The sequence below is a fragment of the Alosa alosa genome, chromosome 19 (genome assembly GCF_017589495.1).
Source record: "Alosa alosa isolate M-15738 ecotype Scorff River chromosome 19, AALO_Geno_1.1, whole genome shotgun sequence".
Lineage (NCBI taxonomy): Eukaryota > Metazoa > Chordata > Actinopteri > Clupeiformes > Clupeidae > Alosa > Alosa alosa.
This window is the reverse complement of record NC_063207.1, coordinates 18,975,423-19,046,442: the sequence shown is the minus strand read 5'-3', so window position 1 is coordinate 19,046,442 and position 71,020 is coordinate 18,975,423. Positions and strand designations below refer to the sequence as shown.

Genomic DNA, 71,020 nt, shown 5'->3' with positions numbered 1-71,020 from the left:
AATACTTAAATACTAGATATTTCAATCTATAATTTTACAAAGCACTCCAAACACCTGTCTTTTTTGTGGAGTAGGCCTATGAGCATTGTGTAGATTGATGATGAAAAAAAATAATTGCATCCATTTTAAGATGAGTCTAAAATATAACAAATTGTGGACTTGAAAGGGTCTAAAAACTTTCCGTTTGCTCTGTCAAGTCAAGTCAAGTCAAGTCAAGTCAAGTTTATTTATATAGCACATTTCATACACAGAGGTCATTCAATGTGCTTTACATAAACAAAACCAAACGATAATAACAAATAAAAGCATAGAAGGGCAATATAGTCAAAGAATAGTTAAAAGGTAAAGATCATAATAAAAAGAAAACATAAAACACGAGGTAAAAATCATTTAAAAATAAAGAATAATTAGTAAGCAAAAACAAAGGCAAAAGTAGTAAAAAAAAAGTAATAAAAGACAAAGTAGAATAATTATCGAGGCAGATTCAGAATTTGTAACTCGCACAGTTAGCAGAAAGCGCCTGAGAACAGTTTGGTCTTAAGTCTAGATTTAAAACTGGCTACAGTTGGGGCCTTTTAATGTCATCCGAAAGTTGGTTCCACAGTTGAGCAAAGATAGCAGCTAAAAGCTGCTTCACCATGTTTAGTTCTAACTGTAGGTTTTACTAGCAGGTTTTTCACCTGGGACCTGAGAGGACGAGAAGGTGTGTACTGCTGAAGCATGTCTGACAAGTATTTAGGTCCTGCTCCATTTACTGATTTATAAACAAGCAATAGTGCTTTAAAGTCAATTCTGTGACTTACTGGAAGCCAGTGCAAGGACTTAAGAATTGGAGTAATGTGGTCAGTTCTTTTAGTTTTTGTTAGAGTCCTAGCTGCTGCATTTTGTATCACCTGAAGCTGTTTAATAGTCTTTTTAGGAAGGCCTGTGAACAGTCCATTGCAGTAATCAACCCTGCTGGAGATAAATGCATGAATGAGTTTTTCTAAGTCATGTTTTGACATCAGCCCTCTGAGTTTGACAATATTTTTGAGGTGGTAAAAAGCTGATTTAGTTATCGCTTTCATGTGGCTGTTGAAATTTAGATCACTGTCAATTAATACACCAAGGTTTTTAACAGTATCCTTTGCCTTCAACCCTTTTGTGTCAAGGAGAGTGGCAACCCTAAGTCTTTCCTCATTTTTACCAAATATAATTACTTCAGTTTTTTTCTTTGTTCAGCTGAAGAAAATTTTGAGACATCCAGGTGTTGATTTGTTCTATACACTGACACATAGATTCAAGAGGACCATAGTTGTTTGGTGATAGAGCTAAGTAAATTTGTGTGTCATCTGCATAGCTATGATATGAAATCAAATTATTTTGAATGATTTGTCCAAGTGGGAGCATATAGAGGTTGAATAATAGTGGCCCCAAGATCGTTGAGGTACAGTTTCCGATGGCAACAAAGAAGCTCCTTTCTTGTAGATATGATTTTAGCCAGCTGATAACTATGCCTGTAAATCCAACCCAGTGTTCTAGTCTGTGTAGTAAAATATTGTGATCAACAGTGTCAAATGCTGCACTAAGGTCCAGTAGCACTAGGACTGATGTTTTACCTGAATCTGTGTTGAGGCTGCATGTCATTGGAAACTTTAATGAGAGCTGTTTCAGTGCTGTGATTTGCCCGAAAACCAGACTGAAAGTAATCAAAATACCCATTTGATGTTAGGAAGGTGGTTAATTGATTAAAGACTTCTTTTTCAATAATTTTGCCAATAAAAGGTAGATTGATATGGGCCTGTAATTGTTTAGCATGGAGGCATCCAGGTTATTCTTCTTGAGAAGTGGCTTTACAACAGCTGTTTTCAGTGACTTAGGAAAAGTGCCAGACAGCAATGATACATTTACAATTTGAAGGACATCCGCCCGCTATGAGGTGAAAAACAGCTTTGAAGAAATTGGTAGGCAGAGTGTCTAAGACACATGTGGAAGGGCTGAGATTCTGTACCGTTTTTTCAAGTGTTTCAGAGTTCATCAAGCTGAACTCTGACATCAAGTTTAGTTTCCCTCTGTTTGTTGCTGGAAGTTCAGGTTGTTGAATTTGTAATTGAGCAGATATGTTGAGTCTGATTTTGTCAATTTTACCTTTAAAAAAAAGATGAAAACTCATTGCATTTATTAGTTGAGAGAAGTTCAGGCTTAATTGTGAGGGGGATTTGTTAACTTATCAACAGTTGAAAATAGAATACGAGTGTTATTTGAACTTCTATTGATAATGTTAGAAAAGAAAGACTGTCTTGCTTTGCATATTTCAGAGTTATATGTGTGGAGCATCTCTTTATGGATTTCATAGTGGATCTGAAGTTTGTATTTACGCCATTTTCTTTCAGTCTTCCTACACTCTCTTTTTAGAAGTTTAACTGCTGGATTTTGCCTCCATGGTGCTTTCTGTTTGTCCTTAACTTTCTTGAATTGTAATGGAGCAATGTCATCCATAATGTTTGCCATTTTTGCATTAAAGTGATCAAATAAGTCTTCAGAGTCTGACAGTTGACTTGACTTTAGTGAAAGTGCTTGCTCAAAGAGAGCACTTGTCTGATCATTTATGATTTATGATTCTCCTTTTTACCATCATAGCTGTGTTTTGAGTGTGTGGGGACATAGACACATCAAAGAACACGCAAAAATGATCAGATAAGGCCAGGTCTTTAACAGCTGTAGAGACATCGAGACCCTTTGTGATAACAAGGTCGAGGGTATGGCCGAGAGTGTGTTGGCCCCTGTACATGCTGTGTTAGGGAGAAAGTATCGATTAGTGCAATGAATTCCTTGGCATAATTGTTTTCAGGATTATCCACATGCAAGTTTAGATCCCCTGATATAATAAGACAGTCATACTCTATGCAAACAACTGATAGCAGTTCACCTAGCTCTTCAAGAAAAACTTTAGCTGAATGTTTTGGAGGCCTGTAAATTGTCAGTAATAAAATCTGAGGAGAAGACTTAATGCATGCACACAGATATTCAAATGAAGTAAAGTCACCGAATGACGACTGATTGCACTGAAAAGACGCCTTGAAAATTGTGGCTATCCCCCACCTCTTTTATTTGCTCTGGTAGCACTCAAAAAACTGAAGTTTGGGGAGCTGATTCGATGAGAGTAGCAGCACTGTTTGCTTTGATCTAACCATGTCTCAGTTAAAAGTAAAAAATCAAGGTTGTGTGTGCAAATTAGATCATGAATTAAGAATGATTTGTTTGAAAGAGATCTGATATTTAGGAGTGCTAGTTTTGTTAGTTTAAGTGTTGGGGAAATATGATCCATGGGGAAATCTGAGGTTGATGTGGTAATGGTAGGAGATTGGACTGGTTTACCCTATAAGCTCGATGCATTTGTGTTCTATTTCTTGTCAATACAGGAATAGAGAATGTCATGGGCTTACTGGGTCCCGCATGTTCTCAAAACTACTGTCAGTACCATTTATATTGCAGGGACCCTGAGAATATCATGCAATACAGTCATCATATAATTGTCCCCTGCTGCTGCCATCTGTATTTTCCACTGCACATTTCATGCTATATGCCGGCTGAGAAAATGAATTAAGAGGTTGCTGCTGCTTAAGAGATCCTTCTAAACGGGGAGGGGGAGGGCGAGGGGGTGGAGGTGCCCTTTGCTTCTTTGGTGCTAATGATCTTGGGCTAGTAAAACTCTGCATGGCTACTGGTAGCAGTCTCTCCATTCTTGCAGGGAACATCATGTGCTTGGGTGGGGATGGTGATGGGTATTCAGGGGATCCTGTGGAGTTTGGAGGGGGTGGTGGGATGAAGGGGTGGGGATGTTGATGGGAGATTAGGGGGTTGTGTGGCCCTGGGGAGTTTGATTGGGTGGGGGACGTGATTGGGTGTGGGTGGTGATGGGAAATCAAGGAGGTTGGGGTTGAAAATTGATCCAGAGTCTCCATCTGCCTGCTGAGGTTCTGGGAAGTTTGTTGCAGATGCTCCGCTTTCAGCATGTATTCCAGTAGTGTATTCCATGTTGTTGTGTCTTTGTGGTGACAAGGAGACGACGGAGGTGGGGAGGGGTATTGGTACTGGTGTTACAACATGACCCTTCCTTTCTGATATCCTCTCAGCAGCTTTGATAGGTGCTATCTCCTCATGCTCATCACATCCATTTGTTTGCTGAGATTCCAGGGAGTTTGACGCCAGTGATTGACTTTGAGTCATTTTAGCAGCACCCATCTTATCTTGTCCAGTGGACATGGCTTGGCATTGTTGAGCTGGTTGTTTATGTTTCTCCAAGGTCTGCATTTCAGTGGAGGCTAGCGGGTGGTTATCAGAGGGCCCCACAGCAGGGGAGGTTGGGCATATCTCTGTTTCAGCCTGTGCAGAGTGTTTTGGTTTAGCTGAGTTGTTGATGTCATCCGCTTGTTCCGTCTGTATGGCCACTGAGCGCTTATCAGAGGCTCGGCTCAAGGTTGGCAGAAAAAATGTTGGGTGCAGGAGAGAGAGGTGATAGTATTCGGTTAAGATCTTGGCCCCAGTCCAACTCAGCTCTGTGCTATTTGGTCTGAAGTATTCCCTGCGATTCCAAAAAAGGTTAAAATTGTCAATAAAATTCATCCCAACTGAAAAGCATGTTTTTGCGAGCCAGGTGTTTAAACTGAATAGTCTGGAAAATACAAAGCTTCCCTCTGCTGGGAGTGGGCCACTGATGAAAATTTGTATTCCAAGCACATTTAGGGCCGAGAAAAGTTCCTTGAAATCTTCTTTGACATACAGCTGTTCTCTGTAGATGTCATTTGCTCCAACATGCACAATGATGCGCTTGATAGTTGCATATTTTGACACCAGTTCTGCAAGCTTGTTTTTTGTGTCAGACACTGAAGCATTTGGGAAACAACATACAATCATCCTTTCCCCATTTATATGTCTCACAGCAAAGTCGCCTAGAACGAGGGTTGTGGGATGAATAGGGGTCGAGTGCTGCTTCTTGTCTGTGCCCATCTTTCTTTTGTTGTGGTTTGATCGCTGCGCTGCTCTGTAGCTACGAGCTGCCTGAACCTGTGCCTCACCTCCCATGCATAAATGCTTAGGATGGAGACGGAAAGTAGGCTATGTTTTCTCCTCTGATGCAGCCAGTGTTGTGACTGCTGCGTACAGAACAGACGCGATGTCAAGTGGCGTGAACTGCCCCCTACGTAAGCGGTGATGCTTTCCGGCTGTACCATTATTGAAGTAAATTAGTAATTCAATAGTTCGTCAATAGTTGTCAATGTGGGCCTATAGAATATCTTAGGCTGCATAATAACTACGAGTAAAAACCATACACCATCTATCTCTTCACGAAGCATTTTGCAGTCTGTCAGTTGATCTCCCTCTGAGGTGGTGGGGGCCGTGTATCTATTTGTGCACGCGTGCTGCGTGCATGTTTTCCTAGTCACTAATCGTTCGATGGCGAGATTCTTACAAGCAAACTTTAGAAATGTGTTGGCCACTCAGTTAAGGATGTCATCCGACCAGGTAGGCAGATGCTGTGCTTGAAATCGTTTATGTGTAATGTAAATTATACCCCCCCTTCCTGATCGGTGTCATTTGAGCAAAGTCCAAACCACATCTTCATTAACAGATAAGGAATTGGTCTAACTGCTAGCATAGCCTTGCATTATTAAGATTTATTCACAATAGCCTACCTCAACACGGTCATCAGAAAGTGTTTTCAGGTGTTACCCTGTTGTGTTGAAAAGTATTAACTCATTCTGACTACCATGAGGCTTCTTGCCTTTGTTAAAACAAGGCATCTGAACACACAAAACACATTTTGATAATTTTTATAACAATTTGAGTGTTTTATTTAACTTTAGAATTTCCGGTCACAAATGACCGGCCATTAGAAATGAATGGGTGGGAAAATGGTCAGTGTATAAAATTGAGTCCAGGCACATAGGCTAGCCCTACGAATTGATCAGATGGACTGTAATATGTGCTTCTGTAGATTAAAACACACCCTCACTCCCCCTCTTTGCTAGCCCCCACTGGAACCTTTCCCCAATAGTATCTTCCCCTTTCTGACTGACATGAGCTCAGGTCAGTGAGGCCTGCAGGGCATAAATAGCAAATCGAAGTTTAAAACTGGTTATATCCAATAGAACACAAGTTGATACAAAGGTCTATCACAACATTAGATGATAATATGTGTGTTATGGATTTATAACAAGTTAGAATGCAGCAACACAAAACTAGTAAACATAAAACGAACACAACAGAAGGGTTAAAAGCATGCTCCACATAATTCACCCACAAATTGCTTATTTTGATCAACAGAATTGTGGCATTCTTTCAGACACACTCTAATCATGGCCACAGGGAAGATTTAACACGTGTTCCTCTGTAATAATACAGTAGTCAACTTTGAGATGTCTGTTTTCTGTCATTAGTTGGGTGAACTTGGCAAAGGTGCAGGAAAAGGTGGTGGGGGCGGAGGGTCCATTCGAGAGGCAGGGGGTGCTTTTGGAAAGAAACAAGCAACGGAGGAGGAGATGTACTTCAAGTGAGTGTTTCTTATTATGCACAGTTTGACATGTTAAAACTGTTTTCACCATGTGAATGTGTTGGGAAGTGATATTTGGGTGGCAGGCCTTGATGAAGACGGTCTCAAAATTAGTTTGTAGCCGAGTAGCTACTTTTAAAGGGATGGTTACCATGCATTTGCCCTCTAATAATTTTCTATGTTTTCTAACTGACTTTTCTATGGAAACATCTAATAATACAACCAGACGTAAAGAGAAGGAGCAGTTGGGAGCTCTGAAGCAGCACCACCAGGGAGAGATAGACCACCACAAGAAGGAGATCGAGCGGCTGCAGCAGGAGATCAAACGCCACGAAGGGAAAATCAAAGAACTAAAAGACTAAATGTGGCTTCACAGAAGTGCTTAAAGCTTTGTACCTGTTTCAGACTCGGTGATCGTTTGTGTTGCATGATCGTTGCCCTTCAGGTCTACTTATCTGAGTTAAATATGAGGTTATTAAAATTAGTGTTGACCTAAATGTTGATTTGTCTGTAGGACTATGATTTCTGTACTTTAATAAAAATGAAAAAGAATGGGAAGGCCTGCATCATGTTGTATCCTTGCTCTTGCACTAACACAGTGATGGCCAATTTAAGTCAAGTCAAGTTGAAGAATGGGCTATTTTTTGTGCATATGCCATCAAGTCACACAACTCCAGTGTAAAATGTTGCATATTTTTCATAAATCCATCAAGTTTCAAAGAGCTGTCTTGTATTTTTCACCCATTATAGATCATGTAAATCCATGAAGATGACCACGATATTGACGGAAAAAATACTTTATTGATCCCCAAGGAGAAATTGCAGCAGTCTGAGTAATATACAGTATACAGGTATCCCCTGTGGTGCCCCCGTGCTGATGCACTCAGACATGCCATCCTCCTGCACAAACTGTCTGTCAGGCAATCCAGGATGTTAAGGTGTTGGCATATTTTTGAGCTTTGGTGGCAGTAGCCTATCTTGATTATTATAAGTCGTCTCTAAAGGAATGGGGTTCAGTTGTGGCAAGTAGTAGAGCCCGACTGATTAATCGGTGTGCTGATATTAGCTATTTGCCAATCAGTATCAGCGTTTATAAAAGTAAGTAATAGTAAGGTGTCTTGTGTAATCCCACTGGACTTTCTTTTATTTATTTATTTTTTTGCATATTTTGCTAGTATAGAGTCTAAGGAACAAGATTTTGTTTTGTCTTCAAATTTTCAAGATTCATTTTCACACTTAGATGACATCATTTATATAATGCATAATTAAGACTGGGACTACTATCACATGGGGGTCAAATGTGTGAAAATGCTGATTGGGTATTTTGCCTAGGGTATTTTAAGTTTTGGGTGCTGATTCTAAATATCATATTTACATAGCTGATTTTCTAGTTTTAAACCTGCTAGCATTTGTTGCCTAAAACTGGCCTCCATAGGCAACATAGAACGGGTGAATAGGATAAGAAATTTAACTTTAAAAAATTAAACATTTTTTTGCATTACAAGTTTTCTGAAAATACATGTACATGAATGTAATTTAACAATATCTCATTAATTATGCACTAATTTGCATACATTGCAAGTTTTAAATTTCAATTTAATTTCACTTAAAGAGCTCCAAAACATTACACATGTCTCATGCCGCTTTACAGAGTGTTAAACATACAGAGAGGGCCCATTAGTAACAGGGGCGAGGAAAAACTCCATATAATTGGAGATACATATAGGAAGAAACCTCGAGCAGATCCACCACTCAAGGGCCTGACCCATCTGCCAAGGGTCAGTTACAGAGCAGTAAGATACATGATAAATGAATTGGTTAGTTAGGTGAAGAGAATAGAACATGGTGTTTAAAGCCACCTGAGGTATATGTTACAAAGAGGTAGGATGGTTACATATCCAGTATGATAGTGCATGAATCTTGTTTAGTGTCAGAAAGTTCAAATAGTCCAGTGTAGGGAATGAATTGTCCATGGGGATTAGGAGTTGTCATTGGGGCAAGTAGTGGGTCGCTAGGCTCTGCGGGCCAGGAATCCGTGCAAGGGGACAGCAACTACAGGCGATGATAGGGCAGTCGGATGGGACTTCAGGTGAGATGAGGGCCAAACACAAGGATGGCTGATGACTGGTAATGGTTTACTTCACAAGTGAAGTAAGGGGGAAGAAAGAGAGATATAGAGTGGGTTATTAATATAAGTATATATATATATGGTACTATATAGTGTTATACTATAGAGAGAGGGAGAGTTGAGAGAGAGAGGGGGAGAAGAGGGAGTTGAACAGCAAGACAGAGAGGAGAGGTAGGAGGGAGAGTTGAGAGAGAGAGATGAGGGGTTGTACGGCGTGACAAATGAAAAGTCCATGGCACCGCTATGCAGCATAACTAAGGCATGGTGAAGGGTAGTCAGTACCATCGCAGGTATGGTCAGTGACCACCATCGCACACATGACTGGGGTGCCAGTCACACGAGGACACAGCAGGGTGGTCCATTCCAAAAAAAACCTGAGGTGGTTGAAGTTCCACACTGCACCATACCTAACTATGGGAAGCACTAAAGAGTTACAGACATCTGAACATTGTATGTTAACATTGGATGTAGTCAGGTTCAGGTTTGCTTTCAGAACTTTTTCTGGATTCAGAGCCTTAAAATAAAGGCTTGTTGAAGTGCCAGTCCTCAGTTATGCTGATTTCAGTCATCCCTTTATCTTAGAGACGGATGCAAGCCATACAGGATTGGGGGTAGTTCTGTCACAGGAGAAGGATGGGTTACGGCGACCAATAGCCTTTGCTAGCCAGGGCTTGCGGCCAAATGAGAGGAACAAATTATAGTGCCATGAAACTCAAACTCCTTGCAGTCAAGTGGGCAATCACAGAAAAAAAATCACGACTATCTCCTGGGCAACAAATTCACCATACACTGACAACAATCCCCTCCAAAACCTGCAGTCAGCGAAACTGGGCACTCTGGAACAGCGCTGGGTTTCTCAGCTTGCCCTCTTTGATTGCAACATCAAATATAATCCTGGGACAGCTGATCGCAATGCTGATGCCCTTTCTAGGCTTCCCACAAGCTGCACTAACACTTTGCAATCTGTGTCACACGGCCTGGACGTCCTCCTGCCGATAGCCATAGCCAACATGCAAGCCTCGAGTGCACCTATCCAAGACTCTTGGGTGGGAGAATCTTGTAAGGTGGACACCATCCCTGGTCGAACCAAAAGAGACCTGAAAGTCCTGCAAGGGACTGATCCCTGTATTTCCAGATTTCTGTGGTTTTGGCGACAGGGACGACCACCTACCCATAAAGACAGGAGGAGTGAATCAAGGGAAGTCCAGCAGCTGATAAAGCAGTGGCCCCGGATACAGGAAGTGGATGGGACCTTGGACCGAGTGATCCAGGCTCCTCCTTCCAGGGATCCGGTGCTGTAAGCTTTTACTGCCCAAGGTGTTGCGAGTCGAAGTGCTCACTAGCCTACACAACAACCATGGCCATCAGATCTGATACGCCAAAGGTGCTACTGGCCCCAGATATGGCATGAGGTGCAAAAGTGGTGTACTGAGTGTGAGCGCTGTGTGGTTGCTAAAGCAAGACAACAAGCCTGAACCTTCATGGGAAATCTTTTAGCCACTAAGCCTTTGCAGATAATCGCCATTGACTTTACTCTCTTGGCATAACAAAAAGTAGAACCACTGCTTATCATCCAGAGGGGAACAGTCAATGGGAACGTTTCAACAGGACACTTCATGACTTGCTCAGGACCTTACCCCCTGAAAAGAAGCGTAAATGGCCCCAGTTGCTCCCTCAGCTCCTGTTCGCCTATAATACCACAGTGCACCAGTCCACACAGCACTCCCCATACGAGCTGAGAAGCCACAGTTAGTCGACCACCTACTTGGAAATACTGAAGGTAACCATGGGGACAGTCCACCGACTGATTGGGTGGTGTAACATCAAGAGTAACTGACTTCTGTCTATGCTAGTGCTAGGAGACACTTAGAAGAGGCTGCAACATATCGTAGGCATGGTGGTCCTGACACCGTGCCCATATTACCACTTAGCACTATGGGGGTATCGGGAGGGAGCCAGGCCTCGGTAACCCTGCAGTTGGAGACCCGTTGAGGGTAGCCATAGTCCACACCAGGACTAGTGCTTAGCATCACAGTGACCAGGATGGTGTCAACTCTAGCCATGACCAGCTGTCCCAGGCTCATTTGAAGGGCATACCTCCAGGTAACCCTGAAGTTGGAGACCAGCTGGGGGTAGCCGCAGCCGTGGCCTACCGGTTAGTGCTTCGGACTTGTAACTGGAGGGTTGCCGGTTCGAACCCCAATTCGAACGGCTGAAGTGCCCTTGAGCAAGGCACCTAACCCCTCACTGCTCCCCGAGTGCCGCTGTTGTAGCAGGCAGCTCATGGACTAGTGCACAGTAAAATTGACAGTGTTATTAAGTGTTAATTTTTCAGACATATTTTTCAGTGTTCATTAGTGTTAATTAGTGTAACTTCGGGAGTTGTTTGAACAAACATGTACACCCACGGTGTAATTAAAACTCACAACCTAGTGTTTTAAGTGGGTGTGAATGTACGAACTCTGGGGTGGAGTCATTTACACTTCCGGTCCTTCAGTTGAGATTTTTGAAAAGAAGATGGACGCCATTGAAGTACATCGTGGGATAGTAAAAGGTAAATTAATTTGTTCCCTATACTTCTGTAAGCTAGCATGAAAACTACGACAAATACACAATTAAGTAATGTCACATCACAGGTATATGTTTTCATACCAACGTGTTTTACCTACTATGAAATATTGGTGACGTTAGCTTGGTCGCTAGCTAGTAGCAAGGTCGCTAGCACTAGCTAGCTCAGAAAATTATTGGTAAAACATCCAGCAAGCTAACATAACTTCGGTGGGTTATAACCTTATCAAATTGAAATGGTTAAGTTTATGTTACTTTGTAATACTTAAACTGTAAACTGACATTAATATAATATTGGAGTCGACAACGTCTTAAAGTCCTTTCTGAAATTCGAAAAGGCGGTTGGAATTTGAATACCCACTGAGGGAATAGCTCTAACATGCTAACGTAGCCTAGCTCTAGCTGATTAACATTAGTTACAGCCAGAACTCCACTGTTCATAGCGATCTAACGTTAGTGTGCTGCCAAATGCTCACCTGGCACAAATGGATCTGTTGACTGACTAATTATAACAGTCTGTCGACTCATTGACGTTTGGTTGAACTGTACACTATTGCTTGGTTATAAAAAATTGCTGCTAGCTAACATTACCTGAGACCACGAGGGCATTCGTTTAACTGTTAGGCATTTGTAGCAAACAGAGGTGTAAGGTAACCGTTAGCCTGGTTGGTTTGGTGCAGTCTCCATTCTCTGTATGGCACTGGTATTAGTTTCTGTTAGAGTCTGTTGGCTTTATTTGGGTTAGATCAATTTCTTTGTTTCCTAACTTATAAAGGGTGCAGGTAAGCCAAAGAGTATAGAAGTTAGCTAGCTGATACTAATTTTAGATATTTGTAGAAATTGTGGTTCAATAGCTTGCAAGCACGTGCATAAGAATATTCAGTCCATCAGGCATAACGTTACAGCTGAGCAGAGTAAGAAATGTTTATTCTCTGAAATTATGAGCAGTTTTTTTTATGGATATGGTAAAATGGAGACGAGTTTACTGCCTAATGAAATTATTTAAGTTATTACCAGTCATGTTGCTTAAAAAGTAGGGATTATATGAACATATTTTAAGACAAAACACTTGCGGTTGAAACATTTGGTAACCTGTGGTAAATAATGTCAGAATAAAGTTTAGAAGTCCTTTGCTGGTTAGTTGATATACTGCTGATAGTCAAATCATTGTTGTTCTTGTATTGATGTAATCATTTTCTTTGTTTTAACAGGGTCAGCAAAATGCTCATCAATGTCCAGTACCATGGAGAAAAAAAAGTACCTCAAACTGCAGCCTGGTTTTCCTTTCAAAGTTTAATTGAGAAGGTGAGGTTTTATGTGGTTTAGGCAAGTCCCTCCACTTTCGGCAGCCATATTGCAACGCTTTTTTTTTTTTTCTTTTTTTCTAGCTTGTTTAGACTATGAATCAGCCTGACCTTAGGCATGTTTCTTAATGATTTCACACGCATTAAACTTTGTATCCTGGCTGGAGTTAATGCAGATCCTTATGATCCTTTTTAAGAAATACATTTGAAATCAATCAAAGTTCAAAATCCCTCTGCACAGCCCTTTTTGCAGGTGCTGATGGTGTGCAGTATAACTATTAAAAAAGTCAAAACTAGTATAAATCGCACACTGGAGGGTATATTTTGTTGACTTTATTTGGCGGAAGGCTTTAGGTTCACGTTCAAACCTGATGAAGAAAAATTGTGAAATGTGTTGTTCACGCCAAAATAAAGTGGGTATGGTTAAAAAAAAGATTTTGTCACCCTTTAGTTGAATTAAGTGAAATAAAATCGGAGACCGAATTTCTTAAAGCAGCCCTTTAAGATTCCAATTTTTTTTTTTTCTTGTTCTTCAAACAAGGCACATCAATCCACTGGTGCAAAAGAAGAGAACACCTCTGCCATAGGAGATTCAGCAGAAAAAGGCCAAACAGATGAGCATTTAAAATTAAAATATCACTAGGAGAAATCCTTGTCTGTCTCGTCTCCAAAATGCAGAAGCCTGGCTTTATGTTCCGGTAGTGTCAAATCAGTGGGCACATTCAATCTTGAAGCTCTGCACAGATCTGGCTGAACGTAAAGTATGTTTATTAGATTCAGTCAGATCTGCTTGCAGATCCAGTGCTGCAAGATCAAAATCCCACTGATTTCATGTTACTAGAACACGAAGCCAAGCAATTTGCTTCCTTCAGATACAGGTCTTGTTATAATCTCTCTGTACACTTTCCAAATTTACAATACTTCTGTTTGTCTGTAGAGACCCTCATCACACAACCACAGAAGTGTAATTATATTTTGAGCACTATCAGTGAAATTAAATAGCATTTGTTTTTGACGTTCTAGCTGCCCCTTAGCTTTCTTTGTTTGTACTCTGGATTTACACTTCTTAGGGTGCATGTAAGTTTTCTCTTTACAAGTGTATCACTGTTATTGTTTCTTTTTTTATTTGATAGATGGTCCAGGAGGTTCTGGACAAGAGTTAAATGGGAGAGGAAATAATGGAGGAGTATAGTAGAGCACCTTGACACACTGTACAAGAAGGCATCTTCTGAATATCCTGGTCCATGGGTATGTTTTGTTTTGAATAAATTAATCTAATTGTATACAACAGTTAGGTCCAGTCAAACTATTAACTCTTTTCTGACTGAACGAGAGGGATTCCATGGGTGGGGTTATCTCAGGACATCCCTACTCAGACTTTTCAGTGGTAGTGCCATTTTTACATTGATCCAATGTTATCGTTCCATTCATTCAAAGTGAGAGAACATTGTAACATAACATCACAATTGACTGTTTGAGTGAGAAAAATAGAGTGCATGTAATAGGGTGAATAATGTAATGTGAAATAAAATGAAAAATCATTATTGTGCACATATAGCCTCACACAACCTGCCTGCAGAGTGACAAGAAAACCCTAAATTAATGTATTTTAATCCAGGTATTGGGTAGTAGAATTGCTGTGTAAAAACAATATTGAACTGGTGATTGGTGGGTTGATAAATGCTATAAGGTAGAACCTTAGCTGTAGGGATATCTATTACCAACTACACAGTGGCTCCATTTTCAAAAAACTCCTGAAGACCCAGCTCTTTAGAGAACATCTCCTCTCATAGCACTACTTACAACAAGTCTTGCTGATCCTAGTACTTACCACCTGTCTTGAACTGACACTCAACTGTTTAAAAACAGCAGTCACTGATGCACTTATTCTTACTGTACTCTACTGTTTTTAAATTGTCCTAAAATTGTTGAGAGAATTGCTTGAAAGGTCTCATCTCATCGTTTTTTCATTAATTTTGCAGTGGTCTGTAGTGTTGATGAATGCCCTGTGAGCCGGTTCTGGTGAAAAAAATGCTGTCCTGCGTCTGTTTCATGCTGTTCTAGTTTGGTGGGGAAGGTGGGCGGGGAGGAACGACTGGATTTCGCCTCTAGTCATGAATATTAATGACATGCTAATGAATTCACCTCTGATTGGCTAACAGTACTGTGACGCTTCTTCCAGTGCGTCCTCATCCGATTCTGCCTGTGCTATGCTCCATATTCAACTTTACAGTGCTAAAACCTGGCTAAAACTCGAGTCAAAACTGTTGCACAAAATGTCTTCGAAGATACAACTTCATGTGTTTGATCCGAGTAGGAAGAAGAACCGCTTCCTGATCGTTTGTCGGTGAACGTTGGTTTAATAGAATGGTAACAATTGCATGTCCGCTTAAAATTTCTCCTAAAAGAGGTAAACGTTTGTGGCAATAGTCATCTTGCATTCAAGTAATAAACCGTTGGAAACGTTATAAAATAAAGACCTATTTCTTTACACAGTCAAGTCTTTGCAATCTTACTAGTAGATATTTTACTTCACAACACAGGTTATAAGCACCCTAAATGCAGTTCAGCCACTGACCTAGCCTGCTAATTGTATGCTATCGGAATAGATAGTTATGGTTTGAATTCCATGATACTATCATTGAAAGACCACTTGGTTATAGCTCAATATATATATAGATCTAAATACAAACACACTTACCTACTCCTAGCTATATTTCGCTGGAATTGCACCGGCAGAGAACGTGTGCTGCAAGACTTCTCCAGTAATGAGTATAAACTATGGCTTTGATAGTCTACATTGGCAGAAGTTGGCCTACTCAAGTTGTTTTCTGTCACGTATGACCCTTAGGAAAAAGTACTATAGGAATCTTATAGTATAAGACTACTATAGAAAAACTATAGCAGTTATAGGATATTATAGAGTTATTAGTAGTACTTCTACAGTATGTCCCAAAATACGTATTCCTATAAGATTCCTATACTACTTTTTCATAAGGGGATTGCTCATGTGGTTAGAAAAATGGGCAACACCAGTACCCCTGTTGTCTGTATGACCCTGTACCCAGGATTAGAACCAGTCTGCCTTAACATAATGTACTCCCTTCAAAATGGACTAAACATTCGACTATGACAACTATGGCCCTCTGTGAGACAGAAGATATGAAATGTAAGAAACCTTTAGCTTAAAAGGGACAAAAACTGATAACTCCTAAAACAAATATACAAAACAGGTCAATTTTCAATAAATAACTTTATTATATTTACATACAGCAGTGGTACTCAATATCAAGTGTTCCACAAGTAGATGTGGTAAAATATAATAGATGAGTTGTTTGCAATATTGAACCAACTTGTATGTAAATCCAAACAGTTCTGCAACACTGATGTAACCTATGCCAGTTTAAATCATATGAATCCTCTGACACCATAAGCAAGGTGCAAAGACAACAAGCAAGGTGGTTCAGTGAGAAGGCCTATTGTGTAATATACTGTTGAAGTAGATCTACTGTTTTTTTTTTTTTGCTAGGTGGTCCGTGAAACACTGACAAATAGTAATATTGCAGTCTATTAAAATAATGCAAACACAAAACAAGAACATCCAAACTATGCACAGAATTAACAATGTCCTCTTTTTGCCAGACGATGCAGACATCTGGCCTACAGATCCTTTGTAAGATGGTGCTGGGATTATTTAGGCAACAATTAGCTTCCAATAGGCCTAATCAATGGAAGTAGCTACACCTGGCGTGTTAATGGCCTGTAGGCTACGTTCGGGAAAATAGACCATTCCTCTAATGGATTTTACCAGAGCCCTTTCTATTAGACATTCTCTGATTTTACACGTCGCGAACAGAACACTTCAGTTACGTGCCTGGTGTAGCTTCCTGTAATATAGGCTAGCCTAAGCCTAGCTTGTACCCTTTTCATGCATGCTAACGTGAAGAATATGAACATGCTATTTTGTAACAGACGTTAGGTGGAAAAGTTTGTTTGTACTTACAGCCTGTGAGCTGGTGGTCGATCATCATGACGGTACAGAACTAGGTTTTCAGAACATCGATGCAAAACCACTTTCTAACTGTAGGCAGTCAGTGTGGTCGAAATGATTGGAACACAGAACTAATGTTGCACTACTTCGGTGGTGGTGTTCCAACGATAAATCCAACCATTTCTTCCTCAACTCATGTTTCTAAGGCAAGACATGCAACATTGATTATTCATCATTGAACATTGTTATTGCCAAAAATAACACAGGCACGATTTTTTTCCGCCATGTTAGCAACTTGCTGTTAACTCCCCTAGCCGCAAAATCTTCCAGTCTTCCTGTAGGCGGTCACAAGCCAAGGTGGGCGAGGCCATGAATAATCAGTTTCCCTTCGGCCTCATTGGGAAGGGCTCTTTCTGATTCGCTTGTTTTTCCGTGTATTTTCTTTCATTGGCTAATGCGGGCAATGGGGGTAGAAGATCATTTTCACGTACAGCATGCATATGCAACTTGGAGTGAGCTATAGTATTTCGAAAGTAACAAGTATTAAACGGTTTCTCAGTGAATGAGACCTTTAAAACTTAAACTGCTATCATGTTAGTCGCTTTGTTTAAAAATGTGTTAGCCTAATGTAATGTAATATTACTTAAGCATATTTTAGTGGCAAGAAGCGTTAAGTCTATATTTTATCCATAATCCATGTTTAATCACTCTTCCATTTTATAGCTTGTAATGTTGTCTGAATAGATCTAATATAATTTTCCTATTGTTTTTAGGATACCAGTACGAAGTCAAGGAAAAAGATATGCACTCGGCATTGTGACTGTTTCCTAATCTCAGGGATCCTTACTCCACCAATGGCTATGTAAGATTTTACTCATTTCCATTTAAGGTTATATATACAAGGATACAAGGAAGTTTATTGTCACATGCATATAGTTACTGGAAGTAAGAAATGCAGTGAAATTATGTCTGGTGTCAGCCTATTTGTGCATTAATGGGGGGCAGGGGGGGGGGGTAGGTAGTAGATTAAGTGGCAAGGGCTGCATAAAAAAAAGGTGGGGAGGATTGGGATTGGGTGGGGGCACCAACAAGGAGCACTCAAGAGCAACGGGCAAGGGAAAAACTCCCTTACCAAGGAAGAAACCTTGGGCAGATCCACGGCTCAAGGGGCTAACCCAACTACCAGGGGTCTTGGTGTGTGTGTTGGGGGATGACAGGGGAGATGGGATAGTGTGCTGTATGTGGGGAGAGGGCAGTGTGCAATATGTGTGTTGGAGAAGCTTCCTCATGAGACAATGTGCTGTGTGTATTGGGGCAGTGTGCTGTAAGTATGTAGAGGATGTGTGTTGGAGAAGATCCTGAAGACAATGTGCTGTGTGTATGTGTGAAGGGCAGTGTGCAGCAAGTATGTAGAGAGCTTACTGTAGCAAGCAGTGTGCTGTATGTATGTGAAGTGATGACAGTGATGATGTAAGTGTGTGTGTGTTGAAGGGGGTCAAGGGACTTACTATTTGCAAGCAAGTACTGTATGTAATGTATGTAGTGATGACAGTGAATGTGTGTGTGGTGATGGAGCAGTGACTGTGTGTGTAGTGTGTGTGTGTGGTGGGTAGGTGGGGGCAGTGCTGTAGTAAGTAGAGGATGTGTTGGAGAAGATCCTGAAGACAATGGTGTATGTGGGGGTGGGAGCAGGCAGTGTGCAGCAAGTATATGTAGGATTGCTGTATGTGTATGTGAAGTGATGACAGTGATGATGTAAGTGATAGGGGGTGGGGGAGCAGGCAATTAATGCAACAAGTATATAGAGGAGTGCTGTATGTATGTAAGTGATGACGTGATGATGTAAGTGTGTGTGTTGGGGATGGGGGTGGGGAGCAGTGTGCAGCAAGTATGTAGAGGAGTGCTGTATGTATGTGAAATGATGACAGGGATGATGGGGTGTGTGTTGGGGATGGGGGTGGGGTGGGGGTGGGGGGAAAAGGCTGAAACAATCAAGGACATGGGTAGATGGAGGAAAATCAAAATAATAAATAAAAAGTGTGCAAAAGTTGGAAAAGTCAGATATGTGTGTGTGTGTGTGTGTGTGTGTGTGTTGTGTTTTGGCGTGTGATGAAATAAGAAAATAAATAAAAAGGTCTGTAGCATAGGGAGAGGGATGTAAAAGTGCTAAAAATCTTGTAGGTGTGTGTGGGTGTGTGTGTGTGTGGGGGGTCATGAGTGCTGAGGAGTGAATGAGTGCAAAGTCAGTATAGTGTGAGTTCAGAGTTGGGAAATGTTTGAGAGTGCTGAGGAGTGAATGTGTGCAAAGTCAGTATAGTGTGAGTTCAGAGTTCATATAATAATAATGTTCAACTGTTGATCTGGATAATCATAGTTCTTGCCCACATTATTTTGCAGGAACACTTCTACGATGCTGGAAGAGGGACGGGCTATCTGGCATGGCGCCTAAAGCAACGAGTGTCGTGGCGTTTGGTCAAGAACAGCTCGGGAGCCTTGGAATACATGAACACCATGAGCTTTTTAAGGAGGTAGACTTTCTAATGAGGAGACACAGCACTCAAAAAATCCTCCATAGAAATGCATGGGGTTAGTTTGTAACGTATGGTGTTGTCTACATATATCACACCCCCCTCCGTGGCAAAACGTGGACATGTAAATACATTGAGCCAATCATGTGGTGTGTTGTGAAGACATTGATTGTGCCAATCATGTGTTGTGATCTTGCCGCTGGAGCAAGATTGGTGTTGTGAAGCCTGCCGAAAGTGCCCAAAATGCGTTGCAATATGGCTGCTGAGTGGAGGGACTTACCTAAAAGGACTTTGGGTATACCCACATGTAACATCACTTCATGGTGCATTATCGGTCTTGCTTATGGAAAATTGGCCCATTATTGCACATCTCTAGTAATAGGTTTGAAGCAAAACACAAGTTTGTGAAATTGTAAAAAAACTCTTGATTATATTGTTTTATTTCTTGTTTATGAAATGTTTACTCAGTGTTGCAGAGCATTTTCATGCATATGTGGTTATGGATTGTGAGGAACATTGTTTTATTGTTAAAGTCAATGATTTGTATGAGTATAAGGCCTTTGCTCAACAAAATGCTTATGGACCAAACTTTGACATATATATATTGTACCTCTGCACATTGATTTGAGCCATATCATGGCAAATGTTAATAAAAAAAGAAAAGTAATTAATTTGCTGTGGTTTGTTTAATATGTTTATTTTGATAAATATATGGCTCTAGAAACTAATTAATTACTCCAATAGAGTTAATTATGAATCACTGATGGAGTTAATGATACACTCCAATAGAGTTCATTTTAACTCTGATAGAGTTAATTATGAAACACTAGGCTAGTGTTAATACGGCAACACTATGGCAAGTGTTATTTTAACACTGTTGAGTGAGGATTGTATAAACTCTGGAATAGTGTTAAAATTAACACTCATAGAGTAAAATTAACACTGGCCGATTTACTGTGTGTGCTTCACCTCACTGTGTGTTCACTGTGTGCTGAGTGTGTTTCACTAATTCATGGATTGGGATAAATGCAGAGACCAAATTTCCCTCACGCGATCAAAAGAGTATACTATACTTATACTAGCCATATAGCTCACATCAGGACTAGCACTGAGCCTCCCAGGGGCCAAGATGGTGTTAACTTTAGCCATGACCAACTGTCCCAGGCTCTTTTGGAGGAACTTTGGAAGAACCAGAGCTGGCCCCAAGCATCAAGGAAAGCATCAAGAAAAGCTAAGATTAAGAAGTCGTTTTTGACATAGGCAACTAGGGAGGTGTTTTTACACTTTTCAGACACTCAAAGTTTGAAAACTATGGATATTGTTTTAGAACCAACAACTTTTCTACATTAACCGGGGGTTTTGTGTGCAAAAAGTGGAATTGTCAAAATTAGAAGAAAATAATGAAAATCACTTTTCTGACTAGATGTAATCGCTTATTTTAAAATATACAGATAAAACACTATGGATCGTGAAAATTTGAAGACAAAAACTCTTGTTCCTTAGACTCTATACTAGCAAAATATGCACACACACACACACACAAAAAAAAACAATTTTCACATGAAAATCCAGCGGGAGCCTATTTTCCCAAACACAGCGTACTATAAAGGAAATCCAAATCTTCATTTTGCCCAATTTGTTCTCACTTTTAGACACAACTTGTCCTCCTTTTTAAAGTTTGTGGACCCTATTTCTGCTACTTTATAGCACCCGTGTAGCCTCCACTTCCCTTTTTTTTTAAACACAAATTATGACTAAAACTGGTCTTTTCATTGTATTTCAGCACAGAACTGCCTACCTGAGAGGTGGACATGGCAGCCTACTGTAGCTGCTCCTGTTAACATGGGTGCCAAAATGAAAATCAAAAAGCAACGGACCTCTTTCTGCAGACGCAATGCAGGCAATGTGTTCAAGCCTTAAGTAATATGAGGGTATGGATGTTATCTTAAATTTTGCAATGTTCCTATCCAATTAAAGAAAGTATCGAACTGTTTAACAGTGTGTAAAAAAAAAACACCAAAAATATCATCATTTGCATTTGTACTTTGAAAGTTATTGTGGCAATGTTTACCCCACAAAGACCTGATGATATTATTCATAATAATTATTCATTTGGATTTTGAGTAGTAGTTTGCTAGGTCTCTCAGTTGTGATCATGGTCACTGGATGGCAGTGGTGGCAGTAGAGATCAGCTCAGCACAGTTCTTCAACGAGGAAAAAGTCGTCACTTCCCGTACAGCTGAGACTCCTCCCTCGCCCCTGCCTTTTTCACTGGGCCAACCCGTCTGTCTTTCTTTTCGACATCATGGCGGACCGGTTCAATAAGGTGTGTTGAACTCGTGAAATGTAAACGCTTAAATGTATTATTACATGTATCTTGACTGTTTATCCGCAGAGCTAAATCTGTTACCCACCATATTTGATGGTTTATGAATGTGTTCCAAAAATGTAACTTAAGGAATGTAGGTCATTTTATTGAAATCATGACATGCTCCCCAGCCCACGTTTATGTTACTGAGAACATACAGTTCAGAAGCTAATGTTGGCGTTATTCCTGAACCAATCACCTGCATTATTAACTTTTAATGTCGACGAGGGTTGGTTGTGTATTCTGGATTTGGATGCATTTTGTCGTTTTAATGATTCTTCATAGGGCTGGATGTAGGAGTATAAGAGATTAGCGTTACACTTTGCTTGTCTATCTAGCCTACTAACGCTAACGTTACTTAGCTGCCAAGTTACGCTATCGCCTAGGGTAGTTAACCACGCATGGTACGTGAGTAAATCTGACCTTGTCCTCGTTAAATACCCAATATTAAGACCCATTCCCCTATTCGAGGTTAAGCGTAAATTACCGTTAGTCTTAATTCTGTAAATATTATTCTGTGTGTGTGTGTGTGTGTGTAGCCTTGAGTACAGCGGATAGGCTACTGCTAACTGCGCAGGGCTAAGTTGACGCCAACTCGAGTGACCCAACTTTAGCAGTTATCTCGGTTAAAGCGAGGAAGTACATTCTGAATTTACCAGTGTTGACCTCTGCTTGTTTTGTCAATGATGAATTTCTCACTTGAGTATTCGAGTTTAACGACCATGAGAGTACAACATGCACTCCCATCTGAGACATCAAGCACAATGATTAACGTTAGTTTAACAAATGTGTTGGCTGTTAACGTCCATTGAGTCTAACCTTATTTGTCTATTTCCTTAGGTTCTGCTTATCGATGGCAGGGGCCATCTCCTTGGGCGACTTGCTGCCATCGTGGCGAAGCAGGTCTTGATGGGTGAGTACAAATGTGTTAAAAGTAATGAAACGCGCATGCCACTTAATGTGTTCAATGGCTTGTTGCTCTTGGTTTAGTTGATGACCAACTATCCTAATGTATTACAGCATTGCCTGGACTTGAGAGTTGACATCTATTTAAGCAATCAATAGAAAATGTGCCATAGTGCAGAACTTCTATTCATGGATACTGCTGTCAGTGATGCCTTTACCCATCTTGTTTGAGTTAACTATGATAAGACTCACATGCACTACCATCTGAGACAGTAGTATTCCTTAGGCAAAATGTGGACCACATACTGAGCATGTTCATCAAGGTGTTTATTTTGCTTACAGGCCACAAAGTGGTGATTGTGAGATGCGAGGGAATCAACATCTCCGGAAACTTTTACCGCAACAAATGTAAGTAGAATGTTCTTAATCCTATTTATGGATAACTATTTGTTCTATATTAGCCCTCAGTGGGCAAATGCTACAGTGCAAAACTTCTATTCTTGGATACTGCTGTCAGTGATGCCTTTACCCATCTTGTTTGAGATTACCATGATAAGACTCACATGCACTACCATCTGAGACAGCAGTGTTCTATCAGTGGTTTCTTGTTAGTGGAATGAGTTGCCTAGTGTTCTGTGTAGTTTTTTTTCAGTAAGTGTTAAGACTATTCTATTCCCCATGCACTTCATTATGTTTTTTTTTGTTACCATTATGTGTAATGTGGGCTTTTTCAACTTTCAGTTGAAACTATTTTATTAATCTAGTGTTAATATAATGCAAGTAAATTTGGACAAAAGCGTCTGCCAAATATCATGACCAAAAAGGTGCAGCAAATGTTGATGGTGTTTTTGTTTTAACAGTGAAGTACTTGGCCTTCCTGCGCAAGAGGATGAACACCAACCCCTCTAGGGGACCATACCACTTCAGAGCTCCAAGCAGGATCTTCTGGAGGACTGTCAGAGGTGATGTTCTGTGCGTCTTACTGGGAGAGGGGATGAGGAAACCAACCTACAGCTCTACTTAATTAAAGCACGTGGCCTTCACCATGCTATGATGTACCTTTATCCCGAACCTGACTGTTCTGATGAGGCATCCTTACGGATCTGACTACTGAGCTTGGCTGGAGTGTTGGTCTTTTTCATAGATGTGATGGTTGGTCACTTGCCTAATGCACACTTAATTTGACCTGTCCACTTGATTGACAGGTATGCTTCCTCACAAGACCAAGAGGGGACAGGCTGCTCTTGACAGGCTAAAGGTGTTTGACGGGATTCCCCCTCCTTATGACAAGGCAAGTTACTATGTTGTTCATGTGTTGAATTGATCATGAGGTCTGTCAATGATGTTCTTCCTTACTAACCCTAACCTACCTTGTTTGAGAACATATGAGAACTTACAAGTATCTGAGACAAACACAAATTATTCCTTTGTATTGAAGGCATTCATGGGGTACTAACAGTTCATTTATGTCAACAGAGGCAGCGTATGGTGGTCCCAGCCGCTCTGAAAATTGTGCGCCTGAAGCCTACACGTAAGGTAAGTCGTGTAGCATGCTTGGTAATGTGCTGGCTCATAAAGGAAGATGGAATGGTCTTTTGTGCTGTAATTAACAGGATTAATGGTCTTGTTGGTATTGCATGTAACTTATTGTACATTAAATAGATAGCATTACAAATCTGTTTCGTTTTGGTTCATTGCAGTTTGCTCTTCTTGGACGCCTGGCGCATGAGGTTGGCTGGAAGTACCAGGCCATCACTAGCACGCTGGAGGAGAAGAGGAAAGCCAAGGCCAAGCTTCACTATGCTAAAAAGAAGACTCTGGTCAAGCTGACCAAGCAGGCAGAGAAGAACGTCGAGAGCAGGATTGCTCAGTACACAGATGTTCTGAAACAGTATGGTGTCCTTGTGTGAGGGAGTTCAACGGACAACAATAAATGTTTATTAAAATAACTGTGCTGACTAGTATTTTGTCAAGCCACACATTTTTTTTGTTTTTAGTCAGTACTGTAAATATAGACTGTTGTAAGTGAGGTGGTTGTGTATTGGGTCAAAAACTTAGTTTATGCACTTTCACTTGTAAAAGCTCTTTGCCATTAAATGTGCTTGCACTTACTGTGATAAATACCTATGCATCCTAAAATGGCAAGACTGGATTGTCGCATGAGGTCTTTGACGCATTCTCTGATATTAAGAGTATGAGGTGTATGAAAAGATGCAGAGTGTGCACAGCAATTACAATGTGGTCTAAGAAAATTGACTACTTGCTCACATTTTAATGCTTCAAATTTCAAAGTTTGGAGTCCTTGCTTGTATGTGACTTAAGTGGGATGTGCCTGCACAAATTGTCTAGAAAGGTTTTTTTTTTTTTTTTTTTTTTGTAATCCTAACTTTCTAAAATCAATCGAACAAATGCACACAAGCTCTACCATTGCTTGGGATACTTACCTTTACCAGCTATGGTGTACGCCGACAAGGACGGGGAAATAAATGAGGCAAGTTCTCAATGATACGCCGAGGCCCTGAGGATCACAGTAGGAAACCCCGTATCAACAACGTGCGCGTACCCTGACGCTGGGGTCGCGTTGACCGCGAGAATCGTGTACGAGCGGCGCCGTCTGGAGTCTTGCAGGAATCATTTGTCAAATATTTTGCAAAGTGATACTATTTGACGAAAGGAAGCGTGGTATTTACTGAACAGGCCGTTCTTCAGAAGTGTGGTAAGCAAGTAATCGTGTTTGCGAGTTTCCAGTTTTTGCCCAGCTAGTAGGTATCTAGACCTAGCTCAAGGTTTGAACATGTAGCTAACGTTCAGTTTAGGCCGCATTTAATTAATGGGACGACGAATAAAGCTTCTATCTTGGTTTTCTGGTCTTTGTCTCTTACATGGCATGTTCCACTCATACATTGTTGTACGGATGGTTTCAGGGAAGATGTGGCACAGAAAATGCTAGCTTATTAGCCGAGGAGGGGGCGGAACGGTCTGTTTGCTAGTTTGAAACATTTGAGACATTCGCGGACTGTCTGGGCAGGCGCATTTTGTTAGCTGTTGTCACTTTCAGGCATGCCTGTCAGCGTGTTTAAGTAGGGAAAGTAACAGTCGCGCTAATATTAAGCTCAAATAAATTATATACGCCATAAACGTAATGAAACCTCACGTCATTGGAAATGTTTGCATTATTTGTAACGTCAATAGTAAGACGTCTTAAGATGAAATGCTTCATTTAATTGACCAATTACCTAGTATTCTAGCCGATTCACCTCCCCAGCGTATTAACAAAGAACGCTTGTTAGAAAGGAGAGTTGTGGTTGTAGCATGTCAAAATACAAGTCAATCTATGAAGAGGAGGCGTCAGAGGATGCTCTGTTTGTGTGGATCATAGACTGTATAACAGTCTATGGTGTGGATAGGTAATTTCATGATCAACAAGCGCTTTACGGAGTAACTATTCCTAGTGGGTTCACCCAGAGCCAGACATTCTCTGGTTCACCTGACTTCCCACAATCTTATTATTCAAGACATTTTTTGTAATGCACAAGTGTCGTTAATACGGAGCCCCTTAGGGGACATGAGCAAAAAAAAAAAATCTAAAGTTTAGTTTCGTGTGCTCACGCGAAACTTTCATGTGCGCAAATGAAAAGGTTTTGTGTGAGCACCTGAACGTTTTCGTGTGAGCAAGGGAAACCAATGGGCTTTGTTAGTCTATAAAGACTTTGTAAGTCAACATTATATTATGCAGCATCATATAGTGTTAATGTAATGTTGACTTACAAAGTCTTTATAGACGAAACTTGCAGGTGCTCGCACTAAACCTTTTCATGTGCTCACATGAAACTAAACTTTAAACTTTTGCTCATGTCCCCTTAGGGGCACCGTAAATTTTGCATGGCTGACAGGACATACAAAGAAACTAAATCGGTGATCAATATCGACTGAGCTGGATCGAGAGGAAGTACTCGACCAGGAGCTATGCTACTAATGTTTTTTTCTAGTTCTGATAGTGATAGTTATTATTCCAGAATAGCTACAGTGAAGCATTTTACCGTATGTTATATTGAAAAACAACAGTGGATGGCACATAAGGTGCTGATTTGATTGAAAGGCCATGACCTCAAATGTGAATAGTGAGTTTTGCAATTATTGGGCTTCAGGAGCATGGCTGCCGAAGTGAACGGCAATTCGACTCCGGTCAAGGAGGATGAGGAACCAATGGACATCACAGTAGCACACACAGAGAATTACCAGACACTCATTGACGCAGGACTCCCCCAGAAAGTAGCAGCAAGTCTTGACAATATCTTTCAAACAGGTAAGCCTTTGCCAGGTTTGTATGCAATAGTATGGATTTGGAACTAGGCAGTGGTATCAGTTGGACTGCAGGAGTAGTAGGCTCACGGAAAGGAGTTGGCATGTACACTGCTCCACTGAGCACCACATTGCATGCCAGTAACTCTCAGAGGAGTGCCACTAGACACTCAGCCATGAAATGCTGCCCCTGTTTACATCTGCTGTTATTAATAGATGACCGGTGGTGGTTGTGGATGTGTTCTAGGGCTGGTGGCATACGCTGACCTGGACGAACGGGCCATTGATGCTCTGAGGGAGTTCAATGAGGAGGGAGCCCTGTCAGTCCTCCAGCAGTTTAAAGAGAGCGATCTTTCCCATGTGCAGGTCAGTGTGGCCAGTATCTAGTGCTGTACTAGAGTTTGTGTTCTAGGGGTCTTGAGGCAGTCTGTTGATTTGAGCATCATTATCCTCTGTTGCAGAATAAGAGTGCTTTTTTGTGTGGTGTGATGAAAACCTACAGACAGCGAGAAAAGCAGGGCAGCAAAGTCCAAGAATCTACTAAAGGCCCTGATGAAGCCAAAATAAAGGTGAGGCTGTCGGGGCTTTCGGAACAAATAAAGTTTAGGCTATGATGCTGAGAACTTTGTAAGTGCTCTCAGTTTAATATTCACTCAGTAGTTGAAGTACATGTGTATAAATAAACTTGCTGTTTTTTCCTTGAAGGCTCTCCTAGAGAGAACAGGATACACGTTGGATGTTACCACAGGCCAAAGGAAGTATGGAGGCCCACCACCAGAGGAGGTGTACACTGGGTCCCAGCCTGCAGTTGGCACAGAGGTAAGAGTTCTCTGTCTCGTTCAGGAATTGAAGGGAATATTCCATGTCTAGTCAGCGCAAAGTCGGTTGGATAAGTAGCAATCTGATTTTGGTGCATTTGTTGCACCTTACAGAAACTGTAGAATGTTGTGATCTGTGCAGGAGAAGAAATACCTGAATTTCCTCTTGGGGGTCAATAAAGTATCTATCTATCTATCTATCTATCTATCTATCTATCTGAAATAGTTCTTATGTAGGTGAAGTTAATTGCTAATCAGAGAGGATTGATAAGAAACATTTCGTGTGACTAATGTTTTAGGTTTTTTATTTCTAGACCCTGATCAGGTATTGAATAAATTGAGTCAGTATGAAATGTTAATTTTAATGAAATGAGAAAACTCAAATCATCTGTTGTGACTGGCAGTTTGTTAATGATACACCGAATAAACACATTCCAAAACAGTGTTAGTATTTCTTGTTAGTCATATGGTGAATTTGGAATTGTCCACATGGATTAATATTTCATTACTTCTTTAAAAGCATGGTTCTCTTGTCACAGGTATTTGTTGGGAAGATTCCCCGGGATTTGTATGAGGATGAGCTGGTTCCACTCTTTGAGAAAGCTGGCGCAATCTGGGATCTGCGCTTGATGATGGACCCGCTCTCTGGTCAGAACCGAGGATATGCCTTCATCACGTTCTGCAATAAAGATGCTGCACTGGAGGCGGTAAAGTTGGTAAGATCAGTTAAACTATGACAAATGGGGTGAAGTGAAGCCTCATTATTCACTCACTACTCATTATACAGATTGTGGTTGTATCTGTTTGCCATATCGCTTATCTCACAGCAACCGTTTGGCTTTCATGTGAAGAACTAAAAAAGCTTCTTTGTTTTTTGTCTAGTGCGATAATTATGAAATCCGGTCGGGTAAATATCTTGGTGTTTGCATCTCTGTCGCAAACAATCGGTTGTTTGTTGGGTCAATCCCCAAGAACAAGACCAGAGAAAGCATTTTGGAAGATTTCAGCAAAGTAACAGGTCAGCGAAAGATTTTTGTTATATCTTGAAGACATTTTTTCAATAATTCTTGAAATCCTGTCATACCCATGCCTCCCTTTATCATGTGAGTGTTTATAGTGCATGCAAAGGTAGACAAAACAGATACACACAGTCATCTTATTTATGTTTTAACCATAACTGTTATATCTATTTTGTAGCAGTTGAATTATTTATTTATTTATTTATTTTTCATCTTTCATCACTGTAGAGCATTGGTTCTCAAAGTGGGGTCCAGGGACCCCCAGGGGTCCGCAGCACATTGTCAGGGGGTCCCTGACAAAGTTTGCTACAAAATATGAAATTCTTAATTAATCGCCAACAAAATGAAAGTTATGTGAAGCAAACACTATGTGTTCAACACAATAGGCCTACATTTGACAAAGAAACAACAATCCTTCTACTTACTGTCAAAGTTTGCTAACATGACTATTGTGGTATTAGCACTCTATGTTTTTAAAATACATATAACATAAGCATATAACAGAAAAAGGCTATACAGCTACATGATTAACTTAAGTTTTATGTATTGCGATTATGGTAGGGTTCTACCATATGGCTAGGGGTCCTTGGAGAATTTTCCACTCCATGAGGGGTCCCCGGCCCACAAAAGTTTGAGAACCCCTGCTGTAGAGGCTTCTTCGTACTCCCTGAACTTTTGCCTTGTGTTTGATTCCCCCTGTGTCCACTAGAGGGCCTCACTGAGGTGATCCTTTACCATCAGCCAGATGACAAGAAAAAGAACCGAGGTTTCTGCTTCCTGGAGTATGAGGACCATAAATCTGCGGCTCAGGCCAGGCGCAGGCTTATGAGTGGGAAAGTGAAGGTCTGGGGCAACCCAGTCACTGTAGAGTGGGCCGATCCAGTGGAGGAGCCTGACCCAGATATCATGGCAAAGGTTAGATTCACCTATTTACAAACTAAATACACCCCAAGCATCACTGATGAGCTGTATGTTCCCCCGTGCACACTTTGGAATTGCTTTCAGGGGTTTTTGAGAAACTGTCTCTTAGTTTCTTGGTGAAATGATTAGTATTTTGCTTAGGGACTGTACAATATTTACGGGGAGGTCCGATTAGGTCGTCGCCGGGGTTTAAGCCTTAGGGGAAGCCCAGGAGAATTTTTCTGGCCTGGGGGGAGGGCCGAGGAAAATTATTTTTTCCTGATCCATGATATTTTTTTCCCTGATCAATGATCCGTTTTCGATATTTTAAAAGGTTTGTAGGCCAAAACATGATTCACGTCTCTTTGACAAAGTGGGCGAGTCCAAAAAGTCGCAACCCTACCTGAATCTCCCACAACCCCCCTTGTAAGCTTGCAGGTTTTTAAGCATGGCGTCTAGCAGTGTTGCGCGGTCTGCCCCGAAATTAAGCGGTTATGAGTCATAAACAAAATATTTTAATTATATTCGGGTTCATTTGCGGGCGGGTCAGTTAAAATGAATTAAATATATATTTTCTACAAATAGGCCTAGCCTATCACGAGAAGGCTAGCATCAATACAGTAAAGTCAACAGTAAAGAAGCTTAAGACGCAAGTTAAAATAATAAATACACCCCTACAGGAAAAGCGATATAGGCTATGGGAAATATCGGGAAAAGCTCTTAAAGAAGATGACAGTAGTACAAGTTATGGTCTATGTAGGCCTACTTCTTGCGAAGCCATTTAAAAGTATTACAGCCAAAACGGGCAGCCTGCAGGAATAAATGTTATGGCACAGACTACACAGCTATATCTACCGGTATGTATAGGTTCGCGCATGCATAAAAGTTACCTTAGTTCGTTGTGTTTGTGACTTTAAACAGTGGATGTGCTTTAGTAAAGCTTTGTGCCTCATTCAGCATTATAAACCAGTTCTTACGCTAACGTTTTGACCAGCAATGTATCTCTCTTGCCTACCTTGCCTCACCATTTCTGTTTTCGAAAGAAAGATGTATGTCCATGGCCTTCAAATCTTATCCTAGTGTTCTAATCCTTGGTGGTTATCGTGTGCTGCGCTCTTATTCTCATTCTCTCTCCTGCGCAAACATTATGTCCTGCATGCCTAGTGCCTATTGCGTGTAGTTCTACTGCATAAAGTTTCGCAAATAAATTAGTTTGTTTTACAGAAATGGCCTACTGTCACATTGCATGCAGGCTATAACCAAAAACACACATTTTGTAAATAAGCGGGTCGGATCGCGGGTCGGGTATAATTAATATTCGCGGTCCGAGTTGCAGTCGGGTTGATTAAAATATTGGGCGACCGCGGGCCGCTTGTGACCAAACCCTGCGCAACACTGGTGTGTACACGTGTGTGTGTATGTGTGCTTATGACATTTGCTGGCCGTTTTAACCTTGTAAACGTAATTTTTCGACCAGTTTTATTTGATTCACGTAGGGGGGAGGGCCTAGGAGAATTTTTTTGAGCGGGGAGGCCCTGGAAAAAAAATTTGACCAGGGGGGAGGGCCAGGCAGAACAATTTTAACCCGATCGTCTGGCGACCGGCCCTCCACCCCGCTAAATATCGTACAGTCCCTTATCTATCCATCCATTTTTGTCTCTCTCACTATCTCTCTCTCTTTTGCTCTCTCTGGATTTATCTATCTGTGTGTACTATTGCTAGCAACTTAAAGCAACACCAAAGAACGTTCCCTCTGTCGCACGCACGCTATTTGTTTATCCAGCACCGGCATTGCAAATAACGATGTCCACAGACAAGGTAGAATATTTTGCATGACTTATAAAAGTACGATGTATTGCGACATCAGATGCAAGTCAAATTTGTAGTTTCTTATGTCTCATTCCATTGAACTACAGATCCGCTACCCGACCTGGCAAACTTACATAGTGCGGTTATCGCCGATAGAGGGTCGCTGGGTTTAATGCATAATTGCCGTTCACCCTGTTACGAGTTGATGAACCACTGAAACGATTTTGGAAACATTATTTTATGGTACAAAAAACTCTTTGGTGTTGCTTTAACAGTCCCCCTGGAAGATAATTTGCAAAAACATTTACTGCCACATAATGAAACATTCTGTCTACCTGTGCTTTTCACGTGGTTTGACTTTGAAGTTTGACTTTAACAATGTTGGGCAAATAACATAAGCGGCCCCAGGTTTTGTAAATATATTGCTTACTGATACTATTGTTTCAGATTACTATGATTTTACTTGACTGCACATTTTTGTAGACATTTGCTAGGTATGTCATGAAACGTATATGAAGTTATTGACCGTGCAATGATGCTGTATTAATGCCTGTCATTCTCTTCAAGTTGAGTTTGTAGTTACAATGCTGTATCCTAGCGATTGTCACCCATCGTGCAGATTAATTTAAAATGGCCTTTGTCAGAATTAGTTCAGAATTATAGACAGGACTCGGTTTAAGGCCGGTTTAAGGTTTATGGCATATAGCCTTAATTTGCAGCTGAGACTAACTGCTAACAACAATAATAGCATTCTTAACTTTGAAACTAATGCTAATAAAGTTAATCTTAACTTTGCTTCTGGGTCATTCCACGTCAGTTCAACCAGGGCCCACGCACTTAGGTCTCAAAAAATTCTGAAAGAATTACCAGGTGAACTTTGACAAAAAAAAGAGCCAGAACAAAATCGCCACCCCCTCCCCCTGTAAAACTGGCTGTATCTTGGAAAGTATTGATCTTACATAAGAGTAATTTTACAGTGTGTCTCCTGGGTAACATAGGTACACCTGGGAATTTTTTCAGAATTTTTTGAGACCTAAGTGCGTGGGCCCTGGTTGAATTGACGTGGAATGACCCTTCTTTGAGAAATTTGTCCTAGTGGAAGGTTATTTAGAATCTAGAAGCATAGTTAGAAATTGTTGTGAGTTTTTGAGCTAAAACCTGGACATCTAGCACATGGTATTAAATGGGTTTTCACAGATAGATGTATTTCAAGGTAATATGTGTTGACAAAATAGTTTCAGATAGTTAGCAGAATTAGATTTAGATCAGAAATTCTGTCAGAAATGTTGCATGAAAATTGTGCTTCAGCAGGTAGTTTATAGGGGCTGTCTTCTGGTGTTTGTCAGGTGAAGGTGCTATTTGTCAGGAACCTCGCCACGCCAGTGACAGAAGAGCTCCTTGAGAACACATTCTCCCAGTTTGGGAAGCTGGAGCGGGTGAAGAAGCTGAAGGATTATGCCTTTGTTCACTTTGAAGACAGGGATGCTGCTGTCAAGGTTTGCAATGGTTAAAGTCTATATCAGACATGATGATGTCCATATACTCGCATAATAGGAGTCAACAAACATTCAATTCAGTGGAGTATTGTGATATTTTGCAACTGGTGTTCACTATTAATTGCTATTAACTCAAACTATGAAGTTGTGGGGACATATGCTCACTTTTCAATAAAGAATTGTCAGGCATTCATTGTGAAGAACTTTACCTCTCTCCATCTTCCTCACATCATCAAGATGTCTACTTTATTTCTTTTTAACCCAAAAGTAATCCACAGGAGTCGTTGTCATCCACTCAAAGACTACAATAGATTGTATACAGAAGGCCGACATGTAGCTAATTTCAGCAGTGACATTTAGATTTATCTCATACGATACTGTAGGTATGACCTTGACTCTCACATGGTGCAGATATCAGTGTTGTTTACCCTGTGATGATTTATCAGATTATCTTGTGTTTTGTTATATTTAGGCCATGCAGGAGATGAATGGGAAAGAGCTGGAGGGTGAGGAGATTGAAATTGTTCTTGCCAAGCCTCCTGATAAGAAGAGGAAAGAGAGGCAGGCACAGCGACAGACCACCAGGCCGACAGGGTGAGTTAATAAATTGGGGGATATTCCTTATCAGGTAAACAGAATAAACCCACACCTTGTTTTGGGTGTATTGGCCTTAAGTAATAAATTATAAATTAATAAATGAAAAACACATGATCAATTCCTTTTGGTTATTGAGGACACCGACGCACAAATACATTTTAATAAAGTCTAATGCTTTTAGCCTCAGTTACCTTATCACTTTAGAAAGATCCTGTAACTAATACAATGAGCCATTGCTCCTTTCAGAGTGTCATATTCTTTGCAAACATTGCATTTTTAACTTTGTAAATTGCCATTTTGGAACCACGATTCCCAAAGAAATTACCATGGCAGTGATTGTCTGAGATACATTTGAACAATTCAAGGTGCACAGTATGAACCAGATTAGTAAGGCCTAAATTGTTTTGCAGTTGATGTATTGCCTGTTCTGCATGTTCTGTTGTCAGGTACGATGATTATTACTACTACCCTCCACCACGCATGCCCCCTCCAATGCGTGGACGGGGACGTGGAGGCCGAGGCAACTATGCCTACCCACCCGATTACTACGGTTATGACGACTACTATGATGACTACTATGGTTATGATTACCATGACTACCGAGGCGGCTATGAGGACCCCTATTACGGCTATGATGACGGCTATGTGGTAAGGGGGAGGGGCGGCCGGGTGAACCGAGGGGCCCCACCTCCACCTCGTGGCCGCGGGGTCCCGCCTCCACGAGGCCGAGGGGGCTATGGCCAGAGAGGGGCTCCCATGGGTGTGTCAAGGGGGAGCCGCGGAGGCCGAGGGGGTCCCCTGCCCCAGCAGAGGGGCCGTGGACCTCGAGGGACCAGGGGGAACCGTGGGGGCAACGTGGGTGGCAAGCGGAAGGCAGACGGCTACAACCAGCCCGACTCCAAACGCCGGCAGACCGCCCACCAGAACTGGGGCTCCCAACCCATCGCTCAGCAACCCCTGCAACAAGGTGGCGACTATTCTGGTAACTATGGTTACAATAATGACAACCAGGAGTTTTACCAAGATTCTTACGGGCAACAATGGAAGTAGCAGATTGGCAAAACTAAGGAGTTTTAAAAGGAGATTAGGAACATCGATTGATTGGCTTTCAACCCTTCATCCTTTATAATAAAATTATAGGACTAAGGAAAATTCTCATTCTTTACAAAATTGGCTTTAACATACTTTCTGAAATATGTATTTGTTGCACCATGACTATGGAGATAAGTGTACATACACAAGCTTTCCTTATATGTTTTAATCCTTCTTTTTGCTTTTGCTTGTGGTTACGTGGGACATCTCTGGTTTTAAATTCATGAAAACGCTTCTTTCCTTTTAAGACGTTTGATTTATATTTTGTTGGTTTGTGTTTTTTTTTAAGCCAACATCTGACATTTTTAAAAGGTGGACTTTCATTGAGAAAAACCCAAAACAAATCAAGAGCATCCAATTCATGAAGCCCTTTCACAAAAGTGACTGTCCACCGTCCCCCTCCCTCACTACCTTGGACTTTTTGATTTTAGATTTTTACTAGGTCATCATAGGAATCTGCTTGTATATAAAGGCTTTTAAGTGAGACTTTTATTTACAGTTGTGTTGCAAACCGGAAAAAAAAAAGTATCCGCAGACTACAGGAAGAACCAGGTTTTCTTCTTATTCTGGGATGGCAGCGCTTAAGTTGTGTGTTTAGCATTTGTAGAACTAGGCTATATGTGTTTTTTCTAAAACTGTTTCAAGCAATTTCAAGCATTTCTCTCTCAAATTTGCCCTTTTAGACAATGGGTCTGGCTTACTAGCCAAGGCAGTTTGTTCTTTGATGTGCTTGTATTTATAACTTGTTCTTGTTACATTTCAATAAAACGCAATCATACATCATTCAATTATCAACTATTTCAAAAATTCAGTTTTGTTATGCCATATTTTGATTTGACCAATTGTGACACCAAGAACTATCTCAACAGCGTGAGTAATCTATTATTATCAAGGTCATGAAAATGCCATTTTTGAGATGAGATGCCAAGGCCAATTTTCATTTGGTCACATACACGAAAATAACCATGTTATTTGTGGATGAGAAAGGAGACAATTGGAGACATTGTGTGCTTGAATGGATACAGTTTTAAGTAGTAGAGGATATAACCCTTTGCTTTCGAATCATTACTCTTTTTACTATTTTCATGTTAGAAATCAGCCAGATGAACAGTTTTTTTTTTCTGTTTGTTGGGAGAAATGCCCCCTATCACAGTGACACCCGCAGTCTCTCAAATGTGCCAGTTTACACTTGCTTTAAAAGCAATTTAAGATCTTGTCTTTGTCCACTAAATTTGATCTTTATCTCCAGACACCCAAACTTCTGGTAACCAAAGGGTCAAACTTAATTAGCAAGACAAGGCTCTCTTTTGCGCTTCCTTCTGTTGACATAATAAAAGCAACAGGGTGATCTCAAGCCAATCCGAACCAATCACACTCTCTATGCCACTGCCAGAGCTCTAGCCTATTCACTCCTAGCCACTTCCCATAGTCCTGTTCATTCCTGTCTGTACATTTTGGTTTCAGCTCTATTTTCTCCCTTGTTTGGAACTTAACGGTTCTTTTTGTTTTGCTTTTGTTTAAGTTTCTCCTTTTATTCCGAATCACCCAGGTGAAGACGCGAGAGCAGCAGCGCGTGCGCGAGGAACACATCTGTTCTCGGCTGTGTTCTTCTCCCTCTCCCAAATCAAGGGTGAGCCTGGTTTACCTCTTCACCGCTAAACTGGAGCTACTCTCACTGTGTCCAAACTCAATGGTTTTGCTCAGTAAAATAAAGCTCGGCTAAATGAACAGCTACTTAGTGGCTACTGAGGCAGTTATGCTGGCAATTTAATGCAGATGTCGTCCGACTTGACCAAAAGTGGTGTGGTGTGATGTTTGGCCAGGGACTTCGAAAGAAATGTTTTGTTTTACCAGCCACAGGTAATATAATGCAGTTGAATCAGTGTTTGGACAAGTAGTCATATTTTCATAGATAAATTATTAATATACTATGTTGTTTTTCTAGCAGCCTGATAAAGAAACTAGGATTGCTACCTTGTTGTCTTGTAGTCACACTGAAAAGAATGGTCATATTCGCTTTCAAACTCACCATCTATGAGTTGCCTTTTAATTGATATGTTAAAATCAGCAGTGGACCCTTACAAATTGTGAAGGAACGGTACATTATATGGAAGCTTTTTTCTTCCCAAGAAAAAGAGTGATCTTTACTGAGCAAAACAGGGAGACTACCCCTTACCAAAATGTGTCACAAACGCACCATCTTACCATGGGTACCCAAAAGGTTCAAGTGGCCAGCACACCTATGATTACACCTATGTTGATTGAATTGGTCCTGGACTGAAACATGTTTCACCTGCAGCAGTATAAATACTGATAAATACATGGATTTCAAAATTGGCCTTACTATGATCTGTCAAAGTGCAATGTGGTAACAGTTTGTCACCCACAATAGTCAGAAGTATCCAACACATTGATATTGGGACTGCCGTGGCTGCTCTACGATAATATTAAGATACCAAGTTAAACTCTCAGAGATAATTGAAGAACTTTGTTGGGGGGAAAATGGCTGTTTATTTGACCCGGGGGGAAAAATCCCTCAGATTAGCACTCGGCCACTATTACTTCCAATTGGTACCTGCACTCACAAAGAGGAACTGTCCTCAATTTTGTCTGTACAGAATCCTCAAAATGTGTGTTAAGAGGTCAGAATCTTCAAAACATTTTGCAGTCTTGTAGCACTTATCTTATATTTATTAAGAAATTGTTAGTGAACATTTTTTGTATAATCACTGGTCTGGGTATGCATAGCCTGAAGTACTGAAATACTCAATTTGTATAAAAATTGCACAGATAGTCTTGAGAGGAGGTCTTTGAGAGATGACCTCGTAAAAAAACGAAACTCAAATTATGGAAGGTCTTTGAGATCAGACACTGGATGTACTCTTGACTGGAACCAATCTTGCAGAATAGCCCTTGATTTCTGATTGGCTCTGATTGTAATGCACACTCACAAGCAGGATTGGCAAACTCATGTCAGCGTTGTTCCTGCATTTCCCCCCACAGAATCCTCAAAAAGCTACACACTGCTCTGTCTAATCTGGTTCAGATTGGTGAGAATGTGATATGCAATGTGATTTCTATGTCTGAGAAAATTCGAATAAGATGACATATTTAGGTCACTCTTCTCAGGACAAGGGCAAAAATGTATTTTCACTTAAATTGGTGACATGATTATTGTGTCATGGTACACTGTACTGGAAAGGAGTAGATGTTCTGTTTTCCACAGGAGCTGTAATATCTTAAGGGATTTGTGTACAATGCATCACACCAGAAAAAGAGTTTTTTTATTTGAAAGAATTTGTGATTTTTTGCATCTGTCTAATCATCTATTGGATTTTCTCAACTTGTGAATATTTGTTTGTGAAAACATTTTCTGAAATGAAATCCAACTAATATCTGCCGGAATATGATCACCTGTTCTTGTTACAAGTGAGCAAATTTGTCCTTCTCCCATCCTGGCCTCATAAACAACACAACAAGAAATACAGAGGAAAATCAAACAAACTACCTCACATTTTCAATCTCCAATCAGAGCCATTGATCTGTAAACAATCAAGTGAACAGACAACAGCAAATAAAGCAATGTGCTTCATTTCAGATGCCATTCAGGGAAAATAAAACAGTGTAAGTAAGGCATTCTTGGGATTTAACTCGTTGCTTTTGTCACCTGACTTATCTATTAGGACTCGTGCGTGAGGTGGCCCCCGGCAGAGTCTTACGTCACGCTGTGGACTCGCCTGTTGGGGCCGCACGGAAGACACGGACATCAGGACAGTTCTTTGGTAAGGAAGTCCTTTGCAGAAAGAAAAGAAAGAAAGAAAAAAAAGAAAAAAGTTCTGTTCTCTCCCTTGTGTTCCTGCCTCCCCCCCAACCAATTCCCCCACCCTGCTTTTCCATTAACACCCTCTGTGATCCAGATGAAAAGAATAAGGAATGTTGGTCCGCCACCAGGAAGTCCCAGGAAGGCATAGAGCCGGCCTCAGATTTGATTTGGGGTAAGAGGAAAAGAGAGAGAAATAACTCCATTGTACCTCTTCTCAGTGGTACAAGGAGCATGTTGAAATTGATCAAATCTCTGCATACTGCGTTAACGCTTGCTACGTGTGAGCTTGGGCACAGGGAGAGTTTTTCGGAGAGGGGGGTTGGTGGTGGCTAAGCTTTTCGCCGGCTTTCTGGCTGCAGCATGCAGACTGTCAGGCACCTGCCAGAGTGCTATGCTTGTGAAGAGAGCTTAGGGAAGTGATTGGCCAAACTGCAGAAGTACAGTTGCTCGATAAAAACTGACAAAAGGGGCAGGCTCATTCTTTGATTGACAGCCAAAGAACAGCCTTTTCCTACTTCTCTCCCCTTTTCATCCTGTATTCTAGTCACATGCCAATGGCTTCTCGTATTTTAACTTCTTTCCTGTTGTAGTGTTTTATTAATAACAATAGTCTTCTCAAAAAAATAGATAATTCTTTCCTCATTTGCCCTATTTCTCTGAGCGACGAGTGGAAGCATTACTCCTCTCCTGCTTCAGATAATTTGTGTTAAAGCTCTTACATTTGCCTATCAGATTTGCACATTCCTTCCGCCATTCGCTGTAACTGGTTGTGGATTACAGACGATTCACAACTTTATTCGCCAGTTTTGCATATCCTCGACTGAGTTAATACAATCTCATTCATAGATTAGCAATCTAGGCCAGTGCTTTTCTAAGATAGGGAAGTGAGAGGAGACATATGTAGGGCAACATCAACATAATTGCAGAAGGGTTCTCGACTGTTGTAGAAAGAAATGGCTGATCTTTATTGCAATATCTACATTGTCCATTATCAGCAACCATTCATCCAGTGTTCCAAAGGCACATTCTGTTTACTAATCTGATATCATTTTAAAATGCTAACTGAGAAAACATTCGAGAACCATTTTGCAATTATGTAAGCACATAATGTAATCTGAAAATTGCTGCCCTGATTAAAAAAAAACAATGCAACTGATCTCAGCTGATATTCTGTCTATAATGGAGTTGAATGGAAATTTCCCCAAGTGACCCCAAACTTTTGACCGTTAAAGTATATTGATTGAATTACACACCCGAAGTTGCACCATAGTGATGTACGTAACATTTATAATATACCACAGTCACAGTAAATTTCAATGGTTTTTATATTTGGCAGGTGTTAACAGTTTGGGATGCACAATATTGGATTTCGACCAATAATCAATATGCCAATATTTTGTAACTCATTTTGGCCGATTGCTGATACTGATATATGCCAGAAGGAAACAAAATTAAGGGTCTCTCCTCCACTGGAATTAACACATTACTCTCATTGTGATGGCTGATATACACAGCTCTGGAAAAAACAAGAGACCACTGCACATTTTTCTGATGTCATCCTACGGTTACTGAATGACATTCTAATGAGTTGACGATCATATTCAAATTTCCAATGGTCTCGTAATTGACCATCAACTCCTTCGAATGTCACGCAGAAACCATAGGATTACATCAGAAAAATGTGCAGTGGTCTCTTAATTTTTTCCAGAGCTGTCACTCATAAAAAAAATAAAAATAGCAAGTGTTGCAACATGGTGCAAATGTGGAATACCCAAACTAACATATGACATTTTCAAATACAAATGTAGCCTATCTGAACATATTTGTATGATGCTTCCTCTGAAACCCCAATAGGGATTATAGTAGTCTTGCCGATTTATCTGCCGATGCCGATAATACAATTCTTAAGATGTTATCTGCCAATACCGATGCTCTACCGATAATATTGTACATCCCTAGTAGCAGTATGTTTCTCTCTAGTTACCTTTGGTAATAAATGCAGGTATTAATTGAACTGAACATGCAGTGCTTTAAAATCAGTAGCACAGCCAGCAATACATTAGATCTTGTGCTCTTGCCTGCCAATTCTGTATCGCTGTCAGTAGTCAACACTTAAGCAGTTGCGCCATATTAACAAAATATGTTTTCAACCTCACCTGTAATTCATACTCAATAAAGTTTTTATGAACAATGCATTTGTGTGTTGGGTTTGCTTTCTTTATATTTATATTTTAATTTATGTGTTGAAAGAATCAACTGAATAAGTGCTCCAATTGGTTTTAGCGTTTATTCTCAAAAGAATCCATCTAACCCCACTTTGTAAGCTACAGGGGCAAAATAATTGTCTGGCACTGATCTTGGCACATTTCTTATTCAATTCTGGAACGTGTTAAATTTTTACTCACACATTACAGAGCCAAGAAGAGTCCATGAAATATTCTTGGAGCGTTTATGTAATTGAAGACTATCTGAGTGTTTAGCCCTACCTGCGCAGTTGCCTCTGTAAAATATCACTCTCAGTGATTTTTAAACTGTGTGACTGTGATGTTTCTCCTTCCCACTTTGATATTTCCCCAGCAGTACTTCATGCAGTCACTTGAGGGCACTGTAGCCACTTCCCTATGCCTTACGTACATCAGCAACCCCTCTGCCCCCCGCTAATCAAGCTGTGATCCAATCTGTCCTAAAGGTAATAAATATTGCTAACGGCCGTTGTCATAATGGAAAAGCTTGTGCTGTGTCAGTTTACAACTTGGTGAAATGTGGGCGCAATGCAAAAGTCGTGTAATACCTCGTGAATAGGGGCCAGTAATTGCGTCTCACAAATTACCGTGAGTGTGCTAAAACGAGGCTGTTAATTTACCATTATCTTGACGTATGGGAATTTATTTGCTCTCAGATACAGTGCATTCCCCTTGACTGGGTTTTGTGCCTGAAATCTGCACGCAAATCAGACTTTGCCCGTCTTTAATGTGTGCATTTCAGGTTATCCGAACCCACATTGCTTCTCGGAGAGCTAGGTTAGTTCCTAGGTCACCAGAGTAATTTCAGTCAATGAAAAGCGCTGGACTGAATGCACTCCCTGCAAGGACATATGACATTTAAATGCAGAGAAAATCTATGTCGCATCTATTATTCAAGATGTTCCCATGAATGTTCCACACTAAGTGACAGCAGATTAAAAACCTTACAAAATGTACCTACAGTCTGTCTTCATTGTAGTGCAAATGATTATGGTGTTCAAGGACACTAGCATTGTGAACTGATCCATACGGTCTCTACATTTTAATGGTCAGTGTGCTTCAATCAAATCGCTGAGTAGAACAAAAAGTTTGTATCTCTTAATGCAATAGGAACAAGGGCATTAATGCATTCTGGTCTTGTGTGTTGGACTAAATGCATATGCTTAAAATACCTGTATGGCAAGGGATTGGATGTTCTGTCATCATGCTCTCGGTTGTGTTTTTCAGAGAACCATACAGAACCGAGCTCAGAACTGCCCTGAAGGATTTGCAAATGTCAACTAGGATCGTCTACTTAGACATAAAAGCCGAGCCTGCCTGCCATGCTGTTGAGTGCCCAGAAAAGGACTCTTCATGAGCATGTGCAGGACTATGCGTGTGCATCATTTCTTTTCCCTTTCACTCCTCTCTTTTTTCATTTAAGTGGCTCCAGCCTCATTGAGGCCCGTTGCTTATCTTTCAAGTAATTACGCTCTGTGAAGGATTGAGCCTGACACGCTCCCTATCTTGGCATTTCACTGCAGCCGATATCAAAGCAGCCGAGTGAAAGGGGGAGAGAGTGGGGAGGATGTGTGCATTGAACTGTTGAGCAGAAAATGGAGTGGACATCATGGATGTGTGCCGGCTTCTGCTGTTGGATGCTCTCTAATCGTATTGGTTTAAAAGAGGAGTGTGCTGCTGTGGGTTTTGTAAACTGACATGCTGGTTGTCAATGCTGAACTACCCACATTTCCCCTTAGGTCTGATGTATGTGTATATATTATTGGTTATTGTGTATTTTAGCTATGTGGTTATAATGAAATCTTATGTTTATGAGTATGTGAAGTGGTCTGGCTGCACTTGTTCCTGTAGCCTGGGTGCCATTCTGAACTTAGTCCCGCCCCACGGGAAGTTCGGTCTGGCATTGCTCCATTGTGGTGGAAGTATGCTCGCCCTAAATCGGGCGGACCAATTAAATCAGGCTTTACGTTGATGGACAGGTGAGCAACAGCGCCTGGTCTATCACGTCATCGGAGCACGCTTAGATTAGGCTTATGTTTGAAACAAAAACGCTGTGGCTAGAAGGATACATGGCTTTTAAGACCCCATATGGAAAATTCATATTATTTAATGAGGTTGTATCACTGAAAACGATTATTTCTAAAAACTTTGGCCAAAGTTGAGATGTGGGAAAACTGGTGGTTTCACTTTCATCAAGGGAAAACAGCGCTGTTGCATTGTGACATGTTCCCTCGTTTGTTTGAAATCTCTGATTGACCACCTGTTCGAGGGATTCGCGACAGCCTTTCCCAGCTGTTTAACATGTTTGTAGCATATCACTGTTCAACAGAATTATTAGCTATTTTGTTGCTCTGATTGGTTAGGTCTATCCAATTGAGCGCAGAGGCATTCCCCCCCTGTATCGGTTGAAACATGACCCATAATTACGTCCCAATGGAGCAGTATCAGACTCTTATTCTGACTAGAATTTGAGTATGACAACGTCAGGCTACTGTTCCTGTAGTCTTGTCAAGTCATTGAGCATAGTGTTTTATCGTGTGTTACACACGTGTAGGTCACATGTTGCATTCATGGGGTCTTGGAATATTGGGGAAATCATTTTTCCCAGCGGAAAGGTCCTTGTGAACGCCTCCTCATGTGGGAAAAAAATCTGGGAAACTTGGAAGATTTTGCTAATAGTTTCTCAGTTGTGAACTTGAACTACCGGTAGTTTTTTCACCTGAAAGGATATATATCCTCCTTTCACAAGTGCCTCATGCCATATTTTTGAGCAAATACAGTCGATGACCCCATGCATGGCCATCATCAGCCATTTATAACACTTATAATATGTAGATTCTGGCCATGTTTCATACTTCCATGTGATGTCATTTAGTTGTCTAATCATATTCTCCAAATCCCATCCTTAAATAATTTGGCTTTTCAGCTGTAGGTCCCCTCCCTTGGGTTGAGCCACCACTCAAGCCTGCAACACTCCATCTTTCCATCCATTATAGACCTGCCTTTCATCCACACTTCAAAGGCACTTATCCACAGTAAGCTCCTCCATATCAGGATTGCACTGTAGCCTACATATTGTGTATACTGATACCAGTGTGCCGACCCAGTAAAGTACAATCCAAGATATTAGCTGCTCTGGTGCACACTGACTTCTGGTCTGTATTGATCGTGGAAAACTGGAAATATTCTCCTGTTTGTGAAAAGTTAAGGTGGTTGTAAGCGCTATTTCAACCATATGGTGTCTTTTTCTGGTCTGTTCAGCATGTTTACAGTATATGCATTTGGCCCAAGTTAATTGGGATTGTACAATTCCCTATGTTCCTTATGTAAATGCACCAACTGGAAAATGGAATTTAGAAATAATTTATTCTAAGCAGAAAGCCGGGTATTTTAAACTGGAAAAGAGGCAGTAGGTGGGAGAGCTGTGATCTCATAATATTTGTTCATACTAGACACAGCACTAAACATTACATTACATTACATTACATTACATTTGGCTGACGCTTTTTTAACCAAAGCGACTAACAACATGGTAAACAGTAAGTTTTAGAACAATTCTCACAATTTTAGGACAGTTTAAAAAAAACACATTAGAGTACAGTAAGAATAAGTGCGTCGGTGAGTGCTGTATTTTAACAGTTACTTGTCAGTTTAACGGCTGGTGAGTGCTAGGATCAGTAAGACTTGTTGTAAGTGTTGCTATGAGAGTTGATGTTCTCTAAAGAGCTGGGTCTTCAGGAGTTTTTTGAAAGTGGAAAAGGATGTCCCTGCCCTTGTAGGAACTGGCAGTGTGTTCCACCAACGAGGAACAACAGATGAGAAAAGTTTGATTGGCTTGAGCGCACCGGGTGGTAGAGCTAGACGCCGCTCGGCCAGAGGAGCCAGCGGTCTGGAGGTAGTGTAAGTCTGTATGAGGGCATTCAAGTAGGTGGGAGCAGAACCGGAGACTACTTTGTAGGCAAGCGTTAGAGACTTGAATTTGATGCCAGGTAAACATACCAGGGAGAGCATTTACATAGAGCCATGAGGTCTTGCTCAAATGTTATTTGTGTGGAAAGAAATACCCCAAGCGAGCGGTGGATCGAGAGCTAATTTCACAGGTATTAGCCAGTACAACCTGGCATTTACACCCAGCGACCCGCGCCTTCATCCCTTGGTAAAGGGTGGCTGCGCGCCCGTGATGGAGGAATTGATCTGCCTCTGTTCTTCTAAAGGCCGGCAGATATAAGTGAGCAGGCGATCTTTTCTTTCACCAAGAAAAAGGAGAGAAGGCTTCACCCTCCAGTGCCAGGTTAATTTAGATGGGTGTGCAGTGCGCTTTTATGGGTCAGCTGCAGATGCCTAACCTGACTCCGCCAGATGGATTTGCTCCGCATATCCATCTAGGAACTTTTCATTGAAGAACTTTTGGGAAGGGGCAGAAATACTGGTTAGCTGATTGGATAAACCATCTGTCTATCACCACCTTTGGTGGTTATCGATGGGCCAAATCAACCAATTAGATGAACAAAGTGTTCTTTTAATGCCATCGTTTCACATACAATTAAGTTAGGTAACGTAACTAAGGTTAAGATGTTTTAACTTACCATTTGTATGTGACATGAACCTAAACAACAACAATTCCCATCAAGTTTTCACGGTAGGCCCAACACTTCTGAAGAAAGTATATTCCTCCATTATGAACTGGAATCGGCCGTGGAGGATGTCTGTGTTGTTCATTCCTCCCAGCTGCATGGCTGAGACTCATAGCTTCACAGCTTACCCTGGAATACTTTTTAATTCGAATAAAACTTGCGCGATATAATAGCTATGATCATCTCATCTGTGGATGCCATCATGTTGTTTGTTGCGTCACACCTCAACCCGCCTCAAAGCCAACGCTGATTGGACGTTCGTTTGGTGAACTGCTCCAAATTCTCTTTAACGAAAAGTTGCCAGACTGATCTGCGAGTGACAGCTTGCGAGATCAGGATAGTCTCACGAGGCTAGCAGAGGCCAGGGCGTAGTGGGAAAACTTGGCATTTAGTACACACACACACACACACTTGCTGCCGTGCCATCACTGACACCCCTTAGTGCTGTTAGAGGAGTGTTCAGGTTGATTCAGGTTTCAGAAATCTCCTGTGGTTCCTGCGCTTATCTTTTGACATGAGATTAGCATTCATGCACACCCGCCTCCGAGCCTGCTGGGTATTCCCTACATGAAAGCAGTTTGTGTGGTGGTGAACAAAGGGTAGTGGATCCACCTTGATTATTTATCTGCCAGATCTGATGTATTAGCTTTGCCGGACCCACAAATTAGGAAGTCAAATGTGGTGAGAACGCCTGGAAAAATCCTCATAAAATCTGAGCTAACCTTGCTGCCTTAGTCTACAGCATCACTCCTAGTGGTTGGTATGACTATGAATGACCTCTGACCCCAGCTAACTCTTCTTTTCCACGATACATTTTTAATGCTAGCACATCCACTAAGCTCCCTGAAGCTTAGCAATAAATTGCAGTCATGCCAGGGGTTACGACTGCAAAACCCAACTCACTGTATTTCATTTATCATACAGAATTATTTCTATTTTTCCTGGTCACAGAGTGTTTCAATTCACCAAGGGTGGCACTGGTCATTGAATTTGCAACATCACAGTTGAATCTTAAAGTGTTTGCCTTCTCTGTGTAGCTCACTCAGTCGTGTCAAGATTTAGTCAAGTGAAACAGTCTAGGACTACATGGCAGAAACTGATTACGGTTCCTTTAGATTGTTCTGGAAAGCGTGGTTTAGATGGCAGACAAAAATAAGGAGAAAAAAGATGAAAAAGCCTCTCCTCACTTGGCAGACCAGCGCTCTCATTAAGTCAGCGTGTCCTCAGGTGTTGTTGCTTAATTGGTTCTGCGCAGTCTTTATGCCGTGCCTCATCTGGTCTCGGAGTTGGTTGCTGTGCCTGTTTGGCCCTGTGCAGCAGAGATGCGCACATCAGCAGGATGTCTATCAGTAGCATCCTAAAAGCTTACCTAATATTGTCCTTTATGGTGATAAACAGCTCTCACTTGCCTTGGTGCATCCATAGGCTATGATGTGAAAAGCTATACAGCATATGAAAGACAGGAATGTATTTTTATTTACATATTGCCACTTTACATTATCTAATGAAGATGGTATTTTCCTTTCCCTTTTAATTTTGTGTATTTTTTGTATTCAGGAAAAACTGTCATGTCCAGAATTTGTGGTGAGTCACGTGTCAATTCTAAACATGCAGAGAAGGAAAGGTGCACTTCCCACCCACTTGCATACTCCCACCCCAACACATACAGTCACACAAATTTGAAGAGGCAGTTTGTGCAGGAGGGGAGGGAGCACAAAATGAATATGTGATGGATCCTGAGTTGGCAAGAGCCAACAAGGAGATGTGTGAGATCTTGCCTATGAAACAAAAACAGTAACAAATCCACCCCAAGCATCCAAAGAAATATTAATGAGAGAAATAAACACAAAAGAGAAGGAGTACAGTACATGAAGGCAGAAAACCGTTGGTTGCAATCGCTGAGATTGTATTATATTACATTGGGCTGTTGACATTTGGCTAAAACAGTAGCATTAATCATGCAGCTGATCATGTAGTTGATGGACAGCGCTGTTTACAGCACACCTACTTAGTCTCAGTCACAAGGGTGATACCCCCGGAGAAACCGCTTCACGGTGCAATCAATACTGGCTAGAGTGGAGCCTCGCCATGCTGTACTGTACTTTCCCACTTCTTACTGCAGCCATGCTGATCAGGAGGACAGAAAATCTAGAGCACAAGGAAGGACATTTAGGGGGCAATTGCGTAGGATTGAGTTGTCGGATCTGGGCCAGTCTTAAAGAGCCGTTAAAGTGCTTTAGAGGTGCTACTGGTGCCATGATTGTATTGGCATGTTATTGTTCCATTTTAGGTAAAGCCCCCCTGGACTCCTTCCACCACCTTTCTTGTTAGATACCCGTCATCTGTGCATTTTGTCAAAAGATCATCTCTGGATTATTGGTGTGTACCTGTCCATCAGTGAGAAATTCTCGGTCGGTGTTCCAGTGAGTGCCTGCCTTTCTGTGTGTCTGACTTTTTGTCTTTCCACCTGCCTGCCTGTCTGCCTTACTTCCAGGGTACTACACAAGTGGTCTAGCAAAGGATGCTTGCTCTGTCCATATGTAGGATATAATGTGAGTAGTGTGGCCACCTTCTCATGAGTCCTCTGGGTGCTTGTCAGATGTCACATCATGCCTATCCACTCACTCTGACGTGACGGTGCCGTTAAGCAGCCAGTCTTGTTTTACATGTCCCCCCACTTGACCTGTCTTGTCCTTTTTCCCTTGTGTGGTGTGGGAGACATTGCTGCAGCCGCATGGCAGGTTGGTGACCACGGGGTTAATGTGTTTTTTATTTACACACCGTAAGGTGTTTAAAGTCACATCTAATCATCTCTCATCATCATCATCATACATACACACAAACAGCAAGCACTGCAGTCAACTCCATGACTGTCATTGTGGTGACATGCATGTGTATGCCTATGTGTTTAAACGGGCATTAGGTTCATCTATGAGGGAGGGAGAGAGGAGGTGTTGATTGATGTGCATACGTGGGAGGCAGGTCTTGAGTATATTTAGTAAAAAGGTGTACTGAAGATCCTTTCGTGAAATTGCTCAGACACTCAGACATATGGGGCTCTATTTTGACAATCAGAAACGCGGAGCAAAGCTCATTCTTATCACGACGCAAAGCTTATTCCTATCTTACACTCAAATTTTGCGCCATGCACTTCACTTTTATTAAGCTTTGCGCCCAGGGGTGTGGCAGAAGGTGTGGTCTGGCACATGATCCAAAAATCGCTATCTTAAACCCTCTAAGAATCATTATGCCACTGACCAAGAAAAACCTGGTCTATAGCGAAAGGCGTATCTAAAGCACAGCTGAAGACCCACTGTCATGAGACGTAAGCAGCCCTTAGCAAGCAGTCCCAAACAACTTCTCTGCAGGATAAATAGCCTTAGGATTTTTATTCAGTCATTCAAACATTATTGAGGTAAGTGTTGCTTTTTTCAGGCTACCTGCTGGGTATTCCCTACATGAAAGCAGTTTGTGTGGTGGTGAACAAAGGGTAGTGGATCCACCTTGATTATTTATCTGTCAGATCTGATGTATTAGCTTTGCCGGACCCACAGATTAGGAAGTCAAATGTGGTGAGAATGCCAGGAAAACTCCTCATAAAATCTGAGCTAACCTTGCTGCCTTAGTCTACAGCATCATTTCTTGTGGTTGGTATGACTATGAATGACCTCTAACCCCAACTAACTCTCTTCTTTTCCACGATACATTTTTAATGCTAGCACATCCAGGCCTGAAGGTCTTATTGATGGTCTGAAGTTTAAATAACCATCTGCGCTAATGTTAGCCCAGATACTTGGAAAAGCTTACTGAACCCATATCTACCTTAACCGACAATACCAATAAAAGTTCCTGTGAGAAGGAAGTGTTAGTTGACTAAGAGAGAAACAATTAAGCATCTACTGTAGAATACAGACCCTCCTGTGCCATACCACTTGGGCTTGCTTAATACACACATAGTTAGAGCCCAGCCGAGAGGAGAACTGCACTGAAGTCATTACTCTTTCATTACATTACATTACATTACATTTGGCTGACGCTTTTTTAACCAAAGCGACTAACAACATGGTAAACAGTAAGTTTTAGAACAATTCTCACAATTTTAGGACAGTTTAAAAAAACACATTAGAGTACAGTAAGAATAAGTGCATCGGTGAGTGCTGTATTTTAACAGTTACTTGTCAGTTTAATTGGCTGGTGAGTGCTAGGATCAGTAAGACTTGTTGTAAGTGTTGCTATGAGAGTAGATGTTCTCTAAAGAGCTGGGTCTTCAGGAGTTTTTGAAAGTGGAAAAGGATGTCCCTGCCCTTGTAGGAACTGGCAGTGTGTTCCACCAACGAGGAACAACAGATGAGAAAAAGTTTGGATTGGCTTGAGCGCATCGGTGGTAGAGCTAGACGTCGTTTGTCAGAGGAGCCCTTGGCGGTCTGGAGGTAGTGTAAGTCTGTATGAGGGCATTCAAGTAGGTGGGAGCAGAACCGAGACTACTTTGTAGGCAAGCGCTAGAGACTTGAATTTGATCTGGCCGCCATAGGTAGCCAGTGTAGCTGGATGAGCAGCGGGTAACATGTGCCCTTTTGGGTTGGTTGTAGACCAGGTGCCCCGCCCAGCGTTCTGGATCATCTGAAGTGGTTTCACCGCGCAGGCTGGGAGACCTGTCAGGAGGGGCATTGCAGTAGTCGAGTCGTGGAGATGACTATTGCCTGAACCAGAAGTTGGGTAGCATCTTGAGTCAAGTAAGTCCTGATTTTCCGCGGTGTTGTAGAGTGCGCGAACGGCATGACCGGGCGACTGAGGCAACATGATCTGAGAAGTTTAGTTGGTTGTCGAGAACAACTCCTAGATTTCTTGCAGTCCTGGTTGGTGAAACAGACAGGGGAGTCAAATTTGATGTTGATGTCGTGGGTGTATGGTAGGTTTAGCTGGGATGACCAGCAGTTCAGTCTTTGAGAGGTTCAGCTGGAGGTGGTGTGCCTTCATCCATGTAGCTATGTCTGAAAGGCAATCTGAGATCCGTGCTGAAACCAGGGGTCGCGTCAGTTGGAAAAGGACAGATAGAGCTGTGTGTCGCCTGCATAACAGTGGTATGAGAAGCCGTGCGAACGGATAATCTGTCCCAAGGAGGTGGTGTAGATAGCAAAGAGGAGGGGGCCCAGCACTGAGCCCTGGGGACCCCTGTGGTGAGATGGTGAGGTGCAGATAGCTGACCAAGCCATGATAATGCTAAACGAAGGCCCTGTGAGGTGGGATTCAAACCAGGAGAGAGCAGCTCCGAGATTCCCATGTTTAACGAGTATAGAGAGAAGGATACGGTGATTAACCGTCAAAGGCAGCCAATAAGTCAAGCAGAATGAGTACTGATGATCGAAAGTGGTCGCCTGGCTTCTTTTAAGGCTTCTGTTACAGACAGCAGAGCCGTTTCGGTAGAGTGGCCGCTTTGAACCCAGACTGATTTGGATCCAGAAGGTTGTTCTGTGAAAGGAAGTCAGAGACCTGTTTGGAGACTGCTTTCGTTCAATGCCTTTGGATAGGAAAGGCAGTAGTGAGACAGGGCGGTAGTTCTCGACTTGAGCAGGGTTGAGAGAAGCTTTCTTAAGTAACGGTGTTACCCGGCCATTTTGAACGCTGTTGGAAATGTGCCGGAGGTTAGCGAGGCATTGATCACATGTGTGATAGCTGGAGCGATGGTCGGGCTGATGGACTGAAGTAGGCTCGTAGGTATAGGGTCCAGCGAGCATGTGGTAGGACGGCTGCATGTCAGGAGTCTGGACACTTCACTCGGAGAGAGGCGTGAATGCTGAAAAAGATGTTCCAGCAGTCCCTAGAGGTTGTAGGAGGCGGTATCTGAGTCAGATGCGTTGAGTGGGCATGTAGAGAATTGACTGCTGATTGCCGCCACTTTGTTTGTAAAAAAAATGAGGCGAGGGTATCTGCAGTAAGGCTGGATGGAGGAGGAGGCAGCTGAGGGTTGAGTAGCGATTTGAAGGTTGAGAAAAAAGTTTCGAGTGTCTGTAGCACTGTTGATTTTGTCATTGTAGAAAGCAGTCTTAGCAGCAGTGATGCTGGCTGAGAAGGAGGTCAGGAGTGTCTGGTAGTTTTGAGGTCGCCAGCTAGTTTGGATTTGTGCCATTTCCTCTCCGCAGCTCTGAGTTTGGTGCGCCAGTGATCGGAGGGTATCATTTAGCCATGGATGAGAATGTTTGGATCGAGCTGGCCTTGTGGTAAGAGGGCACAGCTCGCCCAGACACGAGGTCAGTGTGGAGCAGAGCGAAGTCAGTGGCTTCATTAACCTCCAGAGAGGAGAAGGTGTTGAGTGGAGGTAGACCGGAGGCAACCACAGAGGAGAAGTGCGTTGGAGACAGGTTCGATGTTGCGGAGGTGAGGAGCCGAGGCTGTTCTGTCAGGCTGACGCTGAACTGGATGAAGAAGTGGTCAGAAAGATGGAGAGGCGCCACCATGAGGGTGTCTGTGTTGCAGTTCCGAAAGTGAAAATCAAGTCAAGCTCTTTGCCAGCTTTGTGAGTCGGGTGGGCTTTGGAACCAGTTCGAGGTCAAAGGAGTGGACCAGGGCCAAAAGTCCGCTGAGCCTGGGGCATCTAAGTGGATGTTCATATCACCGGAACAAGAAGCGGACAGTCATGCTCAGGGATGGAGGATAGCAGAGTGTCAAGTTCATCAATAAAGTCGCCTAGTTGGCCTGGAGGGGGCGGTAGATGACCAGCACGTGAGTTTTGCTGGGGCTTATCACTGTGATGGCATGGAATTCGAATGAGACATATTTGTTTGAAGGCAGTAGCGGGGTGAATTTCACCAAAAGCGGGGTTTCATCACAAGCCCAGTGAACCTGTGATCACAACCACACCAGCAGCCTGCCAGTGAGCGCTTTGCAAAGGAGCGAGACGCCATGCTTACGTGGCACAGAGAATGTCTTGGCGGTGAGACCCGCATTGCCATAAATCATCCCTAGTGCGGGTACCTTGGGGATCACGCAAACGACATGGAATGTGAGCGCAGAGCTGTGTCGATGTGATGTGTGAGAGAAACCAAGGGAGTCTGACAAGGTGACCCGGGAAAGAATGTTCTTGATTTTGAAAAAAAAGAAGAATGATGATGATCACAATCGACTAATGAGTTTTCCAGGCTCTTAGCTTTTGGGCTATTGATTTTTGTCTCCGAGTAACATGCTGTCAGTGATGCTCTCAAGCAGAAGCCTATCAGCACCGGATTTGGTGTTAACACCCTCCAAAAGCCCTATGTGCTGCCTTAAGATAGCTCACAGCAATCTGCATGGTAGTCTTCAGGTATAGAGACAGAAGTGGACAAATGGAACCAGTCAGAAGGGACAGCAAAGGAACTTAAGCATACAATTATCACATGCTTCGTATGTGTTCCCAAAATGTACCATAAGAAAATGCTCTGGCTCTTAGTATTTTATCTTCACTCAACATTCTCCAGCTAAGGTTTTTTCCCCCTTGGGTTCTGTGATGAGCAAGTTCAACCCTCGAGTCTACAGGCAAATGAGGCAATTTGTTGCTATCATGATAAATTGAAGAGATTGAAGAAGACCACAGACAGCAGAGATAAAAATAACGATGGGGTGGTGTCCTCATAGAGAGAGGGAAAGAATGAGAGAAACAATGCAAAAACAAAAATAACAAACAACCATATCCTGTTCAGTTTGTCCTGGCTGAGGGGGCTTCTCTTTTGCCCATCTGATTTTATCCTCTGAAATAAGCCTCAGGATCGCTCATCAGCACAGCTACACCAGCCTTGTTTAATGAAGGAGTGAAGAACAACCAGCACACACTTCCTGACCAACAAGAGACTGCACCCCCGTCACTGTCAGAGAGGGCCGTGTTGGCTTTCAGTGCTCATGCTGCTCTTAATTAGGAGATGTCCAGTCAATGGGATCTGGAGCCAGTTGTCTGCTGCCTGTCCAAACAAATACAGAGCGGGGAAATCTTAACTCAAATATCCAACTCTCTTCCCATCTGTTCGCTGTATGTGTTTTTCTTTTTTTTGTGTGTGTGTGTGTGTGTGTGTTTTTTTAGGGTAGTGTCAGACGGGTTGTTTACCCTGGTGAAGTTCCCCTGGAGTTGTGGTATGGCCAAGTTAAAAGTTTGACACTGAGAGAAAACAGAGGAGAGTCTCGGCCCTGAAACATTTCTATATTTATGAAAAACATTTCTATATTTATGAAAAAAGATCTATGGGTGTGCTGTAAACTCACATCTCTTCGTGAAATCATATTTGGTTCTCTGTCAGCTTAGCAGCAAAATAATATTGGAAGGCTAGAGCAGTCCATCGGCCTTCCATCCCATATGTTTATATGTTTTCAAAAGAACAAAATATTTTCATTCCACTTAACATTTTTGTACTGATTTTTAAGAAATCGAAATACTAGCACTACCATGTATTTACACTTATTCCTTTTATGTCCTAGGACCTACTAACTCTTAAATAATCCTGTCTCACTTTGTTATCTGATTTAGCAACTCATTCAATTATAACTTACAATGTACAATACATATTGCAATGTGAAACAATTTTGAGTAACATTCTAATGTATCACAATACAAAATGTTAAATTGCTTGTGTTAATAATTGTCTAGGCCTAGGCTTCATTGAATTTCCACAGCCTTATTCATATCAGCTTATGGTAGATCACACCTTACTGTTCATTCCACATGCCACTTATTCGATTATTTTATTGAGAGTAAGATCGTTGGTATGTACCAGTCTGGGTTTCAGGCAATGCATATTAAGATGCATGCACTCTTGAGAATTACAAGCAATCTGCTACTCATGGCTGACCAAAGCAAAGGCTGTTCAATTTTAGTCCTCTTAGACCTAACTGCCTTGGATGCAGCAGACCACAAACAAGTGTTGCTTGAGAGGCTGGAGCACTGCTCTGGGGTAAGGGAAAAAACACTTGAGTGGTTTCCCTCTTATTTATCCGATAGAACTATTGTGGTCAGTGCTGATGGTGTCCTCTTGAATTTTGACCCCTCTCGTTAAGAGTTTCCCAGGGTTCCATTTAAGGTCCCCGCCTGCTCCCACTCTATCTATTGGGCCTTGGACAGATTAGTCTAGAGGGTATTAAGTTATAAATGGGCAAACTCGCCTTAACGAAAACAAGACAATTGTTTGAAAGTAATTGTTTTATTCCCCTACCACTAGTGCAGACAATTTTAGGACAGATCCTTTTATTGTTTTTGACCCCATGTAGTGCTTTGACTTGGTTAATTATTTTATGGTTGTATTTAATTCTCTATGTTCCCAATTCTATCATTTATACATTTCATTGTTTTTTTTACTCATACATCACTTTTAATTTTCTTCTCCTTTTACTTTGACCTGTGTTTTATCTAACAACTTAATAACTTTCTTCTCATATACAAATTTTGAATGTACTATTCCGTCAACCTGCCCAGGGACTACAGGTGGAAAATAGCAATCTGCTAAAACCTGGCACAATGCATATTCTCTTGTTGTACAAGGTTAATGTGTTATTATGACCGCCCAAGAAGCTTAAGCCGGGCGGGTCATATAGGTTTAGTCAGATTTTGTTTTTTTTTTTTTTTTTTTTTTTCTTTTTCGCGATGCCCAAATTTCCGCCAATGATTCCCGGACACTGAAAGACCGGGTACACGAAACTTGGTGGACATGTAACCCCACATGGATAGCATGGAACCATCGTTTTCGTTTTGATCTGTAGCCCCCGCTGAATTGGACCCCCGGAAAAGAGGGTAGGGCAGACACAGTTTTCTGTGAATATCTCGAAAACCGTAGGGTTTAGGAGGACCATTTTTTTTTTGTATGTTGATCTCAAGGGGCCATGTCAACCCATTCCATAACCACTCATTTCATGTATAGCGCCTGTGACCTAACATAGTCAAAACTGCACAAAATTGGAAGTGTAGGATCATTATGACACCCTCTGTATGCACGCCAAGTTTTGTGGAATTCCGTTCATGGGGGGCCACACAATAAATTAATTTATGTTACTATACACCAACTGGCCTGTAGGTGGCCGGAGACAGTTTTCTGTGAATATCTCGAGAACCGTAGGGCCTAGGAGGTCCACCTTTTTTGTATGTTGGTCTTAAGGGGCATGTCAACCCATCCCATTACCACTTATTTCATGTATAGCGCCACCTAGTTAAAAATTAAAAAAGCAAAAAAATTAGGTGTTTTCATCTCAATATCTCTGGCTGACAAGGTCAAACTGCACGAAATTAAAAGAGTAGGATCATTATGACACCCTCTGAATGCATGCCAAGTTTTGTGTACTTTCGTTCATGGGGGCCTTACAATAAAATAATTTATGTGTACATTTAGTGACGTACACCAACAAGGATTCCCCGACACTGAAAGACCGGGTACACAAAACTTGGTGGGCATGTAACCCCACATGGATAGCATGGAACCATCGTTTTTCTTTTGATCTGCAGCCCCCGCTGGACTGGACCCCCGAAAGGAGGGTAGGGCAGACACAGTTCTCTGTGAATCTTTATGGTATGTTGGTCTCAAGGGCCCACATCAACCTGGCTCATAATCACTCATTTGTGATTTGCCCCCCGCCTCGTCAAAATGAAAATGCAATATTATTCTGCTTTAATCGCCCCTATCTTCAGTTAAGATGTTCAGAACTGCACCAAATTTTATGTGTATGATTGACCTGGCATTCTCTGGGGGTCTGGGGGTATCCCAAGTTTCAGAGAATTTCATCCATGGGGCTAAAAAATTAGGTTATGTGTACATTTAGTGACTGTACACTCATTGGCCTGTAAATGGCGGTGCACACATATAAACATGCACACACACAGGCACCCACATACCATCGGGTATTAGAACGGCCGATACATAATTACAAATTCAATAGGATCAAAAGAAAGCCAAAATATTCATCATCATCATCATGGCTGCATTTTCAGTATTGGCGATAAGTAGTCGTTTGTCCACTAGATGGCGCATCGTTGCAGTGAGACGTAATTTTTTTGGAAGTTAAAAGTGGGTTGAAAAAATAATGGACACTTCCTACAAGGACTGTAATTTACCGCAGCGAACATCTAATAAGGACAGGACGATGTTCACATGAAGTGTAAGTGAGGATGAAGTGAGGATGTTTATCGGACATGCTTGGTTTTTACTGCAGGTACGTTAATCTTGTAATATCAATAAGGACCTAGGTAATGTTACCAAGTTATGCTGATTGAGTGATGGAGGCCCATTTGATTGATTGCATTTGTAGAAAACTATAAATGCGGTTATACCAAGCAAATTGATAGCAGCACTGTTTGTATCTTTCGACTGTCATTTATTGCACGTGCTACAAAATCATTCTGTGCAATGGAAGATTTACCAACGCTACAATCGGTCTGATACAGTTTTGCCTATACATGCGGAGACTGAGACGCCTGTTTATTTTGTTTTTGCGTGCGGCAGGGTGTGAGAGGGGAATCGATGTGCTTTGATTCCAGCTTGGTAGTTGTAGTCTGTGAAATTAAAAGCACGCGTGTGTGAAGTATCCAAACAATGACACCTTCATTTCATTATGGCTGCTTTAGCAACACACCTTAAGCTACTGTGTAGTGGGTCCCATTTAGAAGTGGCTACTTCATTCGCGCTTTCCTTTACTCATGGAACTGCGTGAATGTTATTACAACTTTTCGCCACGATATGGCAGTTTAAGTCCGCTTGATACTGTAAGTCGTAAGCCATTGGTTTCCAAAGGAGATTTTATTTGTGTCGCCAGCATAGCCTATTGACAATTTATGTTGTAAATAGGCCTACCTTATAATCCTACCTGTAGCTTAGGGAAGCTAACCGCTTATTAGGATCTAGTTTGTTAGTTACAGTTTTGTCATAACTCCCCAATGCATTTTGCATTTAGAATAGCCAGAGCGTGTATATCTCAATCTGAAAATTAAACAATATCGGGTGCCTATGGACTAGGCTGGGTGAACCCAGCCTGATCTGCCCGCTATTTATTTTTTTTGATTTCTTAAAAGATTGAGCTTGGTCTGATGAAAGCCAGACTAGCCATGGACCTCAGTTACACAATGCAAGGGAACATGAATCAGCCTATATTTGCACGAACAATAACGGACAAAAGCTCTTCAACTTTGGCCCGTTAAAATGTGTATGAACAGTCTAGCTTAATGCGCATTTCATCAAGGCCCATTTGGACATGTCAGTTATTTGCACCACTGGTTAGATGTAAAACAGCATTTCGTTTCAGACTACTGTTACTTAATTTGTGCATTAACAATAACGTTTCAGACTACTGTTACTTAATTTGTGCATTGCCAATAAAGTATTACATGAACTAAAGATGACTAAAATCTTATGTAGAAGAAGAAATATTCACAAAAAATCCATCCATCCAAAAATGACCTTTGTTTTTGATAGCTGTTGAAAACGGCATGGAACTGACAGAGATGTTTTTGTTTATAAATACATAAAAAATAAATAAATAAATAAATAACATTATGCTGATACCTTAAAGTGATAAGTGACCTTTCATCAATCCAGTTGCAATGGATGAACTGTGATGACCTGCCCTACTTGTGATTGTTTAGAGATTTTAAAGGTTTTATAACAATGCTACATCTTCTTTGGCTATTCTACAATCTATTCACCTTTTCAGCACAAGTAGGCTACTTTCTGTGCAGCCGCACACGCACACTCAGGCATGCCAAACAAGCATACACAAAAGTTTCAAGAGTGGGGGATGGAGTAAAAGATGGAGACAAATTGAAGTGTGATTTATTTTCGCGGAATGGATGTACAGGACTGAGCGGCGGTCATATTTTGTACCGCTATGCGGTACATTTAGTTGTGCGCTGTCCCTGTCTTGAACTAAACAAATTACAATTGTCTTTCAAATTATTTATTTGTGTTTTATTTTTATTTCCTTTTATTTCTTGTCATTCTTAACTAAATTTGTTGTCAAGAATTCTTGACTGTAGAGCACATGCATGATTTGACCAGCAGCAGGTCCGCCAGCTTTAGTGCCTGGAAGTGAAATAGTGAGTTCTGCTGCAAGTGTTCATACTCTAAATCCCCAGCTGGGAAACTTGCTGCTCTGTGGTGGACTGAGTGAGATTACTCATAATATTACAGTATAAAGTATTAAGTAAGAGAATTGCAGGTCTCTCGTGAGGGGACAGTAAAGCTCTTGGCAGTGCTCTCACCCGGTTGTCCCACTCCATATCGCTTGAAAAGCTGGGACAGACCCGAGGTCAGAAGGAGGTCAGAGGGAAAGGATGCAATTATGCAGGCTCTGAGATTGTCCTGGCAGCTGACAGAGCTGGAGCATCCCGGCGCGGCAGCCACGGTGCCTCAGTGAAAACAGGCATCTCTCGGGCCGGCTGCTCTCCTGTCGCAGCACAGCACTCATGCTCGGGCGCCTAAACGTCCCTCGAGGTCACCATGGGGCCCTGAGATTGGCCCAAACAAATGGAAGAAGACACTTTAACCCCATGTCCTCCATCAGGCACCGGTCCTCTAATGGCATGACAGGTAAGGGGAAACGAGGGGGGGCATGTCATGCCACTGTCATCCCACCATCTGTTATGACAGATAGGGCTGAGCTACACCAGGCACGTAACTGAAGCGTTCCGGTCGCGTTGCGTCTGCTGCAACAATTAGCTTCCATTATAATCAATGGAAGTAGCTACACCAGACGTGACAGTGGGGCGTACGTTCGAAAAAAATAGACCATTCATCTAAAATGGATTTTACGCTTTGCGAACGGAACGCTTCAGTTACGCGCCTGGTGTAGCTCATACCTTACTCTCCCATTCTGCTCAGTAAATGAGTGGTCCATTTCACCATTTGTGAAAGGCCTCGTATTCAAATGGAACTCCAGGTCATTTTCTGAAGCTCTCTATTTGCTCCGGGTTTTTTTTATTCATGAGGTTCCTGAGCCATGACACATTTCCCTGGTTCTTTCTTTGCCGCCGGCTCCGTCTGTCTCTGTAGAGAAGGAAGAAAAAGAAAATGTCCCCTGGAGGATGAACTTTGTCGGAGAGGGAGACAGAAAAAGAGAGAAGACACCAGCATGCCTGTTGGCTCCCTGTAGCCATTCCTCCTTCCTCTAACAGTTCGAAGATGTATGGTGACCAAGACCCTATCAGTTCCCTTCACCAGCTGTGAGAGAGAGCTGTTCCTCGAGACTCGGTAATCTTTTATTACGCCTTTTCCACAGCTGCCCTCGCCATAATTAGCAGTAGTTAAGATTAGCACATGAACATCGATTTCTGGTCCCTCGAGGATAAGAAGTGAATAAGAGAGAGAAGTACATTTCACAAACATTGTGAGAGTACCTTGGGCTACAGAATGAACCAGGCATGAATGTAAATTCATCGGTTTAGGAGGGAATGTAATTCATCAGTGTGGGAGAGTTGTGCAGAATGCAGAGCAGACAAGGCTGCTAATTTAGAAGGACAGACTTTCCAGCGGAGCTTTCCAGCTCTCATTTGCTGCTCATTTGTTGAGCCGGTTGTTTGTCACTTGGCAAGTATTGGACAAAGTTTCAAAGAACTGATGCTGCACACTCTCATTCTGTCAGATTTTAAAATTTCACTTTTTCATATTCCTCGAACTTTGACGAGAGTCCTCAGGTGAAGGGGGAAAGGAAAGCACTCAAATGGTTTTAAAAGCAGGTGCACCTTTCCTAAACCTGTGGACACCTGTACAGGAATGTTGGCCTGTAGTTTCTTGCTGTTTTTCACCTTCTTGAACAATAATTGCTGATGGCTAAACAACTATGCTTCACTGGAGGAGTTAATACAAACAAACAAGAACAAGCACACACACACACGCACTCACACATAATTAACCTCGCTTGCCTCCCTGGCCAGCTCAGCCAACCAGGCCTGTCTGAGATGGTCATCCCTGGGGAGCGATTAGCTAATTATGCCCATATTAAAACCAAGCCTCAGCAGAATAATTAGTTTTCAATCCTAATGTTAGAAAGTCGTTGGATATTCGCAATGTGATACAGTGATTCTTTTTATTAGGGTCATTGACTGCTCACAGAGCTAATTGATACGAATATTTGAGTGGTGAATATTCTTGTACTGGCATACAAATGCTCTGAATTCAACAGAATGTATTGGAAGCATGGTTCAAGCTCTGGTGAGTTCTTTTTTTCTCCAGAAAGCAGCTGAGAAAACATCATGGCGGCCTCTCCTCATATGACACGAGGGGAGAGATGCTGGTGGTGACAGTAGTGACTGCTTTTGTACTCCTCCCAGAGTTACAGTGGGCTCGCTCTACACTGCAATATAAAAAGGGACCATACCTGTCAACACTCCCGTTTTTCCCGGGTTCTCCCGTATTTCAAGGTCATCTCCCGGCACCCTCCCATTTTGTTATTTCTCCCGGAAAACTCCCGTAATTTGCATGGCCATCAAACTTCATTTTAAAATCATTGATCCATTCATTTTTTCTATTAGTCTGACATCTCCAGTTGCCAGATTGTGTATGAAATACACCCTACACATACACAATCACTTAGTTTCAATTTCAACCGTTTTGTCATAGGCTAAAACCTGGCAACCCAAAACCCAAATAAGGAAGCTGGTGCCGATTGTGCAGCCTGAGTCTCATCGTAAGCAAGCGGGCTAGTTAATAGCCTACTCCAGAACTAGCTGTTGTGATTGTTGGAAATTTAATTGATTAACACATCACATAAACTGTTATTGAGTGTTGTTGATACACTGAACTTGTGTCCTCGGAACCAAATCAGACAGCAAGCAGCTTTGGAGTTTTGGAAGTAGGCTGCAGGCAGGCAGCTGGTGGATAAATAACTGACATGCGTAAGGTAATGGTAAGGTAAAAGCAACGACCCAAATGCAGTGTTGAAACACGTGTATGAAACTATTACATATGCAAACACAGATCCGGTATAAACACTGACACCCCCCCCCGAAAAAAAATCTCCCGTTTTTGGAAAGCTAAATGTTGACAGGTATGAAAGGGACCCGACAACAAAGTTAGCATTTTAAACTAAAGCAAAATTGAATGCCATCTATAAATGTCAGTGTTTTCCAGATCGGGCATAGTTAAGTGTTATGGAGGTGATTAATAAAGAGACAGCTCATTATCTTGTTCAACAGGAGCTGAGACATTTAGCTAATCAAATGTTTCATTGAAGCAAAAAAATAAATAAACATTTGGACTTGCTCTGAGCAGAATTTCACACATTATATGTGTCACATCAAAACATGAAGCCAGCCAGTCTAAGGAAAGCATTTGCAGTGGCACTTGCTTACCATGCAGTCCAGCCTAGTCTGACTCATATACAGCCTAGTCCTTTATGCCTCCTCTGCATTCGATCTGTTTCATATGGAAACCCCTCCTGAGGCTCCAATCTTCCCCTCCGCTGAGCTGCACAGTGCCAGGGACTCAGTGGCAGTGGAGGGAGGATGGTCTCCCCATAGGACTCCCTGGGCATGGAGACAGACAGACAAGCAGGCAGTGGTGACTGCTTTACAAACGCAACTGCAGAGGAAGAAACTTCAGAAACGTTCCAGTGAATAATGTATCAGAGCGAGAGAGAGAGAGTCTCTTAGTAGGGAAATCAAAAACACCTCTTTTAAGTTTTTTAAAAGGGAATCATCACCTAGTACCGTTGACCATGATGACCATGACCACTATGATTTATAACCTTGTCTGACTCTGAAATCTGTTGCAGTGGCACAGGGTCTGGAGAAGGGATTGATTGACATTGTCATTTTCTAGCACATTAGTTGCTAGTAATTGCACTCTTAGAATTGAATTATGGCATTTCAAAATTCTTGCAGCTGCCTAAAGTTATTAGCCTGGAAACCAGACTCTGACTTCGCAGAGAGTCTGGCCTAGATCCATAGGCGTTCGTTTATTTCCGGGTGGGAGGGCACAGTTTGAGGTTTAAAATCATTGGAGTTCCTTTGAACCAATCACTAACAACCGGCGTTTACATACAGAGAAGTTTCTCTGCAGCACGCCCATAACAAGCACGGGTGCAACTTATCAGCAAACAATCACACGCTTCATCTGGCGTAACTCTCGCCAAAATGCATCATATAGTGTTTTGTGAATGTACCCAAGTCAAACTTTCATAATGCATAAGTACGTCCAAAGCCCCACTTTTAAGCTTGTATCGTTGTCGCTTTCGGGTGAAATGACCTTTTGAATGGGATTCCTAGGGCTACTACTTTTTTTGATACAATGGTGTCCAAAAACGCTATTTTTCAAATACTATGAAGGCTCGACACAACATGAAACTTTGATCAAAGTATCATCACTGTCTCTACATTTGAACTTCGAGCATTGAGAACATTGTTGGTGTACACAGAGTTTACTAAAGAGAGGTTTTGAACAACTCACTTGTTTTTTGCTGCTGCTGCCATCTTGCCATCTTGCAAAGAGTGAGTTGTCCAAAATCGTTCTTTTAGTAAACTATGTGTACACTAATAATGTTCTTAATGCTCGAAGTTCAAATGTAGAGACACTGATGATGCTTCGATCAAAGTTTCAAGTTATGTCGAGCCTTCTTAGTGTTTGAAAAAATAGTGATTTTGACGCCGACCATGTAGCCTACTAAACTAGAGTTTGACTCAGGTACGCTTAAGTAGCCTATTTCGAAAGTGACAAAATCTATGACTAAAGTTTAGCTGACGATATAACATCCTACTCCACCGCTCGCGACACTCCTGTTAATAGGCTAAACTATTATTCACATTTGCTCAAAGATTTCATAAATATAAGCCCTTTTAAACGCCCCCCTACGTTGATGTATTCCGAAAGCATGCTTCAGGGGCGGGACGTAGCTAAACACCATGCCTGAGTACGTAATGTCGCTCTCAGGGACGCCCTCTGTTCGCTGGTTGGTCGGCTGCCCAACTGCCGAAGTAAACGAGTGTGAATAGAGTGGTGAAGTCCCGCTCCCTCTGTTTGCCTCCATGGGATCTATCTTTCCAAAAAATTTGAACGGCAGTCTATGGCGAAAAAGAAATTATTTTCTGGTCCCGGTTTACTTGTGCCTTGAATTACCCATATGATGTTTGTCAATTTTAAATACAATTTTTCATGTAAAGACATTTGCAGTTTGTTTCGTAACTATTGAATTACAACATTGTGAAAGATCGTTATTCCAACGACGACAAACCCATCAGTCGCGCTAGTGACGTTAGCTCATTCACAGCCACACTAGATTGTACAAGCATACCAGCAACAGGTCTTAATTGGGCTTTTCTTGCGAAGAAAAAATACCATGAGTCAGAGGATTAAACACATCAGGTAAGTTGTATTCGGTCCATAGACTGTACATTACATACTGTTAAGTGACATAGCAGGCAGCAAGATGCAACCGTTAACTAGCATAACAGCTCTTATCGTTTTCATTACGTTGGACGCATATCGCTCGAGACGAGATGTAGTCCACTGAGTGGATTCGCACAAAACCAACATGACTTTTGAAGTCTATCGAACAACAGTACTTTCTTGACGTGAAAAAATATCTTTAAATTCACACACATCATATGTGAAATTTGTGGCACAATTCAAACTGGACCAAAAAATAATTGTTATCTCTCCATTAACTCCCGTTCATAATTTTTTGAAAGATAGGTCCCATGGACCGGAAGTAGAAGGGGCGGGACTTCACCACTCTATGAACCTATTCCAGACAGAGTAGGCCTACTGTAGGGAAAAGAAATCGACCGGAAGCACGTAGACAGGCCAAGGCCAGGCTATAAAGTTATAGTCCCAGAGTCATTGTGCACAGACTGTTAAATTAGAAAGTTTCAGAGTAGATCTGAATCTGTGATAGTTCATCTGTCCTTTGTTTCCAAGAATAACATAACGCTCATACCTGTCAACACTCCCGTTTTTCCCGGGTTCTCCCGTATTTCAAGGTCATCTCCCGGCACCCTCCCGTTTTGTTATTTCTCCCGGAAAACTCCCGTAATTTGCATGGCCATCAAACTTCATTTTAAAATCATTGATCCATTCATTTTTTCTATTAGTCTGACATCTCCAGTTGCCAGATTGTGTATGAAATACACCCTACACATACACAATCACTTCAGTTTCAACCGTTTTGTCATAGGCTGAAACCTGGCAACCCAAAACCCAAATAAGGAAGCTGGTGCCGATTGTGCAGCCTGAGTCTCATCGTAAGCAAGCGGGCTAGTTAAATGGCCTACTCCAGAACTAGCTGTTGTGATTGTTGGAAATTTAATTGATTAACACATCACATAAACTGTTATTGAGTGTTGTTGATACAGTGAACTTGTGTCCTCGGAACCAAATCAGACAGCAAGCAGCTTTGGAGTTTTGGAAGTAGGCTGCAGGCAGGCAGCTGGTGGATACATAACTGACATGCGTATGGTAATGGTAAGGTAAAAGCAACGACCCAAATGCAGTGTTGAAACACGTGTATGAAACGTATTACATATGCAAACACAGATCCGGTATAAACACTGACACCCCCCCCCCCCCCCAAAAAAAAAATCTCCCGTTTTTGGAAAGCTAAATGTTGACAGGTATGATAACGCTGCCAGCTAATTCCCATGTGTTAAGAAATAAGAGAGTTTTGCCATCCCACATTTCTAAATGAGAAAGCTGGAACAGCTCCTGTTCGAATTATACCACACGATACGACTCCTTAGACAAAAATCTAAGATAAAACCTCATCGTTATTGTGAAACATCTTCTGTCTGCTTCACTTGTATTCTATTTTTTTTTCAGCATTATTGATCATCTTCTGTTCCCTTCGCTTTGGTTCTTTGGTGTTCTATTTTTGCATTCTATATTAGCAGCTTTATTATTCTACCGATGAGAGACTGCCGCTGTGCAGGTGGCCTGCTGAGCTTGAGCAAACAATGCAAGCGTGTGACAAAAACACCACCAGCTCTCCCGGCCCATGGCACTGGAGTATGTTGAAAACAAGAGGCCACGTCACATCAGTGACACAGGATGAATGAAGAGGCTGTTTCTTCCTGCAGCTCTGCATGCACAGGAGGGCTGCGGCGATGAAATACACTGGTGAGCAGACCACCTTTCATGTCCCTCTCCTCCCCATTACATGGAGCACTCTCTGGGGCTAGAAGCTGTGTGTGTGTGGGTGTGGGTATGGGTGTGTGTGTGTGTGGGATGGATGGGGGGTTGAAGGGGAGGTAATTCCAAACAAACACTGGACGTGCATTTCAGAAAAGAGCAGCAGGTGCTGAAAAAGACCACAGGTATCCATTGTTTCATTTGTCTCCTGGTTTCATATGAAGTCATATAAAATGTAATTCCTTTGTCTCTATCCCCTGTAGCCCGAGGGATGCTGAGTTGAGAGTTGGGTTGTGGTATGGGAGAGCTGTGTTATGGCTCAGAGTCAACTGGGAGGAGTTAATGATGCAAGGTCAATATGGGATCAGCACTTTGATTAAAAGTTGTGGCCAGTAACAACAGCAGTTGGTGAAGAGAAGCCATGTCAAGCTGACCACTCTTTATGCTTATCTGTAATAAACAAAAGCATAAAAGTATATGAACCAATAGATTAATCCTTTTAAAATCTAAATTGTTACACAAAACATTTATGTGAAATCTTTGCATAATGGATTACCGGAAGTGGGTTGGCAAGATGTTGCACCGCACATCCAGAGTGTTGAGGGCAGGTGAAAGACCTGAGCTCCAGGTCAACACAATGTTTTACCACTAAACCCAAAGGGACCAATGACAGCTGCACAAGTGCAAGGCCAGGGATAAGACAAATAGTTGAATCGTTCGGCAGCAAGAGCAGACATTATTTGGCACACAAGACCGTTATATTGGTAGAGAAATTACTTCCGCCCTCGAAGGTCACAGTGTTTTCTTTCTCCAAGACGTCACAAATAGAAAGAGAAACATATGTGACATATGTCAAAGTCATATCTTGAAATGTTGTCAAGATACAGAATTTTGAATTATGGTCTTCCGACATCTTTTTCCAATTGAAAAACTGAGAAAATTATATGAAGTTACAGGTTACAGGCAGGTACATGTAGGATTTGCCCATTTGAAAAATATTTTTGTAACTTTACATTCTTGTCTTGACTATGAAACTAATGCCTACATAATTTGAATGCCTCTTATTTCATACAACACCAAAAAACAAAAATGTATGTGCTTGTGACTCATTTTGTCAGATTGAGTCACATATACTACACATAAAAAAATATCAAATGAATGTCATAGCAATGTAATTTTCCTCCACGCATCAGAATATATTCTCTGAGCTATTGGATATACAAGACATATTGGTGGGGGGCCATATGCTACCTTTCAAACCCAGTCTTCCTGTCATCTCCTCAATGCTGGAGCATTAAGATGCATGTTCATATATTTTTTTACAGAGTACAACTGAACGTAAATGTGTCTTTCTGTGTTAATGAGAAGAATGCCAGGCTGTCTTATTCCTGTCACACATGAGGAATTAAGTGTGTAGACGAAGGGGCATCTGAAAGAGCTGTGACGGCGGGTTTCACTTCATGTTTTATTAATAGCTTTTCCTCTTACTCTCTGTCCACCTATTTGAATGTTTTAGTTGCCGTAGCGTATGAGTAGCTGTCCTCGATATCCTGAATGCAAGGGCCGATACAATTCCCCTCTCGGTCGGTCAATAGGTCTATATCATTTTTCAAGCATTGCTGTCTAAAATAGATGTGACCTTTTCACCACGAGTGCATTTTCTTTTCCAGTTCCTTACCAATCATCATTTACGGTTATTTTGTAGCCATATCATTTGTTCAATCTGCTAAACATGCATTATGTATAAAGTACTGTGTATTTTATGTATGGAAAAAAATGCATTGCTGGAAAACAAACAATCCTCGTGGAGAAACTTCAAAGTGTGCCTCAGAAGCACCAGCAGCTTTAGGAAAACAGGCAAGTGTTCATCTTTTCCTGGGCACTACTGATTTGAGAGCTTGATGGAGTAGAATAGGTCATGCTATTGATGGTTTTTTTCCATTTCAGCAGATCTTTTTGCTCTTTCCATTATTGATTTCAGGGCATTATTCTTTGAGGTGCTGCAGCACATATGCTATGCAAACCCCCACACCAATCTCAGTCAGAGATTCTCTGTGTTCGTGCATGACTTCATGTGAAAAGCTGTCAGAGAACTAACAATATGTTTGACACTGTTGGGATAGAGGCCCTATTGTTTTTTTTTTTTTTTGAAGAGCATATTTCTGGTGTGGTATGGGGAGATAATATTGTAATGACCTCAGACAACTTCAGAAAAAAAAGATGCTGCAACATTGCTCTGACAGATCATGTCATTAATGGCATAACTTTCCCAGCAAGCAATTTTCTTTTTGCACATAGAGTATTCAGCATCTTCTCTGTATTCTCTTTTCCCTGAAAGTGGTCTGCAATCCACAACAGATTTATCTAGAGTCCTCATCAGATTCTGCCCCTGGTGGGATGCCATTGTGTCAAGATACAAGATTCTGATGGTCAGTCATGTAGCTCAGTGGGATAAGCCGTCGTCATTTCGTCATTGAGTCGTCATTTCACACACTACACAACATCACTGCACAGCCTACTGAAATGAAACTGCTAGCCTATATCCCAGGAGATCCTGAAAAAATCGGATTTTCCATTTGGGCAATAATAATTACGTGATGATGAGATATAGACTACATTCTACAACCCTCACGGCACATAACTGAGTTTACACAAAAAAACAAGCTCAACAAATATATATAGAATATTTTCAGGATTGCAGTCTCCTATACAGAGAGATGGTATTTGCATGATCCTATAGGATAGTTATATTAGTATTTTTAATGTTTCTGACATAGTCTGCAATACATTGTATTTCCTTAAATGGAAATATATAATATTTTCAGGATTGCAGTCTCCTATACAGAGAGATGGTATTTGCATGATCCTATAGGATATTTATATCAGTATTTTTAATGTTTCTGACATACATTGTATTTCCTTATGTTTCCCAAAATGGAAATATGTTGAACCCACATGGACATATGTGACCCTGAAATGCCACTTTGTATATTTTCCAGCAAGTCATATCAATTCCTCCACAAACATTATCTTATGTTCACACATAATCCCTTCATTGTGAGAGAAGCATTTTGATGTGTGTGTGTTTCAGTGTTGTGACTACTAATCTTCTTTAGCGTTCCTGAAATGACATTTAACAAAATGTAAAATGTCACAAAAAGAGAGACATATTTTATAATCCTCTCTGATTTTGGATGAATCTGCCTCAGCGGCTAATTTTATGTTCTTATACAGATAATTCTTTGTTTTACTGCAGAGAATTCCACCATTGCTCCATTTAGAGGATTATAGTGGAGCATCAGCTTCTATTTTAATGTTCTATTTCTACACAAAGTGCACAACTATTATTTACTTTATATTTAGGTATTACATTTTGTAGTATCTGTTTTGTGGTGATGCTTATTTCTTACATAAAAGTACAACAGTGATGTAATGTTTCTATCCATGGGCTATAGCAAAGTCCTTTTAGGCAAGTCCCTCCACTCGGCGGCCATATTGCAACGCTTTTTGGGCACTCATCGGGGATCCTCTTCGGCAGAAATGCAATCTTACTCCAGCAGCGAGTTCACAACATGTGATTGGCACGATGTCTTCACAACACACCATATGATTTGCTCAATGTATTCACATCACACCACATGATTGGCTCAATGTATTCACATGTCGACGTTTTGCCGAGGAAAGGGGGTGTGATACGTGTAGACGGCCATATTGGCGTTACAAACTAGCCCCATGCATTTCTATGGAGGATTTTTTGAGTGCTGTGTCTCCTCATTAGAAAGTCTCTGGCTATAGACATTGGTTTGCCTCCAGTTGAGGGTCTGCACCTATATGCCTCGGCTATATGCCTTGTAATTTTTGAAGAATACTATATAATATTTTAAGACCAATGGCTGTGGTACACTCTGTGCTTTTGGTATAGTATTCATTTATTCATGGTGTATTTTTGTGGAATAATAATCATACATGTATTTCTGCAGACATTTCAAAAATATATCGTAGATATATAGATAGATAGATAGATATGAACCTTGACAACAATGTTGATTATAAAATTATTAAGTAGACCTTTGATACAATGTTTTACATTTCGGGTGCATCTGTTCCAGAGTTGGCTGCTGTTTTGGAAGTTTTGATACATTTCTGTACACTTCTGTGAAAGAAATCACTTCCTGCTGGTCGATGGAGTAACTGAAACAGAATGTGAGGGTCTATGAGGGCCGAAGACCAGAGAACCTGCTCTACAGCATGTATAAGACTGTCCTCGCTGGGATTTGAAACTACTAATCTAAAGAAGATTAGTAGTCACAACACTGAAACACACACATACACACACACACTATGCAACGGTCTAATGAGTTTCAAAACAATGATAGAGTTGACTTCTGCATTTAAAAAAAAAAATGGTGCAACTGCCGTTGATGCCACCATATGCAATATTTGATATGCAACACACACTTTTTCTAACTCTTTTTACCTCATAAAATGAAAGCCCAATATGGAGATGAATGACTGACACTCAAAGCCTTTTATCTTATGTAAATTTCTTCATCAGCAGGTTTTAATGAAAGGAACTGGGAGAAACCCAAAAGACCCATTGTCAAATCCAGCTGACAACGTTAATTGTCAAGGATTCTATTGAACCTCAAAAAGTATTCTGGCACCAGGCTCTTTATTTTGGGGTTGCAGGAGGGTGTTTTGAATTGAAGGCTCCTTGGCTTGAATCTGGCCTCTTTCTGAGTATCTCACACCTACTACTGTGACCTTGAGGAAGACATAGAGCAGTAATTTGCTCCCAGTGGCTGTAAGCAGTTTCAAGAAGGGTAGTCTTTGTTTTGGAGTTGTTCAGCCTGAGATATAAGGCCATGTGCCAGAGGCTTCACACAAATTCACATAGAAAAACCCAATAACAGAACAAGTGAAGCGGAATGATTCTGTTGTCAGCCAGTGCCTTACAAGTTAGCACTACAACGCTGCTGTGACAACAAAATCATGCATGCGTTCTTCTGTTCCCAGAACATATGCTTTCTCTGTGATCTGGAGCGTTTCTCAAGCTATGAGCCTCCTCGATGAGTAGATTGCTGATCCATGGAGCCATGAATTTAAATTATTCCCAGCTTATGTTTGTTAATTTGCCGTGCCGAGGACCACAAGAAAAGGAAAGTAAAAGTTTCCCCGATCAGGAAATACTTCTTTATTTGGTGTCATCAAATATATAGAGGCATAGACCTCTCTGGAATAAGTCCCGCCTCCGAAACATCCGGATCCACCCAACTTCCGGGCGTCGAATGTCTATGGGAAATAACATGGCGTTTCAAAATATCAGACCAGTCAAACATCTGTAGGTGGCGAAGTAGAAATAAATGGTGGGCCGATTGGCCTACACACTTCTGCCATCTAGTTTCCTGGATTTTTTGATTGTCGGTGCCATTAAAGTAGAAATATATTAGTAAGAAGCACTAAGCTGGTGCTCCCCAAGGCTGTGTTTTGAGTCCACTGCTGTACAACATCTACACACATGACTGCAAAGCCAACAGTAGTCATACCTCCATCATCAAGTTTGCAGATGACACAGTGATCTTGGGCCTGATTAGTAACAACAATGAACAGCTCTACTTGGATCAGGTTGATGAGGTGGCACAGTGGTGTCAATCTAACAGCTTGACACTGAATATCACTAAAACCAAGGAAATGGTAGTGGATTACAGAAGGCAGCAGCAGAACTACAGTTACACCCCACTAATGATCAGCGGGCAACCTGTAGAGAGTCACAAGTTTTAACTAGATGTACCGCATAGCGGTACAAAATATGACCGCCGCTCAGTCCTGTACATCCGTTCCGCGAAAATAAATCACACTTCAATTTGTCTCCATATTTTACTCCATCCCCCACTCTTGAAACTTTTGTGTA

At 41.5% G+C, this 71,020-nt stretch overlaps 3 protein-coding genes, 1 long non-coding RNA gene and 5 other non-coding genes across 10 annotated transcripts; all 9 read left to right on the top strand.

Moving 5' to 3' along the window:
• The first annotated feature begins 4,644 nt into the window (after window positions 1-4,644).
• On the top strand, window positions 4,645-7,252 carry LOC125283945 (ATPase inhibitor B, mitochondrial-like). The gene is made up of 3 exons (XM_048227532.1): window positions 4,645-5,505; window positions 6,420-6,532; window positions 6,759-7,252. Exons 1-3 carry the CDS (start codon window positions 5,437-5,439, stop codon window positions 6,892-6,894), a joined length of 318 nt encoding a protein of 105 aa, XP_048083489.1. The 5' UTR covers window positions 4,645-5,436; the 3' UTR covers window positions 6,895-7,252.
• A 6,417-nt stretch (window positions 7,253-13,669) lies between these two features.
• LOC125283939 lies at window positions 13,670-19,683 on the top strand. Its single transcript, XR_007191821.1, has 3 exons — window positions 13,670-13,780; window positions 17,297-17,385; window positions 18,921-19,683. It is a non-coding gene; the product is annotated as an uncharacterized LOC125283939 (long non-coding RNA).
• Window positions 19,684-21,293: 1,610 nt separating this feature from the next.
• rpl13a (ribosomal protein L13a) lies at window positions 21,294-24,274 on the top strand. Its single transcript, XM_048227520.1, has 7 exons — window positions 21,294-21,377; window positions 22,260-22,332; window positions 22,668-22,733; window positions 23,186-23,287; window positions 23,531-23,616; window positions 23,802-23,861; window positions 24,026-24,274. Exons 1-7 carry the CDS (start codon window positions 21,357-21,359, stop codon window positions 24,233-24,235), a joined length of 618 nt encoding a protein of 205 aa, XP_048083477.1. The 5' UTR covers window positions 21,294-21,356; the 3' UTR covers window positions 24,236-24,274.
• LOC125284748 lies at window positions 22,096-22,176 on the top strand. The gene has a single exon (XR_007191918.1). It is a non-coding gene; the product is annotated as a small nucleolar RNA Z195/SNORD33/SNORD32 family (small nucleolar RNA).
• Window positions 22,524-22,599, top strand: LOC125284750. The gene has a single exon (XR_007191920.1). It is a non-coding gene; the product is annotated as a small nucleolar RNA Z195/SNORD33/SNORD32 family (small nucleolar RNA).
• On the top strand, window positions 22,835-22,910 carry LOC125284749. Its single transcript, XR_007191919.1, has one exon. It is a non-coding gene; the product is annotated as a small nucleolar RNA Z195/SNORD33/SNORD32 family (small nucleolar RNA).
• Window positions 23,371-23,442, top strand: LOC125284752. Its single transcript, XR_007191922.1, has one exon. It is a non-coding gene; the product is annotated as a small nucleolar RNA SNORD50 (small nucleolar RNA).
• On the top strand, window positions 23,657-23,739 carry LOC125284751. The gene has a single exon (XR_007191921.1). It is a non-coding gene; the product is annotated as a small nucleolar RNA SNORD34 (small nucleolar RNA).
• A 438-nt stretch (window positions 24,275-24,712) lies between the features above and the next one.
• Window positions 24,713-40,376, top strand: LOC125283937 (heterogeneous nuclear ribonucleoprotein R-like). Of its 2 annotated transcripts, XM_048227519.1 has the most exons (14): window positions 24,714-25,041; window positions 26,474-26,631; window positions 26,875-26,993; window positions 27,089-27,196; window positions 27,333-27,446; window positions 27,985-28,161; window positions 28,328-28,463; window positions 29,174-29,379; window positions 32,520-32,669; window positions 33,142-33,263; window positions 33,713-34,248; window positions 35,908-35,988; window positions 38,042-38,353; window positions 39,518-40,376. In XM_048227519.1, exons 2-14 carry the CDS (start codon window positions 26,478-26,480, stop codon window positions 39,559-39,561), a joined length of 2,259 nt encoding a protein of 752 aa, XP_048083476.1. In that variant the 5' UTR covers window positions 24,714-25,041; window positions 26,474-26,477; the 3' UTR covers window positions 39,562-40,376. The 2 variants fall into 2 exon arrangements, with proteins under 2 accessions (XP_048083475.1, XP_048083476.1); XM_048227518.1 differs by lacking the exon at window positions 39,518-40,376 and having other exon boundaries at window positions 24,713-25,041; window positions 38,042-39,233.
• Window positions 40,377-71,020: the final 30,644 nt, after the last annotated feature.

Excerpts from the sequence above, each read along its gene's own strand:
- rpl13a (XM_048227520.1), top strand. The coding sequence starts at position 21,357 with ATGGCGGACCGGTTCAATAAG. Across the intron at positions 23,288-23,530 it reads CTTCTGGAGGACTGTCAGAG|GTATGCTTCCTCACAAGACC; the intron begins GTGATGTTCTGT and ends CTTGATTGACAG. Across the intron at positions 23,862-24,025 it reads GCCTGAAGCCTACACGTAAG|TTTGCTCTTCTTGGACGCCT; the intron begins GTAAGTCGTGTA and ends GGTTCATTGCAG.
- LOC125283937 (XM_048227518.1), top strand. The coding sequence starts at position 26,478 with ATGGCTGCCGAAGTGAACGGCAATTCGACTCCGGTCAAGGAGGATGAG. Across the intron at positions 26,632-26,874 it reads TGACAATATCTTTCAAACAG|GGCTGGTGGCATACGCTGAC; the intron begins GTAAGCCTTTGC and ends GATGTGTTCTAG. Across the intron at positions 29,380-32,519 it reads ACCCAGATATCATGGCAAAG|GTGAAGGTGCTATTTGTCAG; the intron begins GTTAGATTCACC and ends GGTGTTTGTCAG.
- LOC125283945 (XM_048227532.1), top strand. The coding sequence starts at position 5,437 with ATGGCGAGATTCTTACAAGCAAACTTTAGAAATGTGTTGGCCACTCAG. Across the intron at positions 5,506-6,419 it reads TAAGGATGTCATCCGACCAG|TTGGGTGAACTTGGCAAAGG; the intron begins GTAGGCAGATGC and ends TTCTGTCATTAG. Across the intron at positions 6,533-6,758 it reads GAGGAGGAGATGTACTTCAA|ACGTAAAGAGAAGGAGCAGT; the intron begins GTGAGTGTTTCT and ends TAATACAACCAG.